The sequence below is a fragment of the Calypte anna genome, chromosome Z (assembly GCF_003957555.1).
Source record: "Calypte anna isolate BGI_N300 chromosome Z, bCalAnn1_v1.p, whole genome shotgun sequence".
NCBI classification, from domain to species: Eukaryota; Metazoa; Chordata; class Aves; order Apodiformes; family Trochilidae; genus Calypte; species Calypte anna.
Window position 1 is genome coordinate 48,425,082 of NC_044274.1, and position 71,092 is coordinate 48,496,173.

The 71,092-nt window shown below is 44.4% G+C and overlaps 2 protein-coding genes across 2 annotated transcripts in view; both read left to right on the forward strand.

Moving 5' to 3' along the window:
- The first annotated feature begins 2,288 nt into the window (after positions 1 to 2,288).
- DMRT1 (doublesex and mab-3 related transcription factor 1) lies at positions 2,289 to 58,340 on the forward strand. The gene is made up of 5 exons (XM_030467499.1): positions 2,289 to 2,573; positions 5,467 to 5,650; positions 25,417 to 25,700; positions 34,886 to 35,048; positions 58,201 to 58,340. The coding sequence occupies exons 1-5, from the start codon at positions 2,289 to 2,291 to the stop codon at positions 58,338 to 58,340; spliced, it is 1,056 nt and encodes a 351-aa protein (XP_030323359.1).
- Positions 58,341 to 63,669: 5,329 nt separating this feature from the next.
- The window catches only part of DMRT3 (doublesex and mab-3 related transcription factor 3), an 8,415-nt gene continuing 992 nt past the window's right edge, over positions 63,670 to 71,092 (forward strand). The window contains exons 1-2 of the mRNA XM_030467498.1: positions 63,670 to 64,108; positions 70,924 to 71,092. The exon at positions 70,924 to 71,092 is cut by the window's right edge and continues 992 nt beyond it. Of these exons, the coding sequence (XP_030323358.1) occupies positions 63,670 to 64,108; positions 70,924 to 71,092 (608 nt within the window). The remainder of the gene's footprint in view (positions 64,109 to 70,923) is intronic.

A 71,092-nucleotide genomic window follows, 5' to 3' on the forward strand; every position in this document is an offset into this window, starting at 1 on the left:
GTACTTGTTTTATCAGGCACCTAGGTATTTTGGTGGTATTCATCCAGAACACAATATACTAGATAGGTACTAACTACACTAATATTTTGTTCCTCACCAATGGGTTCTTTAACATTATGGATCGATAACACAGATCCATGTAGCTAGCCTGAAAAGCAGGACTAGAAAATAGTAGTTGCGTGAAAGACATCTGCATTTATATTCTTGGAACTGTTGCATTTTTACATCTTATGATTCATACCTGTGCTTGGCTATCCCACTTAGTTCCTAGTGAAAAGTTATCTATAAGCAGCAAGTGACTGCTATTACTTCTCTTTTGTCAACCTTTTCCTGCTTTATGCATTGTGCTTCTCCTTTTTTCACTCCTTCCAATTATTCTCTTCCTCCTCCTCCTGTGCTTACTGCAGTTGCACTTTCAAGGCTCTGAGACTGCAGACCAATGCCCACACGAGTTGAAAAGATCTCACCCGAGTTTGTTCAGGGTGGGAATTTCACATTTCAATACAGGAGGCTAAGTATGCCTGTCTGCATTGTTCATCTTCAGTATTAGTGATATAAACCATTAGGTGTACAGGCAAATCGCATTTTTCTTCTGAGCATTGTATTCATGTTCTCTTTTACAGAAAAGCTTGCAGTTACTGATCTCAGGAAGTATCAACTGAAACGAATGCAGGGGAAAGTTTTGGTATCTGTGAATTGGAACACTTGTTACACCCCCAGGCCAAGCCAACCCAGCTTCTGCTGCTGCCTCGCTTGAGGACCACCTGACCACTCGATGCTGGGGGCTTAACAGGGGTGCTTTAACATGGGTTTGCTGGAGGACAGTAAGCACCATAAACGTCTTTTGTTTCACCATGAAAGAAAAAGTCCTTCAAATATAATTTACTGAGTGCTAAAGCATCATGAGGATCTGGGGCTTTCTTCAGGCTGGGATAGACACCGACTGTTTCTGCCAGGGAGGCTCAATCAGGGCAGAATGAGCTGGGAGATAGCTGCTGTTGAAGAAGGAGAAGCTTTCCTTGGCTTCTTCTAGCAGAAATAAATTTCTACCTACTGTAACTAGTTACCGTCTGATATGCTGAGTAATGAAGCTGGGGTTATAGAAATCTTCATGCAATCTTTATAAATCAGCCTCACATAATGTCAGGTGCTTTCTGCTTCATCTCTGTTGAGTCACTCATCTGACAGTTGTCATTCATCTTAGATTGAGATGTAATTTAATAGTTTCATTTCAGCATGAAGATAGCGTCAACTGAAGTTGAGCCTGGAAAGATTTAAAGGTGTAACAGACAAAATATTAATACTGTAAATAATATCTGTGGAGCTGCATGGCTCTATAAATCACACAGTGCCGAGTTGGAAGGGGAGCCTATGTAAAAAAGGAAAGAAAACAGCATCCTCCCCTACCTTCCTCTGCAGATCAAACCTCTCTCAACACCCACACCTGCTCGAGCTCCTGGTTACCAAGTTGTCACTGCAGTCTACCTTCCTCTATTTGCTGTGATCACTTGCCGACACAGATACTGATCAAATTGTTTATACCCATCAGGGTTATGAGTGCAGGGTGACCTGCCAACAGCACAATGTAGTCCAGCAAGGCGCCAGAAGCCTCATGAAGCAGCTGAGCTGCTGAAATTCAGGTGTTTTATCTGGGGATGTGTGGTCACAAATCTGCTTGCATCAGGCCACGCTGGCCACATAACCGAGCGCGGCCTTTCCAACCTAGGGTAACAGAGGACTTAAAAATGGCCTCCATGGCTTTCGGCTTTCTCCTTTAGACCACAGGCGGCGATACCGCCGTCGACGCGGCCTAGGCCGACCCTTGCACTGGCAAGGAGGGCGGGCAGGGCTGCTGCGGAGCCGCGTCCCACCAGGGCGAGGGACGCGTTGTCCAGCGAGGCCTTGAAGGCAGCGCGGCTGAAAGCAGCCACGCGGGAAGCCCCAGCACGACACCGAGTGCCTATAGCTGCCCCGGCCCAACACCCACCTCCCACCTCGCACCCGACGGCCGGCCGGGAGACCACCCCCTCTCCCCGTGGTGCGACCGGCCCGGGCCGGCCTGGGCGGGAGGGAGGAGCGGGGAGGGAGGGGTAGCCGTACCCCACCCCTGGCGCCTGCCCCGCGGGAGAGAGTGGGCTTCGCGGCCGCAGGGACGGGCCGGGGGGAACTGCGGCGGGAGGGGCCAAGCCGGACTGCAGCTGCCCGCCAAAACGCGCGGGGTGGCGGGACGGGGCAGGGCAGATCCGCGCCGCACCGACCCCTCGAGTGGCTGCCCCCAGGCCAGCGCGATGCCCAGTGACACCCCGGCCTTCAGCAAGAGCCCGGACGCCGCGGGGCCGGGGGACAATGCCAGCGGCTTCGGGAAAGCGGCGGCCCGCATGGCGGGCGCCCCGGCGGACGGAGTCGCCGCCGCGGCGGGAAAGAAGCCGCCGCGGCTGCCCAAGTGTGCCCGCTGCCGCAACCACGGCTACTCCTCACCGCTGAAGGGGCATAAGCGGTTCTGCATGTGGCGGGACTGCCAGTGCAAGAAGTGCAGCCTGATCGCCGAGCGGCAGCGGGTGATGGCAGCGCAGGTGAGCCCCGCGGGGCGGCCCCCGCCGCTCCTCGCCTCGGCCAGGTCTGCCTAGGGCGGGGTGGGCTGTCTGCCCGGCGTGCTGCCGGCGGTGGGCTCGTTCCTCCGGGCCCGGAGAGGTTTTAGTTCCCGCAGGAGCCGAGCGGCGGGCGCCGCGGCGGAGCGGTGCGCTGGGACCGCGCGGCTGCGCGGGAGCCTGGCCGCGGGCTGGAGCTGCACCGGCGCCTGCCTCAAGTAGTGAGGCTTTCCGCTCTCTTCCTCCTATGTTAATATTTATTTTTACTTATTTTTTATAAAAATAGGTGATGCCCTGGACGCGTGTAAGAATTGAGTCCCGGGGAGCGGTGGCGAGCGGCAGCGGGAAGGTTCGGCCGCTCGCTTCTGAGCGCGCCGCTGTGCAGCTCCGCCTGAAAGTGGGCAAAACCTCAATGTGCTCGTAGCCCTAGGCTGCGCGGATATCTTTGAAAACCTTCAGAGAGAAAGATGCCGTTTTCCAACTTGTTTTTGACTAGATAATAAGTAATCTACCTAGCTAATTGGTTAGCGAGAATATTTCCCAGGGGTGGCTTTGGATTGGGTGTATCTTCTTTTCCTGGTGCTAGGTGGTTTGGTTACATTAATTTGTAAAACGCCTTTTTTATTTTTGAACGGCATTGTTCCCAATTTTTCATAAAGCGGCTCTGTAAATAACCTGTGTAGCTGGGTCGTCTTGCATCGAAACGAGGATTCAGTAGCATTCGCTAAGAAAGCAAATTGCATCCAGTTGCGTGCAGGAGTAGCTCGTTTGAATTAGGTCGTCCCGCTGAAGTCACAACACTTCGGCAATGTAAATAAATTTTGTGATCCTAATCTTGAAAATTTTCGTTAAGAGGGGTCCTCGGAGTGTAATGTCTGCTACAGCGTGCTTGAGCTCCCTGAGAGGGGTTCCAAGTTCTCTCTGATGCAAATCGGCACCTGCGGGCAAGTGAGCTGGGGGCTGTTGCAGCTGAAGGCAGCTGTAACAGACCCACTGATCCCATTGCAGCTAACCTGCACTTAGAACTTTGTGATCCCCAGTAAAATGTATGTCCTACTGACAAGATTTTAAAAAACATTCCAGACCTGGATTAAATCCTTCCCCATTTTTTTATTCAGTTATTCAGTTCAGGTATACTAAATGTCCTCGCTGAGAGCTTTCGTTCATTTGAATAAATTCTCCTTCCTTGTCCGTGGCATGGCTGTCCAGAAATGACTGCTACCCCCAAGTTCATGTTTTCTCATCACACTGAACCAGAATAATAAATATTTGCTCCCTGCCTTGGGAGAGGAGGCAAGAAATGTGGTGTTGCTAGCTCAAGTCCCTTGTTCTGAACAGACTGTTCTGCTGCCCAGCAGCTTCTGTCAGGTGGTAAAATGTCTCCTGCTAGCAGGTTCTGGCAGTGGCCCTGTTGGGGGTTTTGTATTCCCTGCCTAGTATGTGAAAGTGGCTTTGAAAGCCTCACTAACTAAACCTTATCTGTGTAGGAGTTACACATTGAAAGTCTGTCCCCCTTTTTGATATATTTCTGCAGTAAGCCCCTTGGCGCTGGTGGAATTTTACAAGTCAAGGTTATTGGTTTGTGAAGTCAAAAGCTGCCTGTGCCGCTCGCAAGAGTATCCCTCCTGTTTGGGATGTCTCTGTTGCAAGACCTGTTATTAATTTTGCTAGTAGTATTGTGGCATCTATGTCAGAAAAATGTTGCTGTTCAATGTGGAAATGGAGGGAAATCCCAGTAACGGGAGAAGGGAAGTACCTAGGAGAGTTTCCAGCAAGAAAAATCCATGAATCCAGCCTGTAATCTGGGACAGATTTCCAAGGGTCAAATACAGAAGCAAATCAGTCACCTGGGAGGTTTCAGGTTAGGTAGCCCCCAGTGTGATATATACTGCCTGACACATACCATAACCTGGCATGGGTGGACAGCTGTGCAAAACAATCTGCCAGTTCATACAAGGCAAAAGAGGTCCTGTGTATTGTTAGTAAGAAATGAATATGGTTTGTTTGCACCAATGTCCAGACTGCATAGTGCCTGTGGGCTTAGCCAGAACTTTGCAATATAGTCAGTGTTGGGAAAGAAATGGTGAATTCCTGGCCAGCTACGTGCAGTGTTTGTGATACTGGCCGAGATGCTTGCAGTATGGTTCCTGTATTTGCTGTGGTTCTTCCACAATGGTTCTTTTTTAGTACAGTGTACTGCGTCCTGATATTCCATGGCTGGATACTGTGTTGGAGGAAATGCCCTCAAGCCTGGGTATCCACCAAAAGCCAGTGAGTGAGACCAGAAGGCTTGGACAGATCAGCAGATTGGGGTGTAAGCTCTCATCAGGAGCTGTTTCATACTGTTGACGAGGCAGAGCAGAGCCCTGCAAGCGGATCAGTTTCTTACCCCAGCATCTGTGTACCAGTGGAGAGGAGGGTAGTGACTGCACTTTTCACAGCATGTTTTGCCCAAGAGCATCTGTACTGGTTGAGTGCAGTCAGCTTTAATACATCATGGTGGAATTTTACAGGTCAGGGTTATTGGTTAGTGAAGTCAAAAGCTGCCTGTGCTGCTCGCAAGAGTAGCCCTCCTGTTTGGGATGTCTCTATTGCAAGACTTGTTATTAATTTTGCTAGTAGTATTATGGCATCTGTGTAAGAAAGGTGTATGTGGCACCAGCATTTCAGAAGTTTGTTCATACACGTTTGGACAAAAAAGGGGTTGGTTTTAAATAGTTTTATAACCGTTATATCTTTCTCTGCCCACTGGCTGGCTTGTGAAATCAACGGCATAGAGGTACCATGAGGGAAAAACAGCCTTGAGGTTGAATCTTGTGTTGTTGCTGATACAAACTGTGCTCAAAGCAGAGAACGAGCCCTTGTGTCTTGTTCCCAGGTTGCACTGAGAAGGCAGCAAGCTCAGGAAGAGGAACTGGGAATCAGCCACCCGGTGCCCCTGCCCAGTGCCCCTGAGACATTTGTTAAGAAGAACAGTGGTGGCAGCTCTTGTCTCTTGCTGGAAAGCAGCAGCCCTACACATTCGACGAGTACAGCCACGACGGCAGCTAGCACACCCTCAGGTAAGTGCTGGGAGAGCGGTGATAACTGCTTGGGTCAGATGGCGTCTGACCTTGTAATTTTGTCTGCCTGCTCTTCTTGCACCTCTTGCCCTCCCTGCAGCCGCAGGGTTGTGGAGGGCGCCCTCTAAAAGAACAGCAATGTACTGTCGGTATGGTGAGCAAATGGTAACGATCCAGGATCAGTCTTTCATATTTTAATTGGTTATTTTTACTTGAAAATTAAAATCAGTTTGATATAGACTAGCTGTGTAATTGAATTCAGTAGAGTGTTTATCTGCAAGTAGAGATTTATGAGGAGCTCTTTTTTCTCCCAGGGTATGTGCTCCTGCCACAGTCCTGGCAACTGCTCGTTCCCTGGCTGTCTTTGTCAGGATAGGAGAGTTTTCAGCATTGTATAGGACCCAAGTATGTGGGTAATGCCACTGACCCTAGCAGCAGAAAGCTGCCCACCTTGCATGACTTGCTCTGTCCAGGTGTAATGAGTTATGAAAGGCTGATGCAGTCCTTCCACTCTATTACAACTTACTGTATTGCATTAGAGCCTTGCAAAAAAAACCCCAGACAAACAAACAAACTCCCAACCTAAACAAAAAATCAGACAGTATTTGTTTGCAGGTTCAGTAAAACCTTTGCTAAGCACAGCCAGGACTTAAGAGGTGCTGAAGGTTCCAGACAAAATGCTTTTTCCTGTGCAGAGCTTACATCTGACAACTACAGCAATTAAATATGTATGAAAATAAAATGGTTATAATTTATTTCTTCTGTATAAGCAGAATAAAATAAAAAATTATATAAACATGGAAAACAGGAAAAAGAAATTTAATTAATTTTTAAGTATCTGTGCTGGTGTTAATAATGACGGTGAACATACTTCCCAGTTAAGGAGATGCTTCTAATGTGAACAGTGCATTGCATTAACTACTAAAAAGACAGTGCCTATATATGTCTGTCAAATGACATCATTCTGTTTTGCAGGCCTGTTAAAGCCTTGGCAGATGGATTTGTTGCATCCATTGCAGACAGGCAGTTTCAGACCAATGTGGAGAAATTTTTTTGGTGGATAAAACAATAAATAGCTTTTTATTATCTTTTTTGTTTTGGTTATTGCAGTCATGTTAGTGTCACCTTTGAATCGATGCAATTACCTTTTGTATTTGGATTACTGCATGCTTTGTCTATAGACATGGGAAAAGCTGGCTAAAGATTAAAGTAGTATATTTAGTAATGTATAGAGATTGTGTGTAACTGAGGAGAACATGAAAACCCTTGCTTATACAGAAAGGTCGAAAAATGAAATTGTCTTACTGTCTACAAAATTTACATAAGCTTTGATCTTGGTGTTTTAAAAATGTCAGTGGAGGTACTTAATTTATTAACCCCATTTTAATAATTTTTTACTAATTGAATTGAATTATTGTCTTTCAATGCAAAACATTCCTTAAATGATCTTAAGGCAATTCAATGCCTGTATAAAGACTTGAAAACGTGAAAATGCCTAATTTTAAATTAATCTGAATTGTCTGAAAAATTTTGGTCAAAGCACTTGAAAATTATTTGAAGTCATCTTTCTTACAGAAGATTTTTATTTGTGAGAAATTCAATACATTGTTTCTTAAGAATTTTACTAAATAACTGTGTGTGGATGACAACACTGAAAACAGCACAGCTTCATCTCCAGACAGAAATGATTCCAGCCAAGAGTCAAGGCAGGGTGAACGTGGTTTACCAGAAGGGGAAGAATCAGGGAAAAAATAGGGGACTGGGTTCATAGGCACCTAAGTAGCAACAGGAATTCATGCTCAGTGACTGCATTGCCTAAAGCTCTATCCAAAATAATTCTGGTTCATCTGTTGAAAGCAGTGTAATTAACGTGTAGGTATGGATTTAATGCCACTGGTAGCTGTGCACTGGCTCTGAAGCTGGAGAAGGTGCTCTGCCTGCAGCCAGGGTGCCTAAAGGGTGGCTTCGTCTGACATCAGAGTATAGGCTTCACCTGGGAAATCTGATATTTTAGCGACGAATACTGCTTAAACATCTGAAGTTTTCTTGTTTTTTAGTACACAAAGGTCTTGTTAGGTAAAAAATTGCCATATGCAATGTGACGTTTTTGTTTTAGGTGTCAGGTTGTTTCAGGGCCAGGTACTTGAAGGATTCTTGTGTTGCTGTTTCATCATTTTACTTGTACCCTCAACTGCAAGCAAACTGTGGGACTAAGGGCTGCAGCATGTTAGTTTGGTAGACTGATGCTGATTTAGCAGGATTTTGAGTAATCTGTAAGGCAGGTAGAAAGTGAAACCCTTTGTAGCAGGTGAAGTCAGCAGCCAGCCCCAGGAGAACTAGGGATCCTGGGAGTACACTGTGCCCTGTATGACACATTAGACTGGGCAAGAGATGTTTTGACAGTGGTAATTCTGTTCATCTTGCAAGTCTTTGCCTTCATAAGAGCAGTTTTTCTTCTGGACTCCCATCACACAGACTGTTGTTTACCAGTGGATAAGTAATGTCTGAGGGAGTCACACAAATCAGACACAGTGGCAGAGAGAGTCTTTCCTCACTGTATCCATTTTATCTACAGATCAGAAATATTGTGACACCTGGAGAGACCAAATACAATTCTTCAGATCCCTTCATGACATGCTGTTTTGGAGAAGAGGAAGAATGAGTTATCATGGTCATAGTGTACGGGTTTGCACATTTACCATCTCAAGCTTGAAAACCACATTTACTTTGTATGAAGCATGTCTTCCACACTCAAAACCCAACTGGGGATTTGCAGGATAGTTGAAAAGGAGAAAAACATGGTTGCAGGGCAGTAGCAGAACCTCTTGCAGATGGATTTTTTAGTTTCTGTGCATTTTGCCTTAAAAAGTTGCAGGTTGCTGAGAGCAAAGGCCATTTAATTGCACAGAGCAGAAGAAAGTCATGATCCCATGATCTAAACTACCTGCCCTTTCTTCTGTAGGTTAAATATACCTGGGTGGGTTGTCTAGTGTGCAGAACTTGGCAAAAAACTGTGGTGAGACATTTAAAAAAGGCTTTTCAGACACATTTAAGTTTTTAAAACCTGGTTTCTGTCCTGTTCCTTGTCAGTTTGGTGCTTCTGCCATTTTAATACTTAGAAACTGTTGAGTGGGAGGAAGGTGAGGGAGGGAGGAAGGCAGGGAGGAGAGGAGGGAGGAAAGGAGGGAGGGAGGGAGGGAAGGAGGAAGGGAGGGAGGGAAGAGTGTGATCATGAGAAGGTTTTCAGTGAGACCTGCTCTTACGAAAAGGAGACAGTGCATTTCACTGCTCTTTCATTTTGCTTGGTCCTTGCCACGTGTTTGGCATTTGGTGCATGGCATGGGGTGGCCTGCAGCACACTCCCTTCCCCTGGTGACTGGAAGGTGCTGAAAAGCACCCCTTCTTTCTTCTGCTCTGTGATCATGTTGGCCCAGTTTAGCATCATCCAGTACAGACAGGATTACAGTACGAGGCTAATCCTCTGCTCCTTTTCTTTGCAGTGGTTGACTTCCCACTGGATTTGAAATGACCATGAACAATGGCGTTGTTCAGGTGCCTTCCTGGTGTCACTAGTTGACAATTTAAAGATGTATTTATCAGCAATTGTGGGTAGTAAGATTGTGCTTTTTCTTTCCCTTTGCTACATAAGTTATATGTTACGGAAACAAAATAGTGTTCTTTATACATTTCTTTCAGTTGGTTCTGCCCTAATTTTGAAACTCTTTGAGGAACAGATGAGTTGTTATCTGCTCATAAATCATTACTATAGTGGGGTCAGCAATAATACTGTGCCTAATGAGTGATGGTTCTGAGATCCCTTTGAACTTGGAGTGGCCTAGAAGCCTCTGAAAAACCTACCTTGCCTTCTTTACTTCTCCTGTGCTTTTTTGATGTTACCCTTTGTGTTTACAACACTGTGTTGTGATTTCAGAAATTCATGCTATGATCTTGCAGATGTTGTGTTGCCTAGGTAATAAGGTGAAAGCTAAGTTGTAATTGAAAGGTATCATTGCCTGCTTTTAAAATAAGCGAGAAATTTTCTTTTTGAAAAAAAGTCCTTATAAGTCTTTACAATTAGTGTCATATACTGCCACGTTTCAGTTTTGTTGAAAAGTCTCATTATACTTAACTGATGGGCAACAGTGAAGGTGCCATGGACATTTCACCCTGAGGATGCTTAAACACTGGAACAGGTTGCCTGGAGAGGTTGTGGAGCCTTCGTCCTTGGGGACACTCAAAACTCAGCTGGATGGTGCCTGAGCAACATGATCCTACTGTGAAGCTGGACCTGCTTTGAGCAGAATTTGTGCCAGCTGGCCTCCAGATGTCCTTTCCAAACTAAAATGTGCTGTGAATCTATGCCTACTTCATTGTATTGATGCTAAGTCAACTTACTGAAATTTGAACTTCAGCCAGCCTCAATAATGATCAGCACTTGCAAGCCTGGGAAAAAAATCCTGAGTCTTTTGACCTAAAAACACTCAGTGACTGAATCTATGGTAGATTTCAAGACAAAATTGGCGTAACGGTGGGGGTTGACAGGTTGTGGGGAAGACTGCTAATTGAGGTGGCAGCAGCCTCACCAGGGACTGGGCAGTAAGGAGAAGGATACATCAGGTGGTTTGCCTGCCAGTGCCAAAACTAACATCATGACTATACATCCTCAGAGGTCTTGGTGGGTCTGCTGTAGTTACAAGTCCATTTTCCTGCTTCCTTCTTTTGTCTTTGTCTCCTTGTTACTTTCTAATGACATTTTTTTCCTGCTGTGCCAGCTACTACTTCACCAGTGTTAGCTGCTGGCTGCCTCCTGGTTCTGTCCACCCTCCTTCAATACCAAGATCTAAGCAGTCCATGCATTGCTTCTTGGCACTTTTTCCCAGCTTCTCCCACAGCCAACAAATCTTTGTTCAGAAGAAAAGTACGTGGTTAAAACATGATGTGTCTTCACTGGGTTTTAACAGCTGGCAAAGAAACAAGTTTTGCATCTCTCATCTGAGAATAACTAATACCTTTCCATACACAAACATCTGTTTTTCTCCAGGTGGTTGAAGTTAAGATGAGAGAAAAAGAAACATATTTGCATGTGTCTCTTACAACAGTTTGCAAACCCTCTTGCCTCGTGTTGTCATTGTTTCCAGAGCATGAGTTAGACTTTGTCTTGGAAAGCAGTTGCTGGAGATGGTCTGCTCTCTGTGTGGCGGTTTTCTCAGATGCTAAATCTCTTCAAGCTGATCTAAGTAAATATTGATAGATTGCTTCACTTAGAACAATTTTTCCTTAGTTTAGGATAAAACTCCCCTAATGGGCTTTTTGAATTTCTGGCTGATAAAACCATGTTATGAACTCTGCAATGTGGTAGCCATGGCTTTGTAATTTTCAGTTCCTACTGAAATTGCATGTGTTTTGCTCCGAGATGTTGAAAAAAGTATTGCTTGTGAAGCAAGGGAGGCATTTCTTCCTTTCTGTGCTGCTCTGTTTTCACTTGTACTTGGGAAGGGAGTTTTGAGCATCTCATTATAAAAGGACATAGATAAATCTGAAAGGATAGAGAGAAGGGTGACAAAAATGATGTATGGCTTGTAGAAAAGGAGACTAAGGGTGGATATAACAGTCTATAAATATTTGAGAGGTAATAATATGGGGGTGGGGGAGGGATTATTTACAGTGCTTGAGACAGCATAACAAGGAGCAACGGCTTGAAACTAAAAAAGACAAAATTAAATTAGACAGTAGACACTTTTTCTCCTAACTAGAAGTGCAATTAGCAACAGTGTGACCTGCATTAGGACAAGGGTGTAAGTGAAGCATAATCAGGAGAGGTGTTTAAGTGTGTGTTGGATTATGATCTCAAGTGATTAGTATGGGGGTAAACTCTGATCAATGTGCAGGTTAAACTAGATGACAGAAATCTCCTGCAGCTTTGTCATCTCCAGTATGATTCATTGCCTGTGGCCATTGTTTGACTGTGTTAAATAAATCGTGATGTTACAGGGTTCTGCATCCCTGATTAGATGCTTCACGTTAATTCTCCAGTTCTGGAGCATACAGCTTGCAAAGCTTGGACTTTCCCTGCTTCTCTCATTTTAAGCACTATTCATTTGTTGTCTTTGCAGCTTCATGTGTGTCTGTGTTTTAACTGAGCTAATGCCTGAAGTGCCATACTTGTTTATTCAGCAAGGCAGATTCTGCCAAAAGTGTGGTGTTTCTGTCATGTTGGTGACATAGGTAGAACTTGGGGCAATTATCAGAGTTAAGTCCCTACTTGAAGAAGTTTTGCATTTTTTTTTTAGGCTTTTGATCCTGCCTGAAGCTTCAGTGGGAGTGTAAGGATACATGGTAGTGTAAAAGGATTTGGAAAATGTAAGAGAAGATTGCTTCACTTTTTCTTTTCAAGTGGTACTGTCATCCAGGGCTGTCTTCACCAGAGGCCGGGGCTGGGAGGAGGTTTTAGCAGCGTGCTGGGGGAGCAGGGCTGCAGGGGACCAGCTGGGACCTACCCAGATGTCCTTACTTTGGCTGAGCAGGACTGCTCAGCCCCAGAGCTTTTATGACTGGTTTTTTTGGCTGGAGAGGTGACAGTGAAAACCACAGGCAGCTCAGGAAGCATTTTCATCCTTTTTTCACATTTCCGAGAGCTTTTTTCCCCAAAAGAGTGGTAGTAGATTGCTTCCCACCCTTCACCTATTCCAGAATTTTTCACCCTGGGGCTTTCTGTGTTTGCATGATCTTAGTGACTTAACTTTTCTTGCACCAGGTGAGGTTTCCATATGAGGAGCTACCTGTTAGAGCAAGGTCCCTGCCAAGTGGAGTTTGCTGTCTGCTGAACAGACTTGACCTGACGCACTGTCCTGGCTCCCAGGTGCTGGGGTTTTCTTTTCCCACTGCCTGCCATCGGGGCTGGTGGGCTGCACCTCTTGTTCTTTGTGCCCTAGGAGCTCTTCCTCTGCCACGCTGGTATTTGCATATGGGTATTCGCATTCAGAGAGTTATCTGTGCTGGCTTGTGCTTTCCATTTGTCATTACAAACAGTGAGATAAGGAATGGAGTAGGAGCAGAAGATGTACTAAGAATTTTCTATCTGTGGGCACATTATTACACTATCTGCAGCTAACCTCTTGTTCCTTTCTGTGTCCTTGAAACAGTTATTACGACTTATCTGAATGTGTGGGGCTTTCTTTTGGTTTTTAGAAAAGATGTAAGTGGGGAGTGAAGGAGGACTGCATGGTTCCTTAACTGTGAGCACTGGCATGATTTCTTGCTTCTTTTTTTTTCCACATGGTTTCTTATACCTTGAAGACTGCTTTTGTTTTCTCTGTTTATCAAGTAATTTCCAAATTCAGCCTGTTGGCCCACTTTCAGTAGATTTGTTATTTGATGATGGGAGGACTAAAATGCAGTTTTGAAGGATTCTTTTTGTAGGAATACTTCTTCATATGTTTCTTCTAATTCTTTTTTTTTTTTTTTCCTTTTTGTTACCTTTGCTAAAGAGTTGTAAATAGCTCAGTTACTGAAGTATAACATTCTTCATGCACTTTTATTTTACCTTTTCTTGAAGAACTTGTGAAGAGACAGTTAAACACTGAGCTTCACTTCCTTTGCAGTGAGACTGGATGCCTAACTGTGTTACAATTTTTTTTTCCCGAATTTCTATCTTTAGTGTGTATTCATAGTCTTTCTGTAGCTTACAGTGTTGGCCACCATTTGCTGACTTGGATGACTGTAGTCATGGGCACAACTGAACCTCAGCACATGTAAGCCACTGTAGTTCTAATCACTGTGCATTCCAGATGTACGTGCAGGTCCGATGTCTGTCATATCTGCATGAACAAAATTCATTAGTGATCAATTTGCATTTGTGAGTGCAAATGTTGTTGCACCCATGAAGCACTGTCAATTGTGTACAGAAGTGATACACGTGCATGTCAATTTTTCTCACTCTGCTAGGTCCAGTTGTTGTCTGCAGCGGTTGGTGTTAGTTTTTCCATCACATAATAGGCAGACAGAGGGAAAAAGCTCTCTTGTTATTTCTAGTTGGTCTTCTTTTGAAATCTTTTGGGTTTCTGTCATCATATATAGCTTATAACAAAGCATCCACTCCAGCCAATTCCAACCATTGTCCTACTCCCTTTATTATTTTTAGTGTGAGGCATAATGATTTTATCCCAGTCATATTTCCTCCAAGGTCTTCTATCTCAGGCATCTGTAAAGCCTACCCTCCCTTTTAATGTCCTCTTTGATCTCTTGTTAATGACTTAAATCTCTTTACATTTAATCCACACCAAGTTTTTTTCTCCTCCTCTCAGTTTGCTTCTTTGTGCCTGCAGGTGTCTGGGCTGTTTTTCATCACTGTCAAGAGATCTGATTTTCTTTCCTAATATTCTTGCCTAGTGTCTTCCTCTATTTTTTTAAAAGTTGTGTTAATCTTAAATTTTGCTTCTGTAACACACTTCAGTAACATGCTGCATGTCTGAATGCAATGAACTTAATGTTTGTAAACTTCTTTCTCAAATCAAGCTGTCTGATATGACTGCTACACAATAGTCATACTCTTAAGTAGTATATTGAAGATTGAAAATGGCACTTTTTTCCCATGCTCCTTGTTTTCTGAAGCACTGCTTTTGTTCATCCTGATCCTGTAAGGTGTCATGCATGCAAATAACTTAGGTATGTAAACAATCCTGATATTTTAGTTCATCATGAACAAATACATACTGGTGCATTAAAATAGTACCTATCATCTTCACAGATGCAAAGCCATATTTGAAGATTTTGAATGCCTTTTCTTTACTAAAGTGCTGCTTTGGGTTTTTTTGTTTTTTTTTTTTGTTTTTTTTTGTTTGTTTGTTTGTTTTGGGTTTTTTTGCCATTAAAGGTTTGAATACGATCACTATTGCTGTATTATAAAGACCAAAAGTGCTTCTAAGGAAAGAACAAACACTGCCTCTCAGCTCACATAAAAAGATGAACTATACCTTTCTAGTCAATGGCAGAAGATACTGAAAGTAGACTTTGCTGCTGCGGACTTGTTATTGAGGTTCTGAAGCATGCGTTGAATGGGGAAATAAAAATTATTTTCCATAGGTTTTACTTCTTCAGATGTATTAGGAGGGTTTTAAAGTTGCATGCTAATGGTTTGCAGTAGATGTTTTTTATTAAGTGTATGCTATATGTGAGCAAAATGTGCCCTCCCTAGTTATACTGAAATCAGTGGTGGTATTTCAGCTCCTCTTAGCTGGAGCTGGATTGGGGGCCTTGGTTATGGTTTAATATGCTGAGCAGCAGTCTTCTGGCAGGGATTTCTCCTTCCTTGTTTTTTTCCCCCAAATCATATTCATCTGAAAAAAAAAAGTATTATTTAAAATTAACTAAAAATCTTAAATTGGATTTTTTTTTGGTTGTATTTAGGAACACAGGCAAGGAGTTGACAGTCACCCATTGTGGAATAATAATTCTATATGTGAAAAAGAGGAAGAGGTGTTCAAAATTTTTTCTGGGCTTTGCTTTGAAGAGAGGCAAATGATGTTGCTGTATATGGAGATGCTGACACTCTGCTTCCATCTCCATCAGTAACTGAAATCAGCAGGATTGAATTACTTCCATGCAGAATTACAAAATAAATAAACCAAACAAAACAACACAAAAAACATCAGAAAACTTAGCTGAGGGTCTCTCTGGTCCATTAACACGGATTTCCAGACTTTTTAACTGGGGAAATTTGCAAGCCCTGGAAGATAGCTGATTTCATGCCAATATTTAAGAATAGTGAGTGTGGTATGATACATAGCTAGAAATCCATCACCCCGACTTCAGTTTGTGTGAGAATAACAGAACAGTCCACAGTAGACTGAAACATGCCAGAGAAATACAAATGTAAAAGGATGCTTGGACTATGTGAATTGACAGAAGTTTCTGGATAACAGATTCTGTCCAGATAGTAATCTTTTCTTGTTAAAAAATTGTTTGACTGTGACTGTATTGATGCATTTGAAACCCCTGACATCTTGATGAGGAAACTGAATTGACAGAAAATCAGTATTGTATGTGTTAGGTCCTTCAAGAAGGATGGTCCTGTAAGACTGAAAATACAAGTCTTAGCAGGGAATCTGATGCAGTAATGTTTCTGGAGAAGTTTCACGGGGATGAGATGTAAGCTGTGTAATCTTCTCATTGGTATCTTAGAAGCAAGCCTGGTGCGTGGACTGGTAAACAGTGGAGAAGACAAAAGTGTATTTGTGGGAGGACTTTTGATAGGTCAGAACACTGTTCATACTGTTTCCTAGGCTTCTCCTTACAGGTTCTAGTGGGGATATAGCCATGGTTTGAACCAGCACACCTGTAGGGGCTTAGATGCAGGAATGATGGAAAGACCAGAAAACTTGAGGTGAGAGAGAGCAGCTTATGTGGCCCTTCACTCACCATCCCATCTAAGATGTAATTAGTCGCCATATAGAATTATAGAATTTTCAGGGTTGGAAGGGACCTTTAAGATCTAGTTACAACCCCCCTGCCATGAGCAGGGACATCTCCCACTAGATCAGGTTGCTCAGAGCCCTGTTCAGCCTGGCCTTAAAACCTTCCAGGGATGGGGCTTCCACCACCTCTCTGGGCAACCTGTTCCAGTGTCTCACCACCCTCATGGTGATGAACTTCTTCCTAACATCCCGTCTAAATCTACCCTCCTCTACTTTGAATCCATGAACTCCACTGATCCATGAGGGACTCCACTTGTCACTGGCCTCCACGTGGACATGGACCCATTGACAGCCTCTCTTTGGGTGCAGCCGCCAAGCCAGTGCTTAATCCACTGAGTGATCCATCCATCAAACCACGAATTTAACAAACCATGATTGTTCTGAATTGCTTGTGCCTCTACCAGACTAGAGCAGCCCAAACTGAAGTGTCATTTCACAGGATTTCACATTGTGAACAGAAGCCACAGGGGGATGCAGAATCCCACTAAAAGCTCGTTTGTTGAGTGCATCCACTGCAGGACTCAAGCAAGATGATAATGAATACCTTTAATTCTAGGATCTTCCAGGTTTTCTTGAAATGTGCTGTGTTTGCTGCCTAACTTGTATCCATGAGTGCCTCTTTCTGGCAAATGTCATTCTTGGTAAGATGCTCTGTTCCACTTAGGACTGGTTTAGCTCTTTATAGGTGCAACTGGAAAAGCTTCTCCTACTGTACTCAAAGGATGACTCCAGCACTATTCCTAGAGGGTAGAAAAATGTAATGCTCATCCCTTCAGGGTGAAAACAAGTTTTGCTCTGGCAGTCAAGTGAGCCTGGAGAAGCAGGAGAGCACAGCTGTTGATACCTTGATGGATAAAGCCATCTCCTGTCCCCAAGACGTGTGCCCTGCACCTGCAGACACTGCTGCCTTTATTCCCTCTCCTCTCCAATAATACCAGCTCAGCTGCAGTCCAGTGGCTCCATCCAGTGAAGGGTGTTGCAGCACAACACCTGCTGAGCTGTCAGAGGTACCTGTTTTTTCAGTAGAGGTGAATGTTTTGTCTTGAGCTTGTGGGAGGAGGTGAAAAGCATGGTAGGAGTGGGCAGGTGCTAAGTGCCTTAGCAAGGCATAGCCATGATAAATATGATCAGCCCCTATAGGCTTTGGCTTCAGGAAGAGGCCAGGAGCCTGCAAGAGGCTGAGAGTTGCTGGTCTGTACACTTTTTAATTCTTCTTTTTAAAATTGCCTATTCCTGTTTTTAGAAAAAAGTTGCTGAGCAGCTGTATTCTCCCGCTGTGGTTGGAGAGATACCTATGGACTGCAGTGGCAGTAAGCTGTTCAGCTATGATTTATTCTCTTTAGCCTGGAGACATAGCTGCTTTTAGTTCATGTGTCTGATTAGGCTGATAGCACAGCTTGGCATCCAGTGCTGTTTGAGCAGGAGTAAAAAGGACCACTGGATATGTTTGAACTCCAGGTGGGCTTGTGGTGTTGTTCACCATTGGAGAAGGGAAGAAGAAACATGCTTTTCTCAAAAGCTTTCTGATCAAAGCAATTGGGAGGACTGCAGAGGTAGTTTTTCATAGGTAACTGAGAGTAGGACAGCACTGTTACTTTTCAGAAGCCAGTTTCCAGGGCAGGGGTATGAGCACAAGTTCCTCTGCTGCTTGGTGGACCCTGCTCTTTGCTTGTATTTAGTGGCTCATCTCAAACCTGGGGTGATTCTCCTTTCCTTGTAGCACAAGTTAGGGTCTCCACTTCTCTTAGGCTCTCGACCTCCCCACTGCTTGAGAGCCATCACAGGGTGATGCATTAGAGTTCTGCAAATTGTGGAGGAATATGGAGAAAGGTTTTGTCTTCACAGCAGTGGCTCTTGGGGCCTGAATTCAGGGATTCTTTCAGGACTCCAGGGTTCCTTTTTTTTCACTCTGCTTGTAAGGAGAAGGCTTTTAGTGGCAGGGCTGAAAGGCCTGATTCTACAGACTGTATATTACGGTAATTAGTACTGTCCACTTTTACTACAAAGTGAGTACTGATCCTTGACATTTTATTTGTCATGGTGGTAGAGAAATACCTCATATTTTCTTCTGTTTGGAAAGTTTATTTATTCAAACAGTTCAAAAGCATGTTTTTATTTTTTTCACTAGAACTTGTTAAATGATAATTCATTAAATATCTCTTTGAGCAGGGCTGTGGGTTTGGAGTTTTATACATACGAGCACCCATAAGAGATGTTTTAAGGCAAAGCACCCTCAGGAATATTTTTATAAAAAGATGACTAAGGGGAAAACAAAAGTTAAGATGGAGAGAGTCAGCTCTCCTGTTTTCTTGAGAGCCCTGCTTCTCTGTACAGTGTCCTTACAAAGAGGAGAACATAGTGTGTGGACTTGTGTAGTGAGACTGGTAACGTAAGCACATTGTACTGGGATACAAATCAGTGTCTGGCTCTTCCCTGGGAGCTCTGAGAGCTCTGGAGACAAAAGCCATATCTGTAAAGCACAACACTTATCTGTAAAGCACAGTACCTGTGTGTCTCATATTAGAGCAAAACTGTCTTTTAGGAACCTGTACTATATTGGCAAAAGCTGTAAACTGGTGAGATGGGGAGGAATTGAAGTGTTTTAAGCCTCTCTTTCCTTACTGAAGGATAGTAAATGGCTGTCTGTGTGAAAGAATGGGGCTCAGCAAAGTTACATAGATGTGAAAAGAAGCTGAAATGGTGTAATCCAACTCTGGGGATGGAGAAGGAGAAAGAGAAAAGGTAGCATTGGACAGGAGAGCAGCTGGGACCTTCTCCAGAGCCTGAAGTTCAGGCTTAACCATGTGTTGCTCTTCTGTTCCTCAGTTTCCCGTTAAGACGCTCCAATCTTTGCCATTCCCTCCCCTTACTGAAGAGGTTTCCTTTCCTTTTCTCATTTTAACTAAAGCAGGGAGTGGGAATAGGAAGGCATTAGTGTGTAGTATTTTGCACGGTATCACTATGCAGGGTACAAATAATAAATCACACACTACATGCTTAGATAATTTACTGCCAGCTTTTGTATGTTCTATGACAAGTGCTCAAAAGGTCAAAAAAGCTTCCTTAACAAATTTGATAAGATAATGCAGTGAGCTGTGACAACATAAAGTCCTGGGGGCCATAGACCAGAAAAGAAGAAATAATTATGCATGGTAATGGGTAATTACAGATAATGGCCTTTTTTGGGGGTGGCAGAAAATACACAGCCCCACTGCCTTGCCTAGAATGAACATTGTCTAGCACATTAACTTTATAGCAACCTAAAAGTTCAATGCTGGAACCAAGGATAATCTGCAACTTCTAATAGGAAGAAAACAGAAATGTTCCTCTCAAAGGCAGAGCAAGCATGTGGGTTTTGTTCCTGGGGAGGCAGAGTGCCTCAGCAGAAAGTCAGTAATGGTGCCAGCTTTCTTTGACATCTGCAATAGCTCTATCGTGATTGTCTGGTGGGAGAAACATATTGTTCCAGTGTTTCTGATTATGATGTTAGGGAGTGATTTCACACCGGCCTCATTCAAGGCTACTGTCTGACCTCAAAGCCAGCTATGAATTAAACTAAATCATTGCAGGACCTAGTGTCAGACTGGTTAATAGTTGTGTACTACTGATGCTTTGTGTACAGAGCAAGGGGAAATTGTCAGATGTGGATCCAAGTATCTTTTGGAGGTCTGAAGGCAAGTGTTTTCCTGACCTGAATAATTAAATTTTTGGCTTTGTAAAGGCCAGCTTGCAGAAAGGTATAACACTGCAGTGATGAAAGCAGTAACTCTGAATTGAAAACTACAGGAAATGTAAACTACCAGAAGCTGAACTCGCTCGCAGGATGGTGGCTATGCCTTCCTGCACCTTGAGCTTGACTAGTCACAGACCTGCGTTTTCAGCAGCATGTCTGTAAGCTCAGAGTCTGTAGGCATAGAAGAAATAACAAATTCTAACTGGAAGTGTATATAAGAATTCTTGTCAATAAATATGGGCAGTGAAATACCGTAATTTGCCACATTGCAGGTACAGAATCTGAAGTACACAATCAGATGGAGACTAGTCAGCTGTTACAGCTGCATGAGTAAATTGAACCATGTCACTGTATGCTCCCAGTCACTGAAATGTGACTGTATGTGCTGTCTGGATTTTTAAAAGGTTACTGATGTTTGTCTGTCCCAAGCTGACTAGTGCTCACCCCAGATTCCCATGTGTAGCCCAGTAACTATTTCCAACAGGCAATTTGGTGCTACTACCCTGCTTTAGATGCTGGGAAAGTCTAATAGCATGGACTCTGTGCTATTTGACACACAGAACCTTTTCCAGGCATTTTTAAATTAAGCCCTTAACAGTACAATAACAGGAGGTAGTCCATGCTTATGTACAAAATGAGTGAATGTTACAGATAATTTGCATTTCTTAGTGTGTATGCTTAAAAAAATATTTGCACCTGTGAGACAGAGATGATGATAGAAATTCCTGTAAATTCCCTGGCATTTCTTCTGTTTTCTCTGAAAAAAGTAAGAAGGGAAAGAGTGATCTGTCTACTGGCTTCTGTGCTGATTTTGCCATGCATATCCGTAGTTCTTGTAAATTGCCGCAGTTTCATCGAAGTAAATGGTCTGAGACTGTTTCACATTAAGTGGGGGACTGGGCAACAGTTTTTCACCATGCCCTGCTAAGTGAGGGCAAGAGCCCCTCAGGTTACTGAATGTCTAAGACCTGTATGTGTAACTGACCTCGAGAACTCACCTTCCTTCAAAGAAAATCGCAGCCATCCTGAAATGAATTACAGGTTAACCACTATTAATATGCCATAGAGCTGGAGAGTCATCTACAACACTGCAAGATCAATAACAGTATTTATCGTGCATCATATTGATCTTCTATGAAAGAGTGGGTCATATTTCAAACAGTGTACACAGTGCAAAAAAAGTAGCATTGGTTCTCTACAGGAATTAGTAAAGATGTAGAAAAGAGCTTAGAGATCCAAGGGCACAACTGAACGAAGGGATACCTGTGGTCTCACTGCAAGAGCATTGCATTGCTAACACATGGAGAGCCTCTGATGGCCTTGCATTGTGGATTTGGAGTTCCAAAAACTGAGTGAGATTTTAATCGCTCCTTTTTTGTTGTTTGGTAGCTCCTCTGATTTTAGTTCCTTTTTGTACAGGTTCAGTTCCATATTTTTAACTGTAACTTTTTCATAACTTGCAAAATGTTAAAATTTATGGCTAGCACCAGGGGAAAGACCGAAGATCCCTTCCCAGGTTTTTCTCATGTAGAGTGTGAGGATAGACAAGGCATGAGCCCAGCTCCTGCAGCAGATCTCTGTTTTTAAAGGGCAGGTGAAGGGGCAGAGTGGGAGTCTGAAGGTGCAGCAGCAGTGCATTGTTGGCAGCTTAATTCCTCTTGAAAATTGCTCCCCTTAGAGCAATGAACCTCTGGACTGCACCTCATGTTCAGGTGTTTTAATGTGGCAAGCTCTGAGGCAGGGAAGGACCCAGCAAAACCATTCAGCTGTATTGAATTATATTTCGAAAAAAAAAAATCAACAAAGCCAATGCAGCTGAAAGCTGCTTTCTTAACCTTGGTATTCATTCCCTGCTGGCAGAAAGCAGACAGGGGCTGACATCCTCCCTTGGGGAGGACACCTTGCTCATTGAATGGACAGAGGTGAAGCCGTGGGAAGGAGTCAAGAATTACATATACAGGCCAAAGACTAGAGGGACCTCAGTTAGCGAAAGCTTAGTTACAGCCATTGCTTCCAAGAGATCTGCCTTGTTTTACAAATGATGGCCATGCCTAAAGATGCTGCAGCCCAGATGCAGTGTGCTTGCCCATGAGCTGGATAGCACACTTCAGCTGGAGAAAACTGGCATGGATAGGGCATAAACTCCCCTGGGCGTATGATAAACATGGAATCTTCTCTGGGCAGATCTCTGAGTGTCTTGTTTCATTCCTAGGACAGATTAGCAGGGTTCTTTGGCCTTAATTCTACTCCTCTTGACACTTAGCACTTTGGAGGTACCCCATATAGGTACTGGCCCACAGTCTGGATGGGAGAAGGCTGCATCTTGTATGAGATGTCTCCCTTCTCCCAGGCAAAGCATCAAATCTCCCCCAAATGCTTCAGAAAAATGTAGACTTGTCCCAAAGTATGACATCAAAGAAAAACTTATCTCCTAAATTCAGGGGAAAGTGTAAGTTGAAGCACCTGAGAGCTTTTTGTGCTCTTTGTGAGTTGTTGCTAGTCCTTCCATCTTCAGAAGCATGATGTGATTTGGTATTTAGAGAAAAGTACTCTTCTGGCTGTCTTTCCAGCATGGAAGTTCTGTGTCTGTGTGGAGCTGTGTGTGTCTGTAACTTCTCTTGAACTTTCCCCTTCCCCTTGTCTCCTGTTCCTTTCTGCTAATCTGGTGGGGCACATTCCTGTGTTGTGGCCACAGCTCAGGTTTATGTACCAGGAATGTTACAAAGACCATGGATTCCACAGTTCTGCTTTTATAAGAGATAAATGCCTCAGGCTTCTGACTTGGGGATTTATGTGTATGGGTAGCTGACCGAGCAGGTGACTGGTTCCACAGACTCGACATTGGGTCTTGGGAGGGTGGCTGAGCGCTATTGGAGATCAGAGGGACAGTAGGAGGAAAGCAGAGAACTGTTCTGGTAGATTCCTAACACCCCTGAACACTGAACTGATGACAGCTGTTGTGCAAAAGGAAGAACAGGTGGCAGCAAGTCAGCCCCATTTGCACCTTCGTTGGCAAATAATGGCAGCCCAAGAAGGAACAAAAATCCTGGGTTTTTTTCTCCTGCTTGATGCAGCAGAAGACTGTCATTACTGCCCTTTCCGCAGGAAGGATCTGTAGCACTACCAGCCACTGGAACATCATAGAGACATCGAAGGTGCTTGTATGATTTTTGTGGATAGCTATGGATAGGTCTCTAGTTCTAGTGTATGTCATTCTTGTTAGAAAGGGAGGTGCTGAAGACCTTTACAAAAGTTGCAGCAAAGTGTGTTACATTCTCTCCCATGTCCTTTTAGCTCCTGACACCTCAAGATAACTGCTCTTTCATTTCCAGGCGTAAAGAGGCCCCATCTTCCTGCTGCTAGTATTCTTGCTCAGAAGTATTACCCTTATGATGCACTGCAAGTGTATAGACCCTTTAGAGGTTATAAAAGAAATTGTAGATCTGTTCAGCACAGCATAAGCCTGCCAGAAGTTCTGCAGCCAGCTGCCTTCCATATCTGTCTCATGACAGATCTGTATCCCAACAGGGAATGTGTTAAAGGATTTTGGTTTTGGCTGCTCTTTTACAGCATGAAAAGCAGAACAATTAGACCACAACTTTATCTGGGAGAGGGGTGTCAAGCTTGTGTTGTGATTTATCAATTGTTGGCTTTTTAGTGTCAGAGGTCTAAGTTCTGATTTTACCAGACATGCATAGAAGGAACTGAAGAGAGTCCTGTTCACAAGCAGAATAATAGCAGTACTAAAATTCCGTAAAAATATGGAAGTGCAGAAAATGTAAAGCGTCTTCAGCAGCTTTGTAAACTCCTGTTCTGTGTGCAAATTTCAGAGATACTCCTGATGAAAAAGGACAGCTGGCCTGGTTCTCACTTGTATGGGACTGGGGAACAGAAAAATGAGATGCAGAAGGCATAAAACACTCTCTTTGCTAATAAACGAGTATAATTAATTGATGTCAAGAAAATGTCAGCAAGATCTGAACAGGGGCACTCTAGAATTTAGTGACCTAGGAGCAGACTGTCCATGTTTGCAGAAAGCTGTAATTACAGCTAAAGAAGTGAAGCAGAATTGCATTGTGAATGGCAATAATTGGTAAAACCTGTAATTGGATCTACTGTGCAGCTAATACACAGTACAGTGAAAGTTGTTACCTTGACTCTGAGAGGCTGGTAATTGTCACCATGTTCATTTTGCAAGTAAGTGTCTAAGGTACAGATACACAGGAGGAAGACAGAAAACAAACTAAAGAATACCTGCCTGACATCTCTCTTAGAGATGTTATTTCACTTGTGCCTATTGTCTATGTTACTTCCTCTCCGTACCAGTAGCTCTTGAGAGCTCATCAGTATTCTCTAAGCTACATCCTTTTCTCCTCCATGGTGGAGTTAGCACGGTGGGAAGAGCTGGAGGTCCTTCCAGAAAGGATCATTATGCTGCAAAGACTGACAGAGTTTGTGGAGGTCAGGGTTGCAGGGATGTGAGCTGGAACCAGGGCTCTGTCAGTGGTGCAATTTACAGTTGCTCCCTTGCTAATGCATATCTGTATATTCACTGCATGGTTAGATTTCCTGAGGTTATGGTAGTTTTTGGCAGTATCTGGCTTGGCCAGGTAGCTGACTCGGCACATCTGAGAGAGCTTGATTGTGACACAGTACTGACAAGCATCTTCCTTTTTTAACCTGGAAAATATTGCAGAGCATTCACTGACACTGGAGTGAGAAAACCGGGACCTAAAAACTTCCTCTGAAAAATTTCCCTTCTTGGGGAACAACAGAGGAGTCAGACCTTTGCAAGGACAACTTGCAGGGAGTGTTGCTGGCTGTCCTCCAGTCTGGAGCTCTCCTGAGTACAGGCAGAAAATAATGAGGAATTCCCTCCTCATCCTTTTTTTTGCCAGTGGTGTGAAAGCTGGTTCTGCTCTGTGATTTTGCAAGTAAAAAGGAGCTAAATTTGGATGTGGAAGCTGGGCAAGGATTGAAGGCCTCGGTGCTCAGTGGCAGCATGTGGGTTTCTGAGACATCTTGGCTGATCATGCATTTCTGTCCTCTGCAGCTTCTCCTGGCCTTGTGGCAGTTTGTTCTTTCTAAACGCATGCTCAGAAAAGTCTCCTCCTACCTAAAGGACACTGTCTGGAGAGGGGAGGTCATCCTGTTTCTAGGGCATTTCTGCTTCCAGGGAGTTAGAAGAGGCTTTGCACACTGTTACAATTTAAAAATAGTATAGGGTTGCATCCTTACCTGGTGTTCTTAATCATCAGGTTAACTGATGCTGCTTGAGGACTCACAGCATTGTCTTAACTTGCAGTTGGTTTTGTCTCCTATTCTGCAGCCTGTGCACTGTGTGTAGGTGGTGTGGACTTTGAGTGGATGTCAGTCCACTTGGGTTTACAACAGACATCCAGCTGTAGTTTCCTTTCAGCTCCCGCCTCTTCCTATTTACTACTGTCCTATTTACTACTCTATCCAGGCTTCAAGTAGTAGTAGCTCATCAGAAGGTGAAAGGAAATGGTTTTCCTGGAGCCTCCTGCTTCATAATGGCTTGTGCTTTTTTTCTTTTCCAGAGGGACGGATGCTCATTCAGGACATCCCCTCCATCCCCAGCAGAGGGCACTTGGAGAGCACGTCTGATTTGGTTGTGGACTCCACCTACTACAGCAGTTTTTACCAGCCGTCTCTGTATCCTTACTATAACAACCTGTACAACTACTCCCAGTACCAAGTGGCAATGGCCAGTGAGCCTTCCTCAAGTGAGACGGGGGGTACAATTGTAGGGTCAGCCATGAAAAACAGCTTCCGAAGCCTCCCAGCAGCGTATGTGCCAAGCCAGTCAGGAAAACAGTGGCAGGTATGATGTTACAGGGGTGTTAAACAGAATAGTGAGGTGGGCAATAAGCTGTTCCTTGAACCTGATTCTGACCTCCTGCTTTCTCATTCCGTGGCAGTGCAAAACCAGAATCTGATTCCAGAGTGGAATTTGGACCACCCTGGTTGGGGTTAGAGGTTAGCACCTCTCCTTTGTTAGCCAACAAGGGTGGTTATGAGGCAGCACAATGAAAGCAGCAATACAAGCACGGGTCAGTTACTCTAAGCACAGATAAAAAGGCACACACTTGATTTTATCTTCAGAATTACATCAGTTTGGGTTATTTTCTGGAAAAAGAGTTCAGCTGAATAACTCAACATCCTGGGAGCCTCAGGTGTAATTTCTGAGAGGCTGTTGCTCTTCAGGCACTTAGTGACATGGGAGACCATGCTGCTCTGCAGTGGTCTGATAGCAAACAGCTGAATGTGATATGGCATGTTGCTAACGGTGTGTTTTAGCAGTGTCAGCTCCAGGGCTTGGGCTTTCTGCTTGGGTATCTCAAGCTACAGGCTCTGTGTAAGAGATTTGCACCAGAGCTCTGTGTTCTTCATTATCTTGGGTAAAAAGACAACTGAGCGCCTTCACTCTAGGACTTTACAATTGGAGCCTCCAACTCAGTACTGGTCAGAGACTGGAAAAAGGGGAAGTCTGCCAAAGCAGCAGATTCTTGGCAAAGTAAGTGGAGTTGTATCAGTGACCTTGAGGCTGCTAGGTCTTGGGCTACAGTGGTGCTTTCCTATCTGAAATTGAACTTGGGAGCCTGCACACTGAATCTCCATACACCATGTCCCTTGACAAAGGTAGAAGAGGAGAGACTTCTTCTGTAGAGCATCATGGGGGGGGGGAAGGCTGTCTTTTGCAAAGGCTCTGTTGTGAAACCACTCAACTATGAAAGATTAAGTGTACACCTCAACCTCTCTTCTGAAGGGAACAGATGGGTCATCCCCTTTGCAGACGGAGAATTCCCCTAACAGTTCTGGCACAGGGACTAGCTCTGAAAGGGTATTTTAACTTCTCATACCAAGGAGCTGGAACTGAGACCAGGGTACAGTTGCTGTAGCAGTCCACATCACCTTCAGTGAGGCTTTCCTATTATTAGACACTTACTTAATGGAAAGTTCCTTCTGAAAATGCTGGGGCCTTCTGGGGCAAGCTGGCTAGTCCATGAATTTTATGATAATGGCTTTACAACAGTCTGGATTTAGTACTACTACACATACCTTTTTCACCATGAGTGTAGCTGTAAAAGAGCTGTCTCCCTTCCTTCTACTATGCCAGGCCCAACCACAAGAGCTTTCTTCTCCCAGTGTGGGGATAGGCTTTACTGCCATCATGTTCAAATACATGGAGGTATGCCTTTTCACTAAGGTTACCTGATAGGATCTTCCTTAGCTGCTGAATTTGATCACCAAATTAGGGGGAGGGGAAATAAGACAAACTGGGGACAGGATTTATGTGTGGTAATGAGGTGAGGTGCTTTTTCATTTTGGTTGGTAGGCTTAACATAGCATGTCATAGCAGTGTATTTCAGATAGGTATCTCTTCTGAAGCTTTTGCAGTATGTAGCTTGTAAGAGCCTACTGTAGAGCTGATGGTTGGAGACACCATCACAACACAGATGAGAGGCAGCAACATCTGTCTTGTCAAAATAATGTTACTGCAGGCTTCTAGTCACTTCTGCATTTCACTATTTCTCCAGCTAGTAGACTTTTGTGATTATACTTGCTTGCAAAACAGGTAAGTAAATCACAAGTATTGACTGGCGTAGTGCATTGTGTTTGATGAAGAGATACACTAGGAATTATGTTAAGCCTTGGAATTAAGATTTATAACCTCTGAGAAGAGTGGCCTCTCAGTTCTGGTGTCACGTACTGTCATTTGAAACTAGACTTTATGTATAAGAAGTCTTGGTCTAGAGGGTTTGCTGTCTCACTGTGATATTCCATTTCTTGTGGGACCTTGGATGCCCCTTAAAGAAATAAAAGCAATAGTCTGTTCTCCATGCATGTTTCTCTTGAAGCCCTGCAGTCTGTATCTAAATTCCGCTTAAGTGACACTCAAATTAGCGGGATACTGAAGAGGTGACTAAAAAAACCCAAGGTGGTTATTGGCAAAATGGGCTGTTTTTCTTCCACCATGCTCCAAATGCTGCACATTCTTTCCCACCTGGTGGGTTGTATCACATGGTTCTCATTCCCCTCCATGTGAATTTAATGATTTATCTCACCTAAGATTTTACTTTCTCCAGGCCAAACAATTTGCGATCTCTCAGTGCTGTTCTGATGAGATGTCTGTGCAGAGAGACTAGAGGTGATGCTTTCTACCTTCAGGAGTGCTGTGTCCCTCAAACCAGGATGCATCTCTCCTGTTCAGCAGGACAGAGTGTAGTTTAAGGCCACTGTCTTATAGCTTCCAAAGCTGTTTCTCAGAAGCTGATCTGCAAGTTCAGATTGTTACTGCTGGAAGAGTTAGGAGTCATGGGGTTTGCATATTGTTACGACAGCGTAACATTGCACAGATATTCATAAAAAGTTCTAGTGGGAGTTCGACTAGATAATGCTTGATGGCAGTGGGTGCAGTGATGCCAAGGTTGTAACCCCTGTGTGGCACTGAAGATGGTTTGTTGTAAGGTGAATGATCTCCCAGCTGCTACACGTGGTTAAGCATCAATTCTGCATACGGAAGGTTACCAGCAAGAGGAGACCACAGAAATACAGTGTTAAATGGAGAAGGATGAATGACGTTCTTTGTCAAGCATAGGAAGGAGTTACAGAGGAGTTTCAGAGCATGATCCACAGGGAGGAATCAGACCTGGTTTACACCTTCAGAGGGTTTTACTGGCAAACCTTTGCAGGCTGATTCTCTTCAGAGGAAACACATAGCTGAATCTACACAGGGATTTTTGCTGGACTGCCTGTACTGACTGCCTTTATTTTTTACATGCACAGGCTCTCCTAACCAGTCTTCCAGTACAAGTGAGTCTGCTAATGTGACTGGTAGTGCTATAACTGTTTTGATGAAGGTTTTTTATTTTTGATTCTTTACTAGAATGATAGCCATGCAATGCCAGCTCTGACCATACCCAGGCAGCTTGCTAAGCTGTGAACCCACAGGATGGGTTTTTTGTTGGTATAAGCCACCTTACGTGCTTACTGTAACATATCCTAGTTTAAGCAGTGTTGACAAGAGCCCTGCCTTTCCCAGGTCTGTTGGTGGAGGCTCACTTGTCCTGGAGTAACTGTAACCACACAAGGAGAATTGCGTACTTAGAGATAACTTCTGGATGCAGACAAGGTGTCTGCTGTTTCATAATTTAGGGAGCAAGAGAGAAAAGCCAGGGAGGAAACATGTGAGTGTGTGGGATGAGGAATAAGGCATCATTGAGCCTTGGCAAATAAACTGAATCTTTAATGTAGATTAATGTCAGTTTTCATTAGTCTTTGTTCTTTGCAGAGACTTGCATACTTGAGCAAATTCATAGAGGTGCACATTTTTTAGTTATTTCTATGATTTTTTTTTTTATTTGTACACAACAAGACCAGATGCTGTATCTATCATGACTTGGTAAGCATAATAAAGATGATAGTTTTGGTCAAGACACCCTCTGTCATTTATATTCTGCTGCTTTTGCAAGCTCTAAGGCAGATAATCAGATATGCCTGGGATTGCACATGAAAAAAAAAGGCAAGCTTAGGTTAGAGATGAAATGTTGCAAGTGTAGTGGTTACTGTGCATCTCCTTACACTCCAGTTCTGTGTGAGCATCTGGACCCTCTTGTGAAGTAATTGTTCATTACAACAGGAATTTATGTGCATTCAACTCAATTAACAGTTAAATGAGTTCACCAACTGCAAGTATTGCAAGTCAGACCATATTGGTAATCAGTTGAAGTTGGTACTTCTGAAACCAGCCTCACTGTCACCTGCCTAGGGGCAGCAACTGGGAAACTCAGTCTCTTCTGCCATAACAAAACTAAAACCTGGATGCACATGTCTGTATCTAATCCGATTTAATTCTCCAAGCTGGCAATGAAACTGCTGTTGTATGACATAAAGTCAGTTCTTTCTGAGCTGGCATCGACCCAAAAACCGCTTCTAGTTCCTACAGCCAGACCATTAAAAATCTGCAAGATGCAGAATCTTCCCCCACACATGGGGAGCAGTGGCTGCACTTTTTTTTGGCTGTAGGGATCTCACTTTGGAGACAGGTTAGGGCAGGTTTTTGCAAGGTTCAAAATTTCATATAATTTCTGTTTCTTGCTCTTGAGATATGTTTTCGTGTTTGTTTGTTTGTTTGTTTTTAACCCAGCTTGACAAGTATTATCACTTCCAAAGCCTCAACATTTTTGTATCTTTCCTTAAACCAGTTCACAGCAAAAACCTGAATTAAGTGTTGGTGACACTCAGACTGAGAATTTTTAACTCATTTTATGATATGGAAGTTACATTTACCATTTGGAAGTGAAACATATTGCCGAGATAGGAAACCATTTTTAAAGGATTTCTTAAAAAGCAGGAAACATATAAAATTGTCTGTTATTAAATCCAGAAAAGTGTGGCTGTTAGAGTAAAGCTAGCATTTTGAACTGCTAAGAATGGCTGCTTGCTTGTAAAAGATTGCTCTTTTTCAACTTCAACAACCTGTTTCTAGTTTCTGGCAGTTCTTCCTCCAATCACCCTGGCCTTCCTACAGAAATACGCAGTCTTAACTCTTCTGATATAGGTGTAAAATGCGTGTGTAAATACATATGCGTTGTGCAAGTCACCTGACAATCCTAATTTCATGTGTAAGCAGTTTATTATATACTGTGTTCATAACATACCCTTCACACTACAGATTTATGCTAAAAGTATCCTAATGTTTCTGACAGCTCGTGTGTGACATGAATGCAATCCATATTTCTTGGAGGAGCTAATCTAAGCGGTTTATTTTCCAATACTGCTGATAGGGCTATATCTCTAGGTGTCACTGCAGTTGAGATTCTGATGGTAACATATTGTTTATGGGTCACTGCCTTTGTCTAAAAGAATAGGTTGGAACAGAATAGCAAAGGTTAATTAAGTTTGTCTATCAAGGAGGGACAGATATAGATGTCTCTTGTATTTCCTGTGCTAGAATCAAAGTAAGTCAAGGCAGGGTATCATAGACTCGATTTTTCCTTGTGCTGGAAAATGTGCTTAGCTGTTTTTCAGCATGAAATAAAGCCACCTTGGGCAGTGCAAGTGCAGCAGTAGTTGGGAGGGGTCAGTTCATGACCAGTAGCATAGCAAGGTGGGAGAGTTACAGCAGCCCTGGTTTACAGCTGGGGAAACTGAGGCTGGGAAGTGTTAAATCACTTGCCCACAGTCACAGAGCCCACAGGTGACTTAGTGTGGAGATTGCTGGTCTGTGGATGTCCACTGTGGTGTCCGGGTAGATGCCTTCTAGCCTCGTGCTAAAAACCAATCTGTGAATTCTGGTGTTTCCAAATAATGACACAAAAATGCAAAATCAAAATGCCTTTTTTATGTCCTGTAAAGCGGGTGGGGGTTTTTTGGGGGGGTGCTTTTTTGTATTTTGGGGTTTTTTTGTTGTTCTTACAGTCCAGGCAGAAGGGGAAAGCTGTGTGAAAAGTCCTAATGGGGTTTCTCTGGTGTTTCCAGAATTACTGGTTTCATTTTAAGACATCTGCTGATGAGTCATATGTAAGACAAAGAGATGGAAAGCTGGGTAAAATGATTTGGCTGAGATCACATGATGGACCGGTGGCAGAGCCAAAGGATAGTATTTCGATTGTGTCTGTTGCTCAGAACTTTTTGCAGCCCTTGTCACCCAGTATTAACATCTGTCACCTCCTCCTACTTGTCCGTCTTGGAAATAAGCCCCATAGTCAGTATCAACTGCAAAATACAGAGGTACAGTTAAGAGTAACACTGGCTTGCTTGCAAGGAGAATGTAACTGGCAGCTTCTGTAAATAGAAGAATTACCTGGGTGATGTTGTGTCTGAATAAATCATATGGGAAGGGCCAGGACCGTTTTAGTCTCTAAGGATGAAAGGAGAAGAGAGTTACCTCTTCTGCCTGTCTTGCTTCTGTCCTGTCTCTGGTCTGGCCACCCCCATTCCTCAGCTTTTCCTCAATGAAGATGATGTGTAGAGTCATGCAGATGCTGCCAGGAGCTTGGAAGGAGCAGCTGGGCTTTATGTTGCTCTCCCATCAGCTACTAAAAGAACTGTTTCACAAAAATGGTCTGCATTGATACAAGATAATTTTCTATATGCTTCCCTGGCTTTTGGTAAATATTCTGCCACTGTTCAGCGCTGCTGTAGGTTGAATAGACTGTGCTTGGTGATGGACAAATCCTCCTTGCCTGTTTGTGTACGAACTGTAGCTGCCTTTTGATTTCTCATGTTGGCTTCACAAGGGAACAGATTTCCACTCTGCACGTGGTCTTTTAACCAGGCCATATTTGTTTGTACATGAGTTACATGCATCCCACTCCTCTTTTCAGTGCCTCTTTTAAGAAGTTACAGTGTGTTCTGTGTTGAACAATTTAGGGAAACCTGTAAATGTCAAATAGACCCGATGTGCTTCTACAATGATCTGGGTCTACCACTGAAGTCCATGAGGTCTCTGTGAATCAGTCCCACAGTCCCAAAGCTCAGGTGTTTAACTCAGGAGCTCACCTTGTTCTCTGCAAAGAGAGTTCCCTTCCACAGCACAAACATGCTTTGTTCTTATTGGGGTGGTACAAACCATACTGGGGTGGGGGACTGTCCCAGCTTTTGCCTCACTGTAGGGCTGGAAGGGGCATGGGAGGCAGAAGACACCAGAGAGCCAGGTATCTCCTCCTGTGGTCCCTGCATGACCCCAGCGTTCCCTCAGGACAGGACCCAGGTAAGGATTCCAAACCTGGCACCTGGCTGCAGAGTTTCAAGGATGGGCTGCCCCACATTAGGCATAATCTAAACATCCCAGGGCTTTCCCTGTCTGTTTTTATCTCCCTTTCTGGCACCCAGAAGTGTGCAAGGACTCTTCAGAGCTGCGGGACTTAATACAGAGCAAATGCTCCTTCTCATGGAGTAATGATCTTCTAAGCCCCCATTTCAATGCAGTGCTAAGGTCAAGAATTTTTATGACTGGTTGTTTTTTTATTGTTACTGTAAAATAGGATTGCTAAGAACTATAAAAAGGAAATGTTATGGTTCAGATTTATTGCAATGTTTATTCTAAACAGTTTAATAAAACAAAACCAAAAGCTTTTAGATTTTCTTCAGTGCTTAATGCACACAATATTCTTTGCAGGGCCAGGCCTCTTGTCAGTTGAACGGTGGTTCATAGACTTGGTGTGAGTAGTAAGATAATAAAATGTGTCTCTAGCTAGCCAGCTACCAACCACTAATAATAATAGTAATAATCATTCATTGCTTCCACAGATTTTAGGCAGGTTGGTTTGTTTTTAAGAAATAGAGAAAACCTCTTTAAAAAAGTGTTTGAAGGGAAACAGGTTGGTGCATGCCCTTGTACAGGGAGAGGAAACAGGCGTGTGACCATTTCAGTGCCAAGGAGGGATTGCTCTGTTTTCTTCCAGCTGAAATTTCTGCCAGTGACCTTTTCTCAGTGATACCTGTGCACATGTGGACCTGCACAAGGGAAGGGTGGAGGTGCCAGGACAGGGTGCTGCACACAGCCCTGCCCCACCAAGGGGAGTATGATGGTGTGTGCCGAACAGCAGACAGGAGTTTGCTAACTTTTTTTTCCCAACTACTTTCTAGACCTGCTCAGCTTTGTGGAAGGGCAGATTCAAAATGGTCTTTGGACTGACCTTGTGGGCTATTTGTATTGCCAGTCCATAATTTCTGGGCAGAAGCAGCCTGGGTTTTGTTCAGGGAGTTTGTGCAAAGCACACATGCCTGTTTCCAGGAGGAGACAGCCCTTCTTCAGAACAGCAAAGGGGACATCAGTGGCTCTTTTGAGTTCTGGCTGCCTTTGGATGACAATTCATTATTTTTAAGAGGAATTTACTGGTTTTCATGAATAAAACTTCAGTGTATGTTGGAACTGTTTCTGCATGCAGAGGGTGCAGATGGTACAAAAATAACATTTTAAGTATTGCTTTAATTTACAATATAATAACTCTTACTGACTAAAAGAGTATCTCATGGCACAGATGAACATGGGGTTAGTCTTGGCCCTGCTAACTTTGTACCTGGCACAAAATGGTGATACTTTTTCTCTGGAAAGCTTCTGGAAGCTTGCCAGCTTGGAGTCCTTCACTGCCCAGCAGACTTAGGAACACCAGGTAGTGTTACCTTTTCTACTGAAAATCCTGACCTTGTGAAGTATCTGGCTGCAGTTTGTTGAGCACTTACCTGATATGGCTTTGGAACAAATAATAGTAGATGGTAGTTCGTTTATTAAACAAAAATTCTGAAAAGCATTTGTCACCTCTCTGAGTACATTGGTTTGGGTGATTTCAAGGCATTGGAGGAGGATAAACTGAGTGCTGCCAATTTAGCTGCAGGTGGTAGAAGGGGTTTTCTGGTGAACGTGATGAAGATACTGCAGACCTGCTGGCTCATGTCCAGCTGTGGCTCCTCTACAGGCTTCCCACATAGTCTGTCCACAATTCAGTTTCTTTGGGTAAATCAGGAAAATACTTTTCCACTTCAGTGAGTTGTAAGAAAAGCCATGTGTCTGTGTGTGTATCTGTGTGTCTGTGTGTTGTGTCACGCTAGCCACCTTGTAGGTCCCTGGCAGAGCACTTACTATCAGTCTGAGGTAGGTTAGTCTCAGATGATGTGTAGGAAGTGGATGGACACTTCATCTCTGGTACTGGATGGGTATGTGCAGTTGAAGGTCTCTGGAAAGTTTCTTTGATATTTTCTGTGCTGTAAGCAGGGGACTTGCTAGGAAGCTCCTTGCAGCGAAGGGTACATGCCTGTGTGCCAGACTCAGCTTCACCTGAAATAAGATAAACCAGCAGCTGCTGCTGCTACTGTGTCACGTCCCATCACTTGTAGCTGACTGGTGTGGGCATGCCAGGAGACAACCAATAGAAAAAAAAAAAACCAAGGCCAGCATGTCAGGATTTTACTTCCCATCCTACACACCACCACCACCCTCCCCTAGCCGTGGTTCCAAGGCTCAGATTTCACAGGCTGCTGTTGCTCTTCTCTCTCCAACAGGTTAAGGGCATGGAGAGCCGCCACGCAGTCAGCTCCCAGTACCGCATGTGCTCCTACTACCCACCCGCCTCCTACCTGGGACAGGGGGTTGGTGCTCCCACATGCCTCCCCCAAATTGTGACCTCTGAGGACATCCCCTCCTACTCGGAGTCAAAAGTGAGAGGTAAGTGCACCCACCCAGGTGTTTGGGACTTGCCTTGGGGCAGGCACCCAGCAGGTGTGGGCTGCTGCTGGTAGGAAGGCAGGTGGGCATCATAAGTAAGGTAGTGCAAGCTTGTTCTTCAGAAGCTTTGTGGTTCAGGAGCACAGTCAGTTACATCTTTCTGCTCTTGTGTATGTCTCTTAAGTTGCACTTGAGGTGCTTTGGTGCTTACCACCTGGCTCCCTCAGAGGAACAAAGAATTACCTTTGCCCCAGCCAAATAATTAATTTTCTTCTCAGAAATGTTGTCCATGATTTTTCTACAGATCCCTCAATGACCCTTCTCTGTCCGCTTCTTTTTGAATCACATGTGAGAACCATTCCATATTGTCAAGCTATTTGTGGACTTGCTTCCTTGTTTGCTTGCTTGTTTGCAAACTTAACAAACCATGTTACTTAATTTAAAACTACTACAGATAAATTTTTCTTTTCATATCCACTGCTTCTTGTCTGTCTTAAGGATTACTGTAATCTTCAGTAATTTCCAGGCAAGTATTAGTGAACTTACCCTGTGGTTTTCACAAAATTTCTCTCTGTTCTATTGTTTCCTTGCTCTGGTAGCTGGTAGAGTGCACACACAACCATTAACATTTCCCTGCTGGAGTAGACCAACTCCATTGAGCTGCTTCCCTGTCACTGGAACAAGACAGTAGCTGGTGCTAGAGAAATAGGAATTGAAAACAGAGAAAAAGTAAAGTGTTCCTATTTAGTATGTCCGAAATGTCAAGGTGTCCTTCAAAGGTGTCCTGAACTGCTGATGGCCTCTGAACCATTTTTTCAGTTACCATCAGCAGACGTCCACTCTGAATGGAGCTAGCCCTTCCATAAGCTTTTCACACTTTCTGCCTCTCTATACCTATCATTGAATTTAGCAGTTTAATTCTGTATGGTCTGTGGGAAGTATTTATTTTTGTTTACTTTATATCCTCCAGATTTCTGTGTGAGGGCTGTTCGGGGTTTTTTTTTGCACATTCACATCAGTGGCAACAGCATCCATCCTCATTCATTTCTCTGATGTGCTTTCACTTTGAAATTAATCTTCTCTGTAGATGTGATGCATGTTGCATAGGTTCCATAACTGTTCTTGGTCATGGCCTTTCTGGAGCCAGTGTCTGGCTGTCTGTTGAATTTGTGTTGTGAAAAACAGTGTTTGTGTTATGACAGGACCTTAAGGACTCAGATGAAGTTTTGGAAGGTGATGTGTGTACTGTCATACATGTGGATGGTGTAAATTGGAACTAAGCCCTTGAATTCAGTAACTCCGTTATTACTTATGCTGAGGAGGTGGCTGCTTTTTCAGAGTGGCTGTTTTCTGACAGTCTTGTACCTATCCATGACGTGATAGGTGAAGAAACAACATGTTTTGATGAAGCCGTACACTTTTCCTACTTCTTCAGTAGTTTTAGATTGGAGAAAACAGTGATCCTTGGTTCATCTTCCTTCTGTTCTTCTCAGTTTTGTTTTCTCCCCTCTTCTCTGACCACCACTGAACAGTGACGTCTTCCTTTCTGCCCGTTGGCCAGAGAAGCAGCTGGCTTTATGCTCAACTGTGGTTGACGCTTTTTCTTGCATCCATCACTACTAACTTACTAAGAAGTCTAACCAATCAAGTGTTCTTACAAATAGACAAAAGACCTTATACCCTTTGTTCCCAAATGCACTTCAGTAATTTTTCATCACTTTAGAAAAAAGTTGTGTATAATGTGCCACTGATTTTTAAACTGCATAAATACTGTATTTTCAATAATCCCTGACTGCTTCTCCAAACAGTATTCCACACACAGATATTGTTCCCTAAGTTACACCATCAATCAAGAAACCGACAAGCAGTGAGATGTAATTTACTGAGATCAAACAGCATTTTCCAGACTCTGAAGAAGTGTTTTTCCATAGCAGGGAGCTAGTGGTTGAACGTGGCACCAATATTTTTGTAAGAAGCTTGAACATATGAGGAGGACCATAACCATTTAATGGGCTTCTTAGAAACATCTTCTTTTTCATCATGCATGTTCTTGGAGGATATTAGTGCTTTTACTTTTTCCATCTAGAGATCAGATAGTATTTTCAGGATGTTAGCTGATGATTTACACTCCTGTGACTTTTTTTCTTCTGGTGCTTTTCAGAGTCCTCAAAAGGTTTGAAGCTCTTTCTTCTTTACTTTCATCTTTGTGAGTGCTGAGTCATCCAGCAGGTTGTGACTGGTGAATCCTGAGAATCAAAGATGGTGGTCCATTCCTCCAGACTACTGACTGCCCATGCTGCAAGTGCTGTCTCGTACAAAAGACACATTCTTAGGTGTCTTCTCCATTGATGGCTGGGCTGAACTTTCTGTAGAATACCAGACTGTTTTTTATGAAGCCTGGTGGCCTGTCTCTGCAGGGTTAGTGGTTGCTACTTGCTAAGGACAATGCTAGTCCATGTTTTAAATAAGCAAATTTTATTTTGCTCCTTCCTTTTCTGCAGTTGAAGTGGTAACCATTCTCAAAGATGCGGGATTTTTTTTCTCAGTACAGATGTTCACAGATTTTAAATCCAGAAACATTAGGATTATCTAATCTTACTTGCTATATAATGAAGACTGTAAAACTTCACATAATAACTCCTGCAGCAAGCCCATAACTAATTTTTTAAGATCTGTGTGAAGATTTATGTATTGCTAAACCATAGGAAGGTAGTGGTGTATATAAAAGAGCAACAGGTCAAAATAAAAAACTCATTTTGCAGGCAAACTTTCAAAACATCAGAGATTAGTATTTTTATCAAAAATGGTTATTTAATTCCTAAGCACAAATCTGAGATGGTCTTACAACACATGCAGTCTATTACTCACACTTCAGTTGTGACTTCAGCTTTATAGAGGTTTTGACAATTCGTATATTATCTGAGTTATTATATCAGTCAGACTGTTTTATTAATTTTATTCTGCTAAGTTAACTGTCTGCTTAGACCAGTTATATTGAAAGAGAGGAGAGGTGAGCTAGCAGACCAACAATTTACACTTTCTTTATTTTTATGAATCATACAAAGTTTTAAGGAAGCTTCTGACATTTGTGCATGAGGTTATGCTGTGTTACAGCACGTTGCATGTAGTAATGGGCTGACATTTTCTGAATGGCGAAACACCATCAGTCAACCTCCTTGGAATTTGAAGTGGTTCTAAGTAAAATGGTTTGGCTTTCAGCTTACCCACAGCTGCTGCCTTTCTAGCTGAACATGGAAGAAAATTGGGAGGAAAAGAAGATAAACCAGTGACAAATTACCAAGGGGATATTTTGAGAGGGCTCTCCCAGATCACCAGGTTGTAAATTTTATTTGATAATTTCTAGGTAGGAAAGGGATTTTGTACTCTGTACTTTCAATGAGGTTTCCTCTTGTTTTTTTCTACAAGAGCAGTGAAAAGGAAAGATGTGTGAGAGGTTGTTGCCAGTCCTGATATATGCAAAGCATAATTTAAAACACGTCTTTCTTTTGGAGGATTTAGAATGGCCCAGTGCTTTATTCCCATTGATTTCTGCTGCAGTAGCACTCCAGAGCTACAGGTGGCACTCGCTCTAGGATCAGAGAGCCAAAGGGTCTTAGTATGCAAAAGGTCTTTGAACCTGAACTGCTTTTTACAAGTATTCAAGTTAAACAAACAGCAACCTTGACAAAGCAGGCTGTTTTGATATGGCTATGAAAATACTCTGAAGAGTGCAAAAAAATCAGGCATCAGTCTGCTCTTTATTTGCATCCAGCTGACTGCATGTACTTACTGGCAGAGCTATGCTAATAAATCACTTAGAGAAGTGGGGTACAAAGCAGAAAATAGCCCAAATTTGCGTCCATCAGTATAAGCTGAAGAGCAGCTTTTGCATCTTTCTTGGCATCCAGGTGCTGTCAAGCCTGAGAGGTGCTGCTTCTACTCCTTTTCTGTGCACCTCTTCGGTAGAGCACCAGCAGAAATGCCTCTTGAATGCTGAGAGGTTTCAGTAGCAAATATGTGGGGTGCATGTAAAGTTGCTCCTAGAAGTGATACCGTAGAGCAATAATTAGTTTGTGTGTTGTGTGTGTGTGTGAGACAGTGTCTTGCATCTACTGATTAAAAAGTGATCTATTCATAAATATTGTCTTTAGTGAAGAAGGGTTAAGCAGTGTCTGCTGAAACTCCAAGTGGTATTTTCTACTATCCATCTGACATAAAACTTAGACAAGTAAACTTTGAAATCAGTCAAAAGAAGAAAGGGAGGGATAATCATAAAAACCTGGAGAACTTGGAACACTAGTTAAGTTTGGTCACGTAATCTACACAACTGTTTATTGGTTTTTGTCCATTCTTATTGCTACTTACTGTTCCCCATGGCTGTGCTGTATGCAGTTTACCTTAGGCACTCATTACAGGGATGGCAAACAGATTTTAAACTGTTTCTCCAGGCCTAGGTTTTACACTGCTGGTTGTGCATGAGCATTTCAAAATTTTACAGACCTGTTCAGGCAGATGCCCTTTTAGCATGCCATTTTCATTTTCGTTAGGAAGTTGAATTCTGACTAGACAACTGTTACTTCTGGGGATTGTTCTATCTTTTAAGCTAAGCAGGTCTCTAATTCTGATTTTTACATTCTTACTCATACTCCATAATTCTTACTCATACTCCATAATCTCAGAAAAGAAATTAATGTAAGCATTTACTTATATCCCATTTTGCTTCAGTTCATTCCTGATAAAGAGGTTAATACTCTCTAAATGCAACCTTTGTGTATGTTGACTCAAAAGCACACAGAAGTTAAATAATACATGCAGCAAAGCAACTTGTCATTGGGCAATTTCAGAATTATGATTGTGATTCATGAGTTGTGCTGATACGTGCTATGGCAGCTGATGAGCCCTTGCTGTTTGCTCTAGGGGAAGCTGCCAGTCCTGTAGCAGGATCTGAGCAAGATGTATTTTTGCTGGTTTTCCCCCAAGCCTGTTTGTGTAGAAAAGCAGGTATTTTTTGAATACGGCTGAAGCTTCCTCTAGGAGGAGTGGTAAGCTCTCATGAAAACTACCTGCGGATGCTTTCCCTTATCAGCATCCTAGCAAGAGGGGATGGGGCATCCTGAAGCCTGAGGAGATGCTGGTGGGATCCCATTGACCCACACCAGCAAAACCACATCCACCTTGAAAGAGGTCAGGCCACACAGTTGTTGAGCAGTGAAAGAAAAGTTTTTATCATGTCATGTTTTTAAGACTGTAACAAGGGTTGGACTTGATGATCTCTGAGGTCCCTTCCAACCCAGTCGATTCTATGATTTTGTGTGGGTAAGAGGGTGCAGTGTTTTTAAAATTCAGACCTGTGTTCTAGGCTTGCAGGCATTGCTTTGGTAAGACAGGACTTCAGAGAAAGTCCTTGTATTCTGAGGAAAATTATAGCAGCAATACAATGGGCTACACAGGAGTAGATTCAAAACAGTAAATCTAAGCCTACTGCCAAAAGCTCTACCTTTCTTAGTTTTCTTTATGAAAAGAAGTTCTCAGTGTCCCATCAACTCCGGTCTGAAAGGATAAGTTTTGATGTGTTCCCTTCATTCCTGCTGGTCCTTCCTGAGGATCCAGCAGAGAGCAGGTGCTGTGGCAAGTGATGCAACCTTCATGGCACTCTGCAGAGCATGTGGGACAGCTCTGGGTCAGTGGTTGTAACAGTGTGCTTATCCAGGCACGATTTATAATTGTAACAGACTGTACAACTAAGACAGTAGTATTTTGCTTTGCTTTAATGTGCAGCTTCATCCCCATTGCTTGACTGGTTAAGGGAAGAGAAAACTCACTCCACGTTCTGCATATTTTGTGTATGAGAGTCTGCCTGGAGTGGCTTGCAGTTCACACCAGCTTTGCAGCTCTAGTGAGAGTCTCAAAGAAGAGCTAATGCTTCTGCAGGCTTCTCATCTTATAATAGCATTCCCACTAGCAGATTGGAAGAAACACCATCAAAAGTGCTACTGATGTTAAAAGTAAAGAAAAGAGAAACTGAAAGAAAAAGGCAGTATTTCTAAAGCTGTGTAGTATAGAGCAGTGTAGGCTGGCTTGATCTCTAGCAGGGAGGCGATGAGCTGAACTGTGACTCTTTGCAAGAGGTTGTGGCAGTCCATAGTGCTGCTCCCACACCAGAATGATCTCAGGTGAAACAAAGGAGGGAAATATTACTCCCCACTGTCTTGCCTGTGTGCTGTGAGTGGTCTTGTTCCTCTGTACATTGTACCCTGTCATATGGATAAACTTCTGGCAGAAGAGAAGCAGCTTTCCTACAAACAGTGTGCAAAGAAGCTGGGGGACAGTCAAGTGCTGTAACAGCATAGGATACAGGGGAATTGTGGTGTGTGAGCAGACAGCCCATCATTCATTCTGCCTGTTTTGTAAATATACATATTTATATTGCATGTGAAAATACCACCAGGATGTGTTGCCTGACCATGATGTATGTAACCCTGCAGTGCAGAGATTGGATACCAAGACTACTTAATGGGCTTTCTTAATTTAACAACCATTAGTGTGCCTGCATGTCAGATATTTTTAATTCTATGCTTCAGTGTAACGGATGAGTTTATTTCCAGTGCTCTTCACAGGCATAGCTTAGGCCAAGTACAAGTTGAATAACCTTCAGAAAAGCTGTGCTGTCCTTCTGTTGGCCGCTGTCTTTGAAAATTGCCTGCAGAGTTAGTGAGCAGGAACAGTTAAGATTTACAAACAATGATGAAGCTTGTCATGCATCTTTCACCATTCATCATCTGGGTGCCGTGGCTGGGCGGTGAAGTGTTCTTCATAAAAACCAGCTCAGTGTGAAATACACCTCGCAGCAATGTTTACTGCTCTGAAACTCGTCAGCAGCCCTTTATAGTAAATCCAGATTGCGATGTGACATTACAGTATATCATTGCAGAGCGCGCTGGGGTTTACACTAGGAATGAGTGCAGTTCACACCAGATGAGATGTCGAAATTGAGTTATGTAGGAATTTGGCTGTTATATGGGGATAGCTTTTGTTTTCTGAGAACTGAAAATTAGCTTTATATATATAAAATATATAATCTACACATACCTGTACTTGTGTGTGGGTGCCTGTATCGATAGAGAGATATCTATACATGGATATATGGATACATTCATGCCATGCATACATTCTGTATACAAACACTGTATGGCCAGATACAGATCTCTCTGATGGGACTCTGTCCTATTTTTATGTTATTTTTTAATAGTACTTCAGTATTCTGTTGAAGTGCTTTGTTTTAGCATTAACTTTTCAGCAAAGTAATCTTTTTATTTTCAGAAAACACTGTTCAGACTACAGGTCTTTGATTATTGGAGTTTTATGATTCCAGGCTAGAAATACAGATTGGGAATTTTCCTAAGGAATTTTTGGTTTAGGTTCATTCTTTTTTTTGGTAGGATTGATAGCAGATGCTAGCATTGAATTTCTCAGTAGCAAAGCCAGGGAATCTGTGAAGTGAGTGCAGGTAGTGTGCTGCCTTTTGGAGAACATGCAGGTATATCCCACAGGCAGCCAAGCAGAGTGCTGTGGGAGCACCTTGGATGGAGGAGTTTGCTTCTGAGGTGTAGAGATGGTGCCAAATGACTCCCAGAGCTTGGGAGATGCCACTTTGAGCAGAAGATTTGGGGCAAATTTACCCAGCAACCTTAAAATACAGAAATGACAAAAGTTACTTGTAAATCTGTGTGCTAGTGGCATGTTTTCCCCACTTGTTTTTGTCCCTTCAGCTGCCGTGTGGACATCAGGTCATGGAGAATAAGACAAAATAGTAGGTGCATTTGTCCATTGACATAAGCAGGATGTCAGTACAAAATGTAGTCAGGACATGTTGTGTATGAGTAAATTGAGGCTGAGTCTTTGAAGATAAATCTGCTGTCTTGGGGATCTCACAGTCTGAGAAGCATCCCTAGAGTTAAACAGCAATAACTGTAGGAAGTGGAAAGCAGGTTGTGTTTGTTGGCCTACAGACACTTAATTGCTGCAGTGAAAACTAAGTATTTGGTGGCAGTTAACTGATTAAAAGAATGAAAGAAAAGATTGGAGGTAGACCAGCGAAGTTTTAAGTGCTTCCTACACTGTTATTTCAGCACTGTCCTGCACAACCTGGAAATTAAGTTATATTTCATTGTCTTCAGTGCTGCGACTGCTTTCAGCTGGAGCTGGCATGTTCTAGACTCTTGACTGAAGTTGCAGTTTTATTATTGCCTGGCTTTTCAACCAGAAGGGGAGATTGGATGTTTGAAGTGCTGTTACATTTCATTGTAGATTCTGTATATGTAATACCTGAGGCTCAGGTATTGCAAGTAAGTGGAAAAAGGAGTGGGACTGCAGCTGGTACTACCAGACAGAAGAGATAGCTATATTTTGTCCTCCTCAGCTTTTTACAGCCCTGCAGTTGTTTTTGCTCTGAGTGGTAACACCACAATGAAACCATACTTTTCTACCATAGAACAGTTTCCTCAAACACATTCCAGTTTCTGCAAACGCATTTATTGTTAGTGATTTTGTTTAGCTGATGTATTATGTTTAAAAAAAAAAAACAAAAACTCTGTGTAGTTTACCTTTCAATCTGCTGCAGGCAGTATCAAAGTAAAGCTTCAGATCCACTAGCCGGGTAAATACAGAGGCTTCCAGGCATGCCAGTAGCATTGAAGACTTGTTTGTGTTTATAATAAGCTTAATAATAAAGTATTTTATCTCACCTGCTTGTTTACCAGAGGTTTTGAAGGATCCAGTGAGGCTTCTTAAGCTGATGGGGGGATAAAAGAGTAGAAGTGTTAAGAATTATTTACAATTTTTTTTTAAACTTTCTCCTGTTATTTTCAGAGAGGGAAGTTTAGTTATCTTTTATGTTAGTTCTGTGACTTGAATTAGAGGGGTGGAGAGTAAAGCTGTCATGGTGTAATGGTTTCAGATGACAGAATGTTGCATATCTTCTTCACAACCTTGACTGCCTGAGGTACCTGTTCTGTTTCTAGTTACTTTACTAAGCTGCAGTCTTCAGATGCAGAGTGTAAGTGGTGCCTTGACACAGGGATGCTGTAATGGCATTAGGAAGCTTAAGGTCTTTCAAGAATACATAATCAGAACACAGTGATAAAGTGTGTTACTGAATTTCCTGTTCTTGCAGATGACTTGTTCCTATTGCAGTGTCTGCCATAGATAGACTGGAAGAGAATTCCAGGAGTTGGGGCAGGAACTGGGAAAAAGTACTGCAGAAGGGTGCCACAATAACAGTATTTAATGCAGTGCCAGCATCCAGTTGTTGCTGTCCATGCATCTCCAAACTTAAGTTAAACACGTAAGTTCTGGGACAAGTAAGGAAAAAAGTAATCTTGTATGCCAAATGAAGCTGCTTAATTTTTGTTGCTTTCCCACACATATACAAAGATCTATCTCGTGATGGGGTGGCATTTTGTTACAATGATGTTGCAAGGATCAGAGCAAAAATATCTAAGAGCACTGTAAAAATAGTACACGAGGAAGTTGCTGAGAAGAGGGGAATAAAAACACATCACAGATAAGCTCACAGTGTGTTGGCTGATTATAATGACTGTCTTACAGCACCCAGGAGTTGTCAATCATACCTTAATGTTTATAGAAGTGAAAAGTCAATGTGTAGTTGTTTAATTTGACATGACTCTCAGCCTGAGAAAGTGTAATCGCTGGAGGGGACAGTTAAGTAGCTGTGCTCCTTGTCAGCCTGTCTCGCTCCGACTGCTGCACTAAACGCTTTACTGATGAGCGATAGATTTGGTTAAATACTGGGATAATTGCTAGCTACAGCATCCAGCTCTCTTTTAATGCCTTGTACAACATCTGTATTAGCTCTTGCCTGAGGCTATTTGTGGTTTCTGCAGGGAAGAAGGCATGTACGTTCAATTACATTGTTCTCCTTAGGGTTTTGAAATGCAATTGTTGCAGAGCTAAACAGCCTATAATAAATTATATTTCCTTTCTCCCTAACCTGTTGAAATGCAGGAGACATGCAAGTGCCACAGCTGCTTTCTGCTTGTAAGTGACATTTTGTTAGTCTGTCCTACCGAGAACATATAGAGAGCTATTTAGGCAAAGTGTTTTTTCGCTTGAAAAATGGAAAAAATGCCAGACTTGTCTTGCTGTGCTGGTGAACTTGTTTTGCATGCTGTCAAAGCATTTGCCTCCCTTCACTGCTTCTACACGTGTAAGTAAATTCATGTACAAATGCATACTTGTGCTCTTGGTACATAAGCAGAATAGGACTCTGGCTCTCCCCTCTGTCATTACAAAGGTGACAGTGTTTCCATTAACATTTTAGTGCTGTCCGTGTTTTTAAGGAGGAGAACTGCTGAGTCTTGGGTGGTTTCTATCAGGGTGGGTGCCAGCAGGCTCCCGCTGCACCACCCCTGCCCAGCCGTAGCTTAGCTGTGGGTTGCAGAGCATCTTCGGTCGGCGTGGTGGCACAAACACGGCAGCATCACACCAGGAACACACCAGCGGCTCCTCTGCTGCAAAGGGGTCTGAAACGAGACATGAGAACAGCTGGAAGCATCTGTGCTCAAATCGGATGTGTTACATCTCGCTTCAAAAATGTTTGAAAGGCACTTGCTGGGGAGGGATGTTTATTTTTGAAATACACTTCTCTTAACAATCTGATAAGATCTGGAGGTTAGTTTTAAAGTGTCTTCAGAACTGACCCTTCATTTTTGTTTCATTGCAACACCTGTTCGAGGAAGAATGGAAGCCGAGTTAACCATATATATTGGCCTCCCTGTGGAGCAGTTAGGAGTTAAACAAAAAAATTGTGAATTTGTTTCTTCTTAAAGATAGGGATTTAACATTTTTTCATCTATTTGCTGTCTTTTTGTAATTGGCAATGCAAGTTTTAAAGGTCTGTGCCTGATGTTTATCTCACAGTATCTATTAAGTCAGTTAAGCTTCACTGGTAGAAGATTTGTATAAGGTCTGAATCAGACCCTATATGCTGTTTATTTACCCCACGCATGGCACTAATCATGTCTTAGACTGCTGAAAGTAAAAGGGTGGTTTTAGTCCAGTTTGTCACTGGTTTTGTTTCGTTTCTGGACAGGAAAGAAAAAGAAAAATCAATGAGCTTGCTTTCTTGTTAATCTATAAATCATTTTCCCTTTCAAATTCTAGCTCAGAGCAGTTGCAGACACCGCAATGAGTGTTTTATTTTCTCACTCTGAAATAACTGTTTACACTACATTTCTTTTAGCAGATTTTTGTATTAGTTTTTAGCTGTATAAAACACATTTTGATAAATTTCAGTCTGAGACAGATTTGAGCTAGCTGTGTATCCTTAAATGCAGTGTAAAACCTCCTAAATACTCTAAAACAAATTGTCATTCATCTCAGTTTTCACTGTCTCCTCTCTCTAATAAATATGAACTAGTCCATAAAGCTGTTGCTACCAACTGTGTCAAACAGCTCTTGCTTCTGCACTTCCCTGAGTCACAAGTATTTACAGAACTTTTACTTTTGTTGATTGAGTCTCAGCTTTTTTCCAAGGCATCAGTGCTGCATATGGGCTTGAGCCAACAGAGTCTGCCTCAGAGTGAAACAACACTGACTGGTGGAGAGGGGTCTGCTGTATTGCTGTTACATGGATATTTCTGCAGGGACTAACCCAAAGGAATCTAACTGCATAAACAGTTACGGCTGTGGAGAGAGGAATGTGGGTTAGCCCATAGTTTTAAAGAAATTACCTCGCCTCAGTTGTGGAGCTGACCCCTGTGCCTCTAACTGTACTGCTTGGGTCACTTAATCTGCTTTTCTTGCTGCATTCAGCTGCTGTGTTGGCCAGCTACATGTGTGGAGAGTGAAAGAGATGCCTGCCCACCTGTCCCATCCTCTGAGGAAGGATAGAAACCTTTCTTAACCCTGAACAGGGCCAGGGACTGAGTTGTTCTGCTTGGCGAAATCTCCTGCAGCCACTGCTCTCTGCCCTCTTCACCTTCTCATGTCTATGGTGGGTTGCAGCAGGGCTGTATGATCAGCAGAGGATGAGCTTCACTTTTTGCTTCCCTTCTCTCCTCCCTGCCTCCCCTTGGAGTGGGCCACTGGACCAGAGGAACCTGTCTTAAAATTTCCTCTGTAACAGATTACTATAGTAAAATTTTTATTGTCTTCCAATTTATTTGTTTATTTTAGTTTTAGATTTAAGTTTTATCTTCCTGGCATCAGGAAGGTAACAAGCAAGAGCAGGGGAAGCACATGTTGAAATTGGTCAGTTACAGTTGTGCCCATTCCATTGACCTTAGTAAGGAAAGGTGGCACAAAGCCACTGAAGGCACCTGGTATTCTCGTAGGAAACTAAAATGACCAAGCTTTATAGACCCTGTTGGCCCCCAAGATGTAAGCTGTTAGCTGTGATCTCAGGGGGGCTGCTTCTGTTAGGATCCTGAGGAAAGTCCTGGACACTGGTGGGTTGAATATCCCACCAGGTCTGTGTTACCACAGCTGTAGAAGTCACCAGGACCTCCTGAGCCTGGGGAAGTGCCCCTGGCAGCAGCAGCAGCAGCATCATTAGGCAAAGCCTGTGCCCTCCAGCTCCTGGCACACAGTCAGCCAGAGGCTGGCCCTTCACCTCTGAGCAGGACCAGCATCCTGTGTTTCACAGTCTGCATTTAATGCTGCTGCTGTTTTTGTGGAAATAAATATAACACACTGGGTCTGTCTTCAGCCTAATGTTGTGTGAAGCTTCATTTAACTTATTTGACTACCTCAAAAATGTTTTGTGTTTGGTTTTTGTCCCTGTTTTCTCAAGTATTGTGACTTATTACTGTGAGGTTCCTAAACTTTAGAGGGCATAAATCTCACTTTAAAATAAGTATCAGCATTTTTACTCTATTCATGCATATAGCCACCTTGTACTGGGTATTTCATCAATACTTATTGAACCATTTTACTGCAACTCTGCTTGACTTGCTTCCACATTATTGTTAATATTAAAAATTGTAATGCCACGGTAGTATTAAGTCACTTTAAAGCCTTCTGAACTATTTAAACTGCAGATTCATTTAAATTGTGAGCTTTAAGGCTGCTTCTTTCTTCCAACTTGTTCAGTTTTGAGCACAGCTCTTAGTGAGTGCAGTCTTGCTCATGATGAAGTCAGTGAGAGACTTCGGGCTTCACTTGCAGGAAGAGGGGTGACCAGAATTCGCATTTACATTTATGTGGCTAGTCCTGGTTTTGCATAAACTATGATTCCTTTTTTTTTTTTTTTTCCTGATATGGTAGTGAGGATTAACAGCCTTTCTGACAGAGAGCAGTCATTCAGCCAAAAGAGTGTTGTGTTTGGATTTCTGTGTGGAATACCAAAAAGTTATATGTTACTATTGAAGCTTTTTTAGGATTCAAATTTCTTTCCTACAAGGGAGAAACCTTGTGCCTTTTTTTTGTCTCGCCATGTATTCTGCTGCTTGATAACATTATCCTGAACCTTGAGCACACTCTTTCCTTTAAATTTACCATTGCTTTTAAATAAAAGAAAAACAAAGCATTTTCTTGCTGCAGCTATTGTAAACGGCGGTGCATTTTCTAGGCAGAACAACTGAAGCTTCTAGAGGTAGTTATTTGCAAGGAACTTCTTGTTTAGACAGGTTTAAATACATATACCAAGCAAAATAAAGGCAACTATGTTTGAATAATGCCCTGAAGCAGATGAGGAGTAGGGGTCTCCTGTGTTGCACTGCAGATTAGCATGTGAGGTCTTTCCTCAAAAGTAGGAGCAGCCCTCTCATCTGTCTGTCTGCACCTTGCAGTGTCAGCAGGCATCCCAAGAAGGAGCAGCAGGCATGTCCTCATGTCCCTTCCTTCTCATCTGCTGCTGTACAATGGCTCTGTTAAGTGTGTGTGACTACATTAACACTGGTTAACACCAGCTGGGGATGCCCATGTCAGTCACCCCCGTATGCCATAATTAGTGGGTTAGGTAATGTGTGGGAAAGCCTGTGTTGTCAGTGGAGAAGAGGCAGACCCCAAAGGAGATGTCTCTGTAAAAAGCAGTCTCCATAAAATTAGTGTGAGGTGCCCAAGTGATGCCTGAGCAGACTGTAGGGTGCAGAGAGAGGATACTGTGTTCTCTTTTTTCAGAGGTGGTTGGAAATTGTTCTGATAAAAACTTCTCATTGGAAAAAATCCAACCCGGTGACTTTTTTTGCTGAAATCACAATTTTCACAAAACTCACAGTGGAATAAGTGCAGAATTTAGCTGGATACGTGCCTTCTTTCCTCAATAGGCTCTCATGGATGGTGAGTCCCTTTGTCCAGCCCGGAAAAGAGAGCCTTGCAATATTTCTTATAAAAAGCTTACAAGAAAGATGGGGACAGACTTTTTAGAGGGGCCTGTTGCAACAGAAGGGGTCATGCTTTAAAACTAAAAGAGGGTAGTTTCAGACTAGATACAAGGAAGAAATTTTTTTATAATGAGGGCAGTGAAAGTCTAGAACAGCTTTCCCAAAGAGGCTGTAGGTACTCCAGGGAGACATGCAGGCTCAGGTGAGACAGAGCTCTGAGTAACCTCATAGAGTTGAAGGCGTCCCTGAGAATTACAGGAGGTACAACTAGATGAGATTTAAAGGTGCCTTCCAACTCAAAACTATTCTACGATTCCTACCCCTAGATCTGGAGTTGTAGGCAGTTCTGTTGTTGTTTCTGCCTTGCCACCTGTCACCACTTGAACAGGAGGGACTAGAGAGGAGCGGTTTTGGATTCTGAGAGGGGCAGAAGGCAATGGAGGAATCTATTCCTTACTATTTCCCAGGTTGTGGGTTGTAGCCAAGGTTGTGGGTTCCATCCCTGTATGGGCGATGACCAATTATTCTGGTTTGGGAGTTTTGTTACATTAAAAAAGAAAAAGAAAAACCAAAACAAACCAACAAACAAAACCAAACCAGACTTGTTTTTCAAAAAAGATGGTTCTTTTCATGGATCTTTGGTCACCCAAAGGTGACGAAACAGGGGAAGCATGTGAAGTGCTGAGACCCATGCCTTGCTGCTGCACTCGGCAGTGGGGACACCCTAGAGTGTCTGAAGCCTTCTGGCCCTGTAGTACAGCAGTTTTGTGCAAAACCAGTCCTGGCAGGATAAAGTGCCCAGAATAAATATTTGGTCATGTGCACCAGCATCTGGCAAGGTAATCAGATACTTTCCATGAGAGATTATTGATACACGTGTGTTTTAATCATGATGTTAAAACAGTTTTTAATTACTGTAGGAGTAAGACAAGGGGTCCAAAAAGTTGATTTGAAGTCTTTTTTTTCACTGAGCTGCCTCTGTCTTTTGCCAGTTTTCTGAGTACAACACACCAAGGACATCTTTTTTTCCCTGCAGAATCAGCCTCTGATGTTGTATGTGGAATGGAGGAGTAGAATCTGACCTCCAGGAGTAAAGAGATGAAAGGTCCCAGCTTTGTCACAGCCTTGTTATGTGACAAAGCAAATCACTTTGTTCCTCTGAGATTCCCTGCTGCTCCTCAGCGGGTGGCAGATCTCCAAATAGTCCCATCCTTCACAGCCACTTTTTTATGTGCCTTTCTTGGAAATCAATGCCTCCTCATATGTTTCCATGGCTGCTCTCTAATCTTGAATCTTGAAATGGTTTGGATTTGTTTTTGTTTTTCATTCGAAAGCATTGTTGGTTTGTTGGCATATAGTTTGGGGCACAGCTGTGAAAACTGTTGGGTCTGCCCTGTCATGGCATGAATGTCACTATGAATGTCTGAGGAAAGCAGGGATCTCCAGACTTAGGTCTACTGGTAGTCATAACAGAGAGTCATCATAGCCTGAAGGAGAGGCATCTTCTCAGCACTGGCAAAATGAAAGAGTCTGCATGTTCAGAATTAATTCTTCGGTGTAATTCCCAGTGTTTCTGAGCAAATATGTCTGTGCACAGGGCAGTGCAGGGTTTAATGTAAGTGACTGGAGAATGGTATGGAAGGAAAAGAGGGAGGCCTTTGACATTTTGTCGTAATGCCTTTTCTTTGTAGTGTTACTACCAGGTTAAAAATACCTCCTGTCTATTACCTTGTCTAAGTTCTTTTGTGGTGCTGAGGTCGTCATGCTTCTTGTGTAGTCATGCGCAATGTGTACACTTAGAGATGACCCAAACCCCCCCTCTACATAAGAATATGTTTTACCTTGTTATCCAGCAATGGGAAATGTCTGCTTTACACTGTGATGTCCCACTCCTGGAGACTGTTTCACTTCATGTCTTCCAAAACAGGAAATGTTTTTTTGAAACCTTTAAAATCATGTCCTCTTATGGATAGAACTAGCTATCAGGGTTCCTGGCACGGGAATATAGACTGGAGAGCTTTCTGCAGAGTTGTACTGGTTTGTACCTTGCTGAGTGCTGGACCAGGGAGAGTAAGAATTTCTGGTGAATACCTTGCACAGGAGATAAATAACTATGCTCTTCTGACAACCCAAACACAATCTTGAACCAGCTAAACTTTATGCACTGCCTTCCAGTTATTATAAGCAAGGGCACTCATCTCAGCACACCTGTACCTCCTGAAGTTTTTCTGAGACTTTTCACCCTCTGCCTTTCCTAGCCTGCAGCGGTGACATCAAGTTAGCTGCAGAATGTGGTAATTAGCAGAATGTTGGTCCATCAGTACTTCTCTGCCTTGGATGGTGTCTGCCAAACATGTAGGGCATGGTTTTAATCCAGGTTTTGGATTCTCAGAAAAAAAATATCCTTCCTGAATGTTGTCTTTGCATTGTCCCTATCTTGGTGGGTGAGAAGTGGAAAGCCTGGTTTGATTGTTTCACATATTATTGTAAGACAGTTTACAACCAGTGGTGTCAGAGTTCAACAAGAGTGTATTTTCTTCATCTTCTGGTTTCTTATTACATCAGTTATAGCCCAGCCCTCTCAGATGCTAGGAGTACAAGCATGAACTGGAAAAGAATGAGATTATCTGTGATAAAGCTTTCTGAATAAAGACCTCCATTCAGATCTTTACCTTTTATCCCAAGTTTCCAATGCCAAGGCTTAATGCTATTTAAAAATACACAATGAATGTACCCTACTGTGGGCATCCAAGATAATCCTAATTGCATTAACTGTTAGTGAGAAGGGTAGATGTTTGAGAAGGAGGAAAGGGCTTTACTGTGAAATAGTATAGCTGTGTTAAGAGGCACAGATGGGACATGTTTTCTATTCCAGATTCTTTGCCTTGTTTCTAGTTTTGTGTCAGCAGGTCAGCGCATTGCTTGTGAAACTTCTTGTCAGCAGGGAAATATCCATTAACATATCTTTCTAGAAGAGGACTGGCTGCCCCTGTGTTAATAACATGAAAAGCAGAAAAGGAGCACTATGTCTGGTTTTTTTGTGCAGTGGTCTACATTATGGTCATCACAGAGCAGACCAGAACATATTGATCAAACCAAAAATTTCAAAGACAGGTCAGCTGGTGTTTGTAATATATGGAGTTTAAGGCAGATCAATGGCTGAGTTTAAATTAGCCCCTTGTTATGGTTTGGTATCAGCCTTCCTGTTACACTGATGTCTTACTCTCTGCTGTGTATAATAACATGCTTCTGAGAAGCCTGCTAAGAAGCTATATTGTGTTGAGCAGAAACCCCTGGCTTCAGGTGGGCTTCCAAAATTTGTCCACATGGTAGCTGTTACATGGTCCAGGGCTGTGATGAGGCCTGAGGGATGGGAGGATAATGATAATCAATGCAGAGTATTTTTAGCACATTTATGCACTTGCAAATCTTGGCAGGAATTCTCCATCAGCAGGAATTATTTAATCCTGAGCAGGAGATGTGAAGAAGGAGACAGCAATATGAGGTTTTTTAGGTTAGTTTGCACAGAGTAGAAGCAAAAGAACTAAAAGATCTTGAGGATTCACTGAGTGTGACCATCCTTCAGAAACATGAGTTACTGCATCTTTAGAAAATTTGAATCTTTCGTGTTCAAAGGAAATCTTGAAAACACAGATGATGAAAATTTGTCTCTTAATTTCCTCGAATCTTTGCAGCTTCTGTGTGGCTTTGTACAGGAACCACTGAGCCACAGGCTTGTGACTGCTGATGACTTAGATCTGCATAGGCAGAACACCAGAGTATGTGGCTGATTGCATGGCTGGTTTGTGAAGAACTGCCAGCCTGCTACTGGCACTGTTTTTTCCACTCTAGTATGAGTAAGTAGTCCTCCATCTTTTCAAACAGTGCGTTCACATGGGAACTAATCACATGGGAGATTTAGTGGAATTATTTTTTCTTTTTGATTTTTTGTTAATTAACTCTGTGCTTATAAGAGCTGAACGTTTGGCAACTTAGAGTTAAGCACTCCAAGGCTGAGAGGCAGCTGAATCAAAATTGCTTAATTGCTTAGGAGAACTTAGATTGGACTTTTTGCATGTGTTTACATTGAGATTTCATCTTTCACATCTTATCAAAATACACATCAAGGTCAGAACACACCTTGGCACTCTTGTTGGCACCTAGTGCTTTCTCCACAATAGGAAAATCATGGGTTTCTCTTTTTTTTTTCTTTTTTTTGGTCAGCAGCTACTTTTTTTTTTTTTTTTTTCAGTGCTCTGTGGGTTTTTTTGCCTTATGCTTTGTAAGGTGGCTGCTGTTTGTGTGCTCAGTAGACTGTTTGCTGACAGTGGGTGACAGAATTAGCCCCCCCATCTGAGCAGTGGAGTGGCAGGGTACCATTACCTTGGGCAGAAACTGGGCAGTGTTTTAAAAGTGAAATGCCTACGGTATTTCTAGGCCACTAAACCAAGCTTCTTCCAGAGCATTGCTGGACACCCCACTACATCCAGTGGCAGCACCAAAAGGACGAGTTGGTGCCAGTCCTTCAGATGGTACCTGGGGAGAGTGACACCACCATGGTCTCTAATTGCACCCTTTGTGCAGGTAGCATGGCTTGCTTCTTGGTTTGACTGCCACAAGTTTCCCAGGCATTACAGTTTTTCAAGATGCTTCATACAGAATCTGTGGAGCCTGGAGTGGAAGTCACTGCTTGCTTGAACAGCATCCATTTCCAAGTGGTATTTGCAAAGGGAAAATGCTTTGGCTATAGAGGAGAAGGTACCATAAAAAGCTGTTCCTCTCCACCCTCACAGCAGAAACCCAGGCATGCTTCACTGATGCTCCAGTGCCCTCGAGCTGCCAGCAAAGGTCTGGTTCCACTCCACTTCATCCTGCATGTGTGGGTGTGCTGGGGAGGAGTGCCCAGGCCTTGACAGCAGGTGGGACTGGCATGCTGAGTCTTACTTCCCTTTTCCCTGAAAAAGAAGGTGAAAGAGTTTTTAAAAATTGATTGTACCCCTGTCACAGTCCGATATTAGCCACTGTGCATGCACACACTACAGACTGCAAAGTAACCAGGTTTATGGTTCGAACGAATTACTATGGTTTATTTCAGGGAAAAAATTACACCACTTTTGAAAGGAGTCTTAGGAAGGAGTTCATAGTGGGAGGGAAACAGGGAAAACAGGTTTTTTAAAGCAATTAATCACCCTGGAGAAAGGGCTATTAAGAAAGAACGATTAAAGGTCTTATTCACTCTCCCAAGAAAGTCTCCATCGGCCACCGGTGGGGGTGCTGCTGTCCATGCTGCTCTCTGCTGCTTCTCCTCTTCCTCTCTCCTCGTTTCTTCTCTCCCTCTCTCCTTGCTTCTTCTGTCATTTTGCCCCTCTGTCCTCTGACTTTTTACATAGTAAACTATACATAGTAAAAAGTTTCTTCTTGCCAGAGGTTGCAAGCTGGTAAAAGCGGGTCTTTCCCTTGTGTTCAGGTTTCCTGGAATTCTTGTATTTCCTACCAATTTGCATTACTAATAAGTCTGGCAGCTTATAAGCATTTTGTCTTTACAATCCTGACAAAGGAGGTGGGGGGTCTGTTGATGAGTTTTGGATGGCGGAAATGAGTTTGATACATTTTAAACAGTGTAAACAGAACCGGGGAGCCAAGCTTTTGTGGGTTCAAGTCTGATACATTTTAACAGAGTAAAATAAGATCTGAAGCCAGGGGCTTGCTGAATCAAGAGGCAATTTTTGCTATTTTCAATGTATCCACATTACAACTTCTCATTTTTAAATCCTTAAAGATTGCTCCTTACTGATAGTTTAATAGTTTTTTTTAAATGTAAAGTCAGAAAAGTATTTACTTCTCAAGCATGAGTATCCTTCTGCTTTTGTGCTTCACTGAAAATGTATTATTCTTTTCAGTCCATTGAATTCCAGGGATCACTCATGTTAAAAGTCAATGCTATTTCCAGTGTCAGAAGATGTAAGGTTTTGTGTTTACGGTTGGAATACTTCCTCACTTCTATTCCTGTGTGATATTAGCCAAAAACTTTTCAGATCCATATTGTTCACAAGTATTTGGTGCTTCCCAAGGGTGAAATATAATTAGATAACGGAATAGTCTTTAAAAACTGCCACAGTCCCTATTCTGGTACTGTTATTTACACAGATAAGGGCTCTGTAACTACAGTGGGAGGATCAGCTGCAAGACTCAAACAAATGAAACTCATAGACATAAAGTAAGAAGAACATGATTTTTGTTTCTTTGAACTTGGAACTTCTACATTTTATTGCTGTCTGATTAAAAACACTGGAATGGAATTGCTCTATTCCTTTTTTGCTGCCTTTTTACAACTGCATGTCCTAATCCAAGTATATTGGCTCTTATTACTGCCCTTGCACCTTCCCCCTGTGCCTTGCTTGAAGTCGAAGTCTGTCTGAGTGAGCAGTGCAGACTTGGATACAAGAGTAGCATCCTGATCTGATAGAGATAATGTCTTGGTAGTGCCAGATTCCATCTAAACTTCGCGTGGCTCTAGTTACATACCTCTGTGCACATTCAGATCCTAGCATGTACAGCCCAACTTGTCTTACTGTCAAAACTGTGATCAGTTTGGATGTCAGTGGAAAAGCAACCCATGTTAGTTAGGTTAGATCAGTGCTTCAGACCCTAAGGTGATCTGTGAGATCAAGCGGTTGGTGACTAGAACTGTTTCTTATGTGAGGACACTTTCTATTTGAAGTTTGATTGGGATGTTTGATGGTTTGTGAGAAATGTTGGAAGTTTGGTGGAGCTCTACTGGTCCAGAAGGATTAGGAGAAACTGCTTGAGGTGCTAAGGAATACTTAAGGGTTTCTGTCTACTAAACAAGCTGTCCTCTGTGTCATTACCCAGGGTTTGTACTAAATTAATGTAGAATTGCTGAAAAAATAGATCCTAAAAACAAAGCGGCAGATTTGTTGTCATAGGGCTTTAACAGCCATGCTGTAGCTTTTTGGGTGGTTTTTCTGTTGGATTCTTTCAATTTAGGAAAAACCTTTCTGTGAGTTTGTCATAGAGATTTAAGGATCTCGGTATTTAAAAATGGGCCTTTCCACCACTCCAGACACATGCACACAAAAAATGTAAGCAAATCCTTTGAAATACATAGGCTTATTTCCCATTTGGCTACTCAGGAGCAAACAAAAAAATTATCCCACTTCAACTGCAGTTGCTTCCTTCACACGCCCGTCCTGGACCCTGGAAATACAGACACGCTCAGCATGTCGTCAATCTTAAAACGTTGGGTTTCGCTAAATCAGAATAGAATAGGCTTCAGAGTTAAGAGAGCTCAGCCCTTGAACAAGCCAGCCCTGTTGAAACCACACTGCTTTTGCAGGGTGATGTTAGAACATTACTTGTTGCTTGCATGCATTAGAGACTTGCATGAAATCAAGGAGCAAGATTCTTCAATGTCAAAAATGGACAAAACTTGCTGAAGGTAGTGGAAATTGCTGTAATTTAGTCACATGAAAAGCAGGTGAAAATAATGCAGGAGAACTCAACTCCATAATGTCTTTCCCATTCCTTGGTAATCAGTGTTGTATTTAAAATAAAGACAAATCAGGAATTTGAACTGCAAAGGGCAATCACTGCAGAAACATGTTACTACCTAAATGGGATGCAGGTGTTTTTTCAAGACAGTGTTTCTCATTTTCTCAGTGATGGGGTAAACCCAAGTGGCTGCTGCTTGCACTCCTTGAATCCCACTGGATTTGCCTGGCCATTGAAGTCTGGCCTGACCTTTTTCATTGAACTTCAGACGTGCTAGAACTCCCTGGAGTCTCCAGGCATCCTGAGCTCGAGCATGGAGGAGCTGCTCGCTTCGGCACAGTGATGCTGGCGGGGGGACAAATTAAGCCTCAACTCCTGTGTTCCTTGTTCTTGCACGGTTGTACTAGATTCATCATGGCTTCTGAAAACCAAGCTCAGGTTGTAAACAATATTCTTTTTTAAAAGATCACAGCCTGGTAATACTCTCCACTAAACAGTAAAATCCCCAGAACATAATAAGTATTGATGATTAAAGTGTCAGGGGCCCATGGAGCTCCTGCTGTGATTTAGTTCCCTCCGACTGCCTCAACTACTGATGCATTTTGCTAATTACATCATAGATTTTCCTATTGATGAACAGAATCTGAATTAACAGGGGAAGCTCTAATGTTACCCTTTCACTATTATTGTTGTACAAGAAGCCGTGGCAGATGCTGGCAGTTAGTTACACAAACATTAGTATTAACGATTGGCCATTTGGAATTGGTGACAAACTGCCGCCCGCCGGAATCCTGAGCCTGAAACCAATCAGGAAGTTAATGAGGAGAGAAATTACCACTGCAGCTTCCCCTTAATTGTATTCACGGTAGGCAGGAAGGGAGTGTTCAGAGTGGTTCTCAACTCATCTAAGGTTAGGAAGGTCAGAGAACCTCTTGCTTGGTTTTTGTATCTGTTGAAATGTTGCAACCGTTCCTAGCACTGTATTAGTTTTAAATTCTCTAATACTTGTCCTTAACCTCTGGCTGCGTGAGCCAGGGCCTTAGGCCCACAGGCAGGTTAGTTTCACGTGTGTGGAAGTGTGGCAGCCCCCAGACCTGAAGTTGTTTTCCTTCATCGTTATTCCCTCTGCGTTCACCTTGGCCCGAGGAGGGAGAGCGGCACCACACCGGGCAGGATGGTACAAACCCTCTTCCCGGGGAGAGGAAACCCGCCTGGGACCCCTCTGGTCGGAAAGCCTCTGTGTGTGCTGGAGGATTGTCTAAGGCGCTCTGTTCTTTTTTCTCTTCCCCAATTCGCAGTGTTTTCGCCACCCAGCAGCCAAGACTCCGGCCTGGGGTGCCTGTCCAGCAACGAGAGCACCAAGGGGGAGCTGGAGTGCGAGCCCCCCCCGGAGCCCGGCGCCTTCGCGGTGAGCCCCGTCCTGGAGGGCGGCGAGTAGGCTCGTCTCGGCGGTGCTCGCCCGGGGCAGAGCGTGCAGCAGCGTTCATGTTTTGCTTGTTCTGCTTAGGGGTTGCGAGGGGGGGTGGGGGGACAAGTTTGGTTTCTTCTTTCCAGGTGCGGGGCGGGATGCCGGCTTCCCCGTGACCGGCGCGGGTAGGGGGCAGCCCCGGGGCGCTGCCAGCCGCTCTCCGGGCCGGCTGCAACCTCCCTCGAAGCTGGGACTGTTTGTCCGTCGCAGACCTGTGGGGCGGAGGCTGCCATCGGGGGGAAGGTGGAGGTGTGTGAAGCGTCGCTGAGGTGGGAGCAGAGTTCCAGGGAGCGGGAACCGAGATGAGCAAGTGTCCTGCGCCTGCCTTTCTCCACGCGGGACAGGAGGGGTGGAGGGTGGGGGTGAGAGGGCTGATAAGCCATCTCTGGGAAGTATCATCCCATTATGTGTTTCTAATGGTTCCTTATAGGCTAGTGCTGCTGCTCAACTCTGGGCGTTTTCTTCTCATTTCGCCAAATTAACATATTTTGCATATTACAGTTGAGTGCCTTGCCTTAGATTGCAATCTAAACTGCAAGCGAGTTAAGTCTCTAAAAAGTTACTACGAATTTACATGTTTGTTATTCTGTTGAAAAAGGGCTCATGGTGTTCTTCCCTTGTGTTACAGAAGCCGACCTGAAATGAAACTAGTCTAGAAAAATTCATTGTTCTCTGTAGTTGCGGCTGTACCTGAAATAAAAATGTTATTGATGACTGAATTTTCTTGTGTGTATATTTGCTGAGCTGTATTAAAACAGAAAAAAAGAAATTACTTGTATTTTCTTCGCTCTGTGCTTTGAAAACATCTATTTGATTTCACCCCCATCTGTTGTAATCAATAACCTGACCATCTTGTTTTTTATTAAATGCACTTACTCTTAATTTCATCCACCAGTGGTTTTAGAGAGAATAATGTGGAGTTACCTATATAGGTTTGACATTATAAATCACTTCTTGAGGCTGAATCATATAGTGGTATCGATTGATCCTGATATATCACAGAAATTTACTGTCACTTCTGTTTTCAATTAAAGATACAATCAGTCAGATAATGACTTAATTGGATTTTACAGAAGATTGAGTTTTATTGCCCAGTGCTTTACGAGTTTAGTTAAGGAAGATCATTTTATCACACTTGTCAGCCTTTTCCCGCTGCTCCGTGCCCTTCTGCCGCTGCTGCCGTGCCAGAAGCTCGGCTCACAAGGGTGGTGGGGGTGGGGGTACGGGGAAGGCTGCTAGGGTGTAAGGGGGGGGTGTGCTCTTGTACTCCTTCCCCGGCAGACCCCGGGCAGCAATAAAATACGGTTTCTTAATCCACAGGGGACGTTTCCCTGCTCCTCTTTCGACACCTCCTGTCACTGCGGGGGCCTTTTCTCCTGCCGTATGGGTATCACATACTCTCACCCACCTTGGCAATCTGTCTGACAGTCTCCCCGGGAGATTCTGCGGGTGGGGCTTGGTTTGGTGCAAAGTACGAGAAAAAAGGGTCTGTTCCCCTGCTCGGTACACTCTGGCAGCGCAGGAGCGGAGAGAGGACAGCATCTCAGTGCCCTGGGGGAGGCGGCACGGGGGTTCCTGTCCTCTCGAGACAGGCCCACGACGGCTGAGGCATCCAAGCAGCTACCGCTGGCGGCCTGAGCCCGATTCTGCTCGGCAGAACATCCCGTGGGGGAAACAAGGCAGGTTATTTCCCGCTGCCGGTCCCGTGGGGGGGGAGCAGGACAGAAAAAAGTGAGGCACGTCCCATTGCTGCTTTATATCAGTATAGGGCTGTTTCGTGGACGGAGAGAGGGAGGTAAGCTGTGAAGAGGACAAACAGCATCCTTCAGAAGACGGAATTAAATCACCTGCTCTGAGTGCCACGTTTTGTGGAAAAATTAGAATTCACCGTAGAGGGATCTTATGGTGAAAGGGGAGGAAGATCATCAGGAGCGTATGCCCCGCGCAGCCAGGAGCGAGCAGATGTGGGGTGCTTCCCCGTCTTAAAGTTGGGCCTCACCCGCTCCGGGAAAGCAACGGGATGGGTCGAGTGCCCCGTGGGGCTGTTTACTTGCCTGCCGCTGGACTTCGAGCCTTTCACCCTCTGGAGATACTTCCAGGGCTGGCGATGTGTGCAGGGAGCCCGGGAGAATTCTCAGGGGCTTTTTAAAAAAAATATTATTTTTTAATTGTTTTGCTTATTTATTTTCCAGAGCATTGCAAGTTACCCTCTTTCCTATCTCTCTAGCTGATTGGAAACCAGTGACCTTTATTAATGGTACTCGTGTCAAAAAGTGTGTTCCTCGCAGCTCGCTGCACAGTTTTGATTGATGGTTGCGTGACCCTGTGCGGCATTCGCATTTTCCTCGAAGTCTGCCGTGAAGTTTCGCCCCCCTCCAGCGCGATGTCTTGCCACACGACCCAGCACGACTGCCGTGTGCTCCTATCTCTCGTTAGTATGCGACAACACGAGCATTCAGAGCCACCTGGAGTAACTCTCCAAGTTGCAAACTGTGGGTAATTTAGTTGTCTGTCTGCTCTCTGAAAAGCGGGCACTGCCTAAAAGCAGTTCTGTTGAGGTGTACCTGAAACTAAATCCTGCCACTCGCACCCCCGCAACCCAGTTTCCCGTGATCGGATTACTATAGAGTAGTGCAAACACTAGGTAAATACTCGCCCCAGCCGACTCCCCCCTCGCCACCTGCCATACTTGGGGCGCATCTCGTCACGGCGGCACCCACGGGTCTCCGCAGCGCGGTGGCCGCACCGTCTTCCCCAGATGGCTTTGCATCGAAAAGTCGTGAAATGCCAGCGGAATCGGGCCAATTTTTACCTCCAAGCCCGCCCCCCGACCCTGTCCAGTTCGTTGGAGTTTCTTTCTCGGAAGCCCGGCTTCCTTTCCGCTAAATGTTATTTGGAGCATATGTTTCGCGCATTCATTGTCTTTCAGTATATTCTTCTGGGCGCTAACTTAGCTAATGCTAACACATTATCGTCACCTTGAAATTTCCTCTGCTATTTTCCAATTAAAAGCTTAATAGCCTTAGAAATGAAGTTCATGTGGTGCAGTTTACCATAGCCCCTTCTTCTGAAAAGCTTTCTGCTGGGATCCCATTATGTGCTTGAATAAACCTTTTCTGCGAGCAGAAATGGGAACCGGGGTTGTCAGGTGTAGGGTTACAATAGACTTTCAGGCAGGGGACGTTTTGCTAACATAAATACGAACCTAGCCCTATAGGGAGTTGTTGTCAAATACTAGGACATGGAAAACATTCCCATCAAATATGAGAAAAGGATTACGGCACTATATCAAACGAGTAATTTCAGCCTAAACGCCCGGTGTGCAGCCAAGCGGGAAAGGGGCCCTAGTCTCAAAGCCGGCCCGCCGGGCCAGCCCAGCCCGGGACCGGGCAGCCGCCCGCCCGGCCGCCCTGGCGCAGGCGCCTCGCTGGCTCCGCTCCTGCTGGTGCGGGAGGAGGGCTTTCCACCACCACCGCCCCCCTCTGCGACGGCACTTGCACCCCACTTCTTCGTTCTGCGGGAAAGGATTCCCAAGAGCGGCTGCGCATCGTCTTTTACTCTGTTTTGAGATAACTGAATATTTGGTTGGCCCGCGGAGGAGGCACGGATGGTTTGTTTTCCTCTCCGCGACGAAGCCCCACGGGTGTGTAAGATGCCCCGCGTGGGCCCCCAGTTCGCCCCTGCGGCGGGCTGCAGGGCTGTCGGAGTGCCGTGCACGCAGCCTGGCAGGGAAGAAAGGCAGATCTCACCGGTGCTGTGGAGAAAGGGTCTGTTCCCTGCACCTGATCCATTTCACCTCCCCGTCTTGGTGCAGTAACTGGCGGCAGAGAGTATTTCCGATGGGCTGCTCATCCTCCCTCACACAGTCCCTGGGAAGAAATGGCTCCCTAGGTTTCTCTTTCCCGCGAAGTAGAAAAGTAATTAGGAAAGAGTCAAGTAATTATGTATCATGCAAGTACCTTCTTAGCACCCGTCGTGCTATTTATTCCTTACGGTGAAAGACTTCCCAGAATTTAAATCTGATTTTCTAATTGCCTACCCTCGCTAAATGGTTATTTCGTGTAGCATTTACGGTGGAGAGGTGCCTGGGAAGAGCAAGGGACATGCTGGAGCTGCGAAACGGCTTCAAGTCCAAGCAGAGCCCTAGCCTACCAGTAGGCTCAGCGCTGCCAAGTACCGGTGCGCGGGCACAAAAAGGTTCTTAGTGAACTGGTTTTCTCCGAGCCGATATTACCCTACCTTTTCCGCATAGTGTATTACATTTGGATTTAACATTGTCGCTACCATATTGGAAACATGGTGTTCCAGCAAGAAATCCTCCCCGCGGCTGGGGATACAGGCAATTACCACCTGTTCTATCCGACACATCAAATAGGTTGCAAGCAGTTTTGCTTGTCCTGAACTACACAGACTTTCCTGTAGCCACCGTTTGAGTTTTAAGATCTGCTTTGGGGAGGGACGCAGGAGAGGCAGAGGATAGCGGAGAGGGTGGGGGCGTGGGAGCAGGAAGCCTCCCGCAGCCGTCGAACTCCAGGGCGCAATCGGGTCCTCGCAGCTGCTCCCGGGCAGCTCCCGCTCCAGAACAGCTTCTCCCGGCTTCAAAACTTTGAATCAACTTTGGACTCAAAAGCCCCCTCAATACTGCCCCACGGATAATTTTGCGGCAGCAGCAACTCACCGTGCCACCGTTCCTAGTGCCCGCGGGCTTTCGAGGGCCTCCCTCGCGGGGTCCGAACGCCCTGTCTAGACTTGGAGATCCTGACCCCGAGGACCCACTCCAGAGCCCGGGGAAACTCACAGACCCCGCTCGCCCCCAGCCCTGGGACCTTTCGAAGGGTGAGCCGTGGGTAGGTGGCATCAACCCCCTTCCCTGCTTGCTGAAGGACGGACGGACACACTGCTCCGACCGCGTCGCCGCCCCCGACGAAGGGGCAGAGGCCCCCCCCAGCCTCTCTCCTCCCTCCTTCTCTCTCTCCGTCCCTCCTCTTCTCTCCATCCTCCCGGCAGCAGCGGAGAAGGAGGGGGGCGGGCGAGGGGCGGGGGTGAGCGGAAGAGCGCTGAGCTCGGCGGGGCGGCGCGGGCAGCGGCACTGTCTCTCCGACCCTGTGGCAGCGCTCTGCCCGCCGGTGCCACCGCTGCGGACGGCGGTTATCCCCGCCGGCCTGGGTCCGGGGCTGCGCTCCCCGTCGAGCCCGCCCGCCTCCTCTCTTCTCCTGTCCTTTCCTCCGCCGCCCCGGCCTCCGTCCGCCCCCGTTGCCCCCTTCTGCGCCCCCGAGCCATCCCAGCTCCTCCCGCGGGCATGAACGGCTACGGCTCTCCGTACCTCTACATGGGCGGCCCGGTGTCGCAACCCCCGCGGGCTCCGCTGCAGCGGACGCCCAAGTGTGCCCGGTGCCGCAACCACGGCGTGCTGTCCTGGCTGAAGGGCCACAAACGCTACTGCCGCTTCAAGGACTGCACCTGCGAGAAGTGCATCCTCATCATCGAGCGGCAACGGGTGATGGCCGCGCAGGTGGCGCTGCGCCGGCAACAGGCCAACGAGAGCCTGGAAAGCCTCCTCCCGGACTCCCTGCGCGCCCTCCCGGGGCCGCCCGGCAGCGCCGAGCCCTCCGCCCCGCCGCCGGGACCGCCGCCCTGCGCAGCGCCGCCGCGGGCCCCCGCCGAGCTGCCTGCCGCTGCTGCCCTGCGCTGGGCCGCCGAGCCGCCCCCCACTCTCCCGGGGCCGCTCCCCAAGGCAGGTGAGGCCGGGCAAGCGGGGGATGGAGGCGGACGCGAAGCCTGGGGTGGGGAGGGAGGGAGGGAGGGCAGCACCCGGGCCGAGGCCCCGACGGGCGGGTCTCGAGGAAGGGGTGCTTGGCGGAAAGGCGAGTCCTTGCCCTTCCCCCCGACGGGCTCCGTGGGAAGGGTAAGGGGGGAAAGCCCACACTCGGTCCTCCGTCCCGGCAAGCGCACTTTTTAAAAGCAACGAGTGGCACAGTGCCTGGTTCGCCCCTCAGCCGGGCTCGCAGGCGCCAAGACCGGCGTTGGTACCGGCAAACACCGTTGCTAGGCTGGCGGCCGGGGTTTGGCTGCGGGACATCCTCCAGGACAGAGCCTTCATGAGGAGCTTGGGGCAACAGCGATTCTGGGAGCTGGGGGGGTCTCTGTGCAGCAAACAGGTCCGGGATGGGGTGCGGCTGGACCTGGGAAGGACGAGCCGGTTGTTTCGGCTTCTTTCGTGCTCCAGTGTATACCGCCGAGCCGCTCCTGGGGCAGATTTCGGCAGGTCGGGGATGCTGGCCCCAACCGGCCCCCTGTGAGTGCTACCTACCGGGAACTCATATTGCTGGACGCAAAAGCTACTCGTCGGAGCAGCCGTTCCCTTTCGCGCCTCATGCCCGGGCGAGAGCCGGCAGCCTACCCCGACTAGGATGCCCGGCTTGTAGTGACTGCGGCGAAATTTTACCCCCTGCCCCGGGTGGGAAATAGCAACCCCTGGCGACTGCTGCACAGCTTGGCTCCTTACAGCTCGCTACCCCACACCCGCGGGGTGGTTGAGGAGGAGCGGGACCAGCCGGCCTCTCTCCGAGGGCACTTCTAGCGTCTTTCCCCGGCCCCGGAGGCGTTCGCTTGGCACTGTTCTGTGCTCTTCCAGCTCTGGGGAAGACACAGCCCCGGGGGCCGAGGCAGAGGCACGACAGGGTCTGTTCGTATGGTGGGATTGAGGGTGGACTGGCACCCGCTTCTCCCTGTCCAGCCCTCGGCACAACCTGACCGCCCTCTGTCTCTCCTTGTACCTTGTACATCCCTTGTACCTCCGCCCGATCCCGACCCGTCCGCTCCCCAGATTTCCGTCTGACCTCCGGCAGCCTCCCCGCCGGCTCGGAGCCCCTCTACATCCTCCCCCCCCCTCCCCCCCCCCCCCCCCCCGTACCCGGGACGGCGCTTTGCCGTGGCTGGGACCTCGTGGAGGGTAAGAAAAGGCGTGAAAAAGAAGGGAAAAGCCCGCCTTGCCTCCTTCCAGAAAGTGAAACAAATAAACTTCGCCAGCAGGATATAAATCTGGCAGATAGGAACGGTATTGACTTGCATGCTCAACTTTTGTTGCCCCTGATATATGAACTTCCCAGCTTAAAAGATTACAGTAATCACGGTAGGACAGTGTAAATCGAATCTGATAGCAATAACTTTTGGGGAAGGTCAGGCTGAAGTGAAATGTTACCAAGCAACAGGCGTTTTGTTTGCAAAATACAATCAAAGTGTATTGATGAGAAATTTTTCCTTGCCAGCCAGTCAGCACTTTCTGCTAACAGCTTTACGGGGCATGAGGTGGAGGGGAAGGGGGCGGGGGGAGAAAAAAGTGGAGGTGATCATAAATCAAGACCCTTGGCGCCGGTCCCCTCCGCAGTGAGGTCGGGTTGGGGGGGACAACTACAGCGACACCTCTGCCCCGGGTCCGGGGGTGCCGGGGAGCAGCCCCGGTTGTAGACCTCTCTGCTGTCTTCCGTCTCCTAAAACAATTGTTACAGAGTTTGGTTTTTTCTCCGTCTTTTATGAACATGGGAATGCTTGAGAGAAAAGCAGAAAACCAGCCCATCGGAGGGTTCTCCTGTCACTGTTTAACCAGATAGCGTTTTTATTTCCAACTATTCTGCATGCTTTGAATGTCAGGGCTTTCTCTTCCCTCTCTCCCTGCTACCTATATTAATACCGTCGTGAGAATAGATGATGTAATTATTTGTAATTATTTGTTCCCCCGGACTGACACACTTTTAGTCCTCACCCGGACATTAATCTCCCTGAAGGTGTTTTTCAGTACAGAGGAGGTATTTCCCAATATACAGTAGAATCAGATCTCGTTTGTGCGAGATTTTGTCATTTCAATGGGACAGTTGTAAAGTTCTGTTCTTTGCAAACGACGTGCTCAGACACTACCCCTGTTGCATCTGCTTGTGTTAACTTGTGTTAATTCCTCCCCCTGATAATATGCTCATTAACTTTCATCTTCCAAATGAGTGTGTGTTACTTTTCTCTGTCTTAGCAATAATTACCAAGGCTAGCAAATAATAAATACGACGATGTATTGAGCCTTCTGTTAATTTCAGATCCATCTTAGTGCAGCACAGCCATCTCTATGGTAGTTTGGAAGCTGCCTAGTGTTCTATGAAGTACCTTAGGTACCTTTGAAGATGAGGAAGAAAGTTTGGACAGAAAGTAATTTAGGACAAACAGCAAACCAAAGGACCCCTAAACCAACCAATGAGTCGCCACCACCAGAGAACAACAAAAAACAAGCAATATAGCAAGCCCACTGACACACCAAAACAGAATTACAAATAAAAAGAAAAAAAAAAAAAAAAGAAAAAGGAAAAACAATGCAAGACCAACCAAAAAATAATCCCAACCCAAAACCCCCACAAAAACCACTGCAAGCATTACGTGACTTTAGTTTTATGTGCCTTTATGCTAGTTCTGGTATTAGTTGATTCTAATAATAGAAAGAGGTAAAATACCAGATATTTTTGTGATCCAAGAAAATCTGCATTTCAGGAAGAGCTGTTCTAACAATCAATGCACAAGCTGTTTTAACAGAAAGTCAGTAGGAATATGTAAAAAGCGATTTTGGTTCCAAAGTATTAGACCAAGTTTTCCAGACAAGTTATTAACTTGAGGACAGGTTCTCTCTCACCTGTTTTTCTTTTATTTGGCTTCTTCACAGTATTTGCTTTATGATCCTTAATGTATAAATAGGCATAAAAAAACTGGGGTGTATGTTGGCCCAAAGTCATAGCAACTTTATTTATTTATGTAGATTTTACTGTGAATACGTGCATGGTTTTCCCATTCTCTTCGTTGGTGTCTGTATTTCCACTGTATCTCTGTAGATCTGAATGTGTGTCTGTCTCTACCTATGCATGTGTATTATTTGGTGAATACTCCCCATGGTTTACATCAATGCAAAAGCAGTTTCTTCAGTTTGCACAGGGCTGGCAAAATAATACTTAAATGCAGAGAACTTGATAAAAACTAAACATAAACAAACAGAAAAACCCAAACCAAACAAACATAACTCCACCCAACCAACTAAAGCAACAAAAATCGAACCTCAGAAATATCTGAGGTTGGTATTTCTTCCTTAAAGCTTAGAACGTTCTCATGTAAAGCTTATGAGTGTTGCTAAAAAAATCTTCAGTTGTATAATCTGAGCACCAAATTAATATTTTTGTACCTGGAAATATTTTGAGGTTTATATATGCATGCAATATTCTTACAATTCAGTGCCCACATGAGGACATTCATACAGTCTGTCGTTATTCAACGATTGCTGCTTTGTGCCCATGTTAAACAGACGAAAACCCTGACCTCGGCATCTCCCGTGGAGGACGGGGGACAGCCTCCAGGCGTTCCTCCCGGGGGGGACGTGGTGTCCAAACGAGGAAAAAGCATCTTGAAAAACAATCTGCCGGGCAGGAAAGCACGGGGAACCCGCTGGGTGAGCCGGCAGCGGCCGTGCGATCGGATCGGCCCAGCGCGCCGGGGGTGAGACCGCGCACCGCGGCTGCGGCCGCTGAGCGAAACCACCCGGCACCGGCGGCCAGAAACGCTCTAGTAAAGGCAGGGGCGAAAAGCAACCCCCTCTCCCCCCAAAAAACCCCCAAATCAAAACAACAAACAGCGAGCCAAAACCAAAGAAACAACTAGCCAAAAAACAACCAACCAAAAACAAACAAAAAAAAGCCCAAAACCAAAAAACCAAACAACCCCCAACCAACCAACCAACCAACCAACCAACCAACCAAAAAAACCCCCACAAACAAACAAAAAACCAAACCCCAAAACCAAACCAAACAACAAAGCCCCAACAGAAAACCCCAAGATACCAACCAACTAACCAAACAAAAAAACCCAACAAACCAAATACAATAGCATCCAAACTCAGTGTAACCAACAGAGGATAATCATCCTCCTGTTAATATCAACATTTTATTTAAATCACCGGAATCCGATTCGACTCTGTGAGCCCGGCAGCCTGGTGAGACGCATCACTATGAGTTGTGCTTTATGAGGAGACTGTCTGAGGCTGAGCCGTGATCTCTGCAGTCTTCTGATGAGAAAGATGCAAACTTAAGTGGGAAAAGTCTTTGGAATGTGAAGAAAAATTTTAACCAAATCTCAGCCAAATATACCTGAAATATCTTAAAACCAGTAATTTGTAAGGATTATGGAGGGTATAAGGGAAATCTAATCTGATCAATTTTTTAGTAGCATATATTTCTCCCCGGTGGTACTTGTTACCAGCCCATAAAGAGACTCTTGAAAAGCACGGTAGTTCTGAAGCCTGCTCGACCTGTATGTGGCCCATTTGGTAATATTTGGTAGCACAGTGCAATCTATGTGGAAATTACAACCATTGTCTCCCTTAACTGCCTCTCTGGCTCTGGAAAGACAGAGACAGGAAATTAACTGTCTTCCAGCTGCCCAGTAAGATAATGATGTTTAAATTGCCCATTTCACTCAGATGTGAATTATTCTAAACATCCTGTCTTTTGTACAAAATGCATGATTATGAACATTTGATGGAATTAGGAGGGAAAGGTAGTGTGAAGCCATCCTCATAAGGATACACACTGCCAGTTTACTGCAGGCAAACATTTCCTGCATTCCCCTTCAGATGCTCAGGCAAGACTGCTGCACTGAGTGTATAAGGAAGTGTCTACATATATTGCCTGTTCTGTAATATACCTACATGCAGAGTTGTTGTTTCTCTGTTTGCACTGGATAGAGACCATGCCCAGTGTAAAAATGGGGACCCAAATCAGGTTATTCTGCTAAAAGAGGGAGAGATCTTTCTAAGGGCATTCATAATCCTCAGATTCACTCAATCTCAAGTAGCAGCATCCCAACACTCTGTAGGATGGCCTGTCATTTCTGCCTGGCGCAGCCATTTTCATGATGAGAACCTCCCTTTACCACACTATCAAGCTGAGCTCAGCCAGGATCTTATCGTTCTCTACAGCTTCCATTCTCGTGAGCATAGCAATTTCTTGCTAGGTAAATTGCACTAGTAGAGTTTGTCTCAAACCGATCTTACCCCTCTTCAGAGTGCAACACCCTACATGTTAACTGGGGTGAGAGAGAGGCAGGAGTGTTCATGCTGACCAGTGAGGCTCAACTGATTGCACACATTTAACTTGTTTCTTCTGGATTAGGCAGGGGTGATCATCAGCACATTTTCAGAACTTTTACTTGTTTCTTTTAACTTCTTTCTCTAGTTGTGTTTATCATCAGGGGTTTGGAGAAACACACAAGTATTTGTATTTATTTCTGCAGATAGCCTGTCAGATATATGTGTGCAAAAGCACTACCCTATGCAGTTAAAGCAAGCTGTGCCACTGTCAACTTGGACAAAGATCCTTAGCTGAGACATCAATGCTTCCCAGAGAGATGATCATTGAGAAGTATGAGGAAGGCCAGCAGAACAGCATTCTTGGGAAATATGTGCAAACAATCTCAAGCAAATACATTGGCACCCTTACGCATAAGCTATGAAAGCTTTTAACCTTTCCTCTATTTCTTTCTGGCAAACAGTTGTATCTAAAAGTTTTTCACACTCTGGACAGGCATTAGCAAAGTGACCAGAGATCTGAGATACCCCCCCTTATTGAGTGTCTGTCTAGAGACAATGTGGTGAACAAACTTGTTTTCAGCCCTGTACTCAGCTCTTGACTTTCTTAGTTTAGCAAAAAAACCCAAGTTACCTGGGGCAAGGGCTGAGGTAAGTTGTAGAGTTTTCATCCGTGGAATTACATAAAAGTCTGCTGAGCACCCTGCTCTATATTTCAGGTTACTCCTGCCTTGAACAGGAGGTCAGACCAGTTGTCTTTCAGAGGTGTGCTCTAAACCAAATTTTTCTAGATTCTGGGCTTTAATGGGCCAAGCTGTATGTCAGCTGTACTCTAGGTCTTGGAGGAAAGAAAGGCCCATGATTCTTGCTGGGGAAGGAATGAGTGCCTGTAGAGACAGAGTCTGAACTAGAATACACTGATTTATTATAAGACTTCTTTAACCTTCTGCCAATAGTCAAGATGGAGTGGTTGTACCCATGCTATTTGGCTCTCAGGGTGACTTTTGGTGTGCCAAGTGCCCTCTGGATGTCTTAATCTCACAGTCGGTTAGATGGTGCTAGTGAGGAGTTATGATGTGAAAGTGCTGAAATTCTTCTAAGAAAGCTTGCACTTCAGTGGTGTATTGTTGCTTTGTAGCCCATGGGAAAGGACTGATAAAGCATGTTTGATGTAGCTCAAAAATGACTATTGCTGCTTTTCTTGTACATGTGAAAATGAGACAGATATCTATAAGGCAGCATTTAGTGTCTAAACCAGTCATAATATTCTTTAGCAGTTTTGTTCTCATGGCATGTCTCAAAGAGGCCTTCATTTTATCAGAATCTATGTGAAAAATGCATTTTTCCCCTAGGACCCTGCTCTCTTATCTTCAAGAAGATTGAATTCTCAATGTATGTAAAACCATTTGGCCTCAGCTTTTCTTTAACTTCTCCACCTTCTCTTTGCAGATATGAATGAAGAGAGGCTGGGCGATGCCAGTGGAGCAGACAGTGCTGAGACCTACAGTGACAAAGACACAGACCAAAGGAGTTCCCCAGACATGACTAAAGCCAAAAACTGCTTCACACCTGAAAGCCCTGAAATTGTTTCAGTGGATGAGGTTGGTTATGCTGTTCA

What these genes read in the sequence shown, in the direction of transcription:
- DMRT1 (XM_030467499.1), top strand. Translation starts at nt 2,289, where the DNA reads ATGCCCAGTGACACCCCGGCCTTCAGCAAGAGCCCGGACGCCGCGGGG. An exon ending in GGCAGCTAGCACACCCTCAG is followed by an intron (nt 5,651 to 25,416) that starts GTAAGTGCTGGG and finishes TTTCTTTTCCAG; the next exon opens with AGGGACGGATGCTCATTCAG. An exon ending in CTCGGAGTCAAAAGTGAGAG is followed by an intron (nt 35,049 to 58,200) that starts GTAAGTGCACCC and finishes CCCAATTCGCAG; the next exon opens with TGTTTTCGCCACCCAGCAGC.